At 43.3% G+C, this 72,089-nt stretch overlaps 1 long non-coding RNA gene across 1 annotated transcript; it reads left to right on the forward strand.

The window, feature by feature from the left end:
* The first annotated feature begins 11,023 nt into the window (after window positions 1–11,023).
* On the forward strand, window positions 11,024–46,032 carry LOC131490894 (uncharacterized). The gene is made up of 3 exons (XR_009251251.1): window positions 11,024–11,149; window positions 45,097–45,148; window positions 45,921–46,032. It is a non-coding gene; the product is annotated as an uncharacterized LOC131490894 (long non-coding RNA).
* Window positions 46,033–72,089: the final 26,057 nt, after the last annotated feature.

Genomic DNA, 72,089 nt, shown 5'->3' on the forward strand with positions numbered 1-72,089 from the left:
CAAATACCTGTATACGCTTGCCTTTGTAGTCCCTAGAGTCCCCGAGGTGTCTGCCTTCTGAAAATGCACCAGGATAAGAGAAAGTCTTAAAGAAAAACAGACGAATAAATCTTCCCATGCAACCAGGATCCTATAGTTCTTTTTGGATCCCTCTGGGTTTTGTAATGTAAGAAGTTCTCCACAGCGTCCAGGCACTTAGCACAGAACAAAGGAACACATTCTTTGCTCCCAATGCACGCACTCTACAATTTAGAGAAAATGGGAACACGTCAAACAAGGACCTGGGAAGAGGCTGGGACTGGGCTGGTGGTGGGGAGAGTGGGAGGCAGCGTCCTAGGAGCAAGCGCTTTATGCGCAGTCTGGGGCCAAGCGGGAGCGGGGAGGCAGCCTGTAATTTTTTTTTAACTTTGGAAAAGGATCAGGAGCTATTTTTTGGTTTGTGAGCTTTGCTCTTATTTAAGTTTGCCCTCAGAGGGCTGCTGGTGTGGGTGGATGGTATTGTTCGATTGAAAAATGGGGCAGCAGTTGGTGAGTGGTTAATTTAAGAGGGAATCATTGGTCTGACAGAACAACCCATGTGTCCTGTCCTGGGTGTGCGGGGGAACCGGAGCCAGCACTGCAGTTATTGTTTGAATTGGCTCCGTGTAGCAGGTATTAGTGCAGAAGACACAGATGTCAAGAGGGTAAAGCAAATGAACCAAAGTTAAGCTGAGGGCAGACTTGGGATTTGAATTTAGCTTAGCTCAGACTGTGCACCTTCCACCAAAGAGTGGTTTTTGTTTATGCGTTATGATTGATTTGTAATGCTGAAGAGAAGGGATTCAATGGTGTCCAGCTGAGGAAGGAAGACAATGCACTTGTGGCCCCACCGCAGGGGTCTGTGACTGGGCCCAGGTTTCCTTGGGTTGTTCCCCTGGAGCCATTCCCTTCTGATGTGGCAGCCAGGTCGCAAAGGCACTTCTGCTTATGACAGGAAAAAGTGAGGCAGCAGTAATGGGGAAAGTAGAATCTTCTTTCCTCTTGGCTTTTAAATTTCAACAGAGTGGGCTCTTAGGGTGACATAAAAAATTAACGTGAAAGTTCTCTTCTGCATCTTAGGCAATAGAATACATTTGGGGCAATGAAAATCATATGAGAATAAAGCTTTCCTTTCTTTCTTTCCACTAGAAAAAAAACGTCTTGGACCAAGGGAATGTAGAGAAAGAGAGAGAGGAAAATGTGAAGGAAGAGAGGTTTGTAATATTCTAAACAAGAGCATGGTCCCTAGGGGACCCCAAGCAGAGGAGTGCCATCAATATGGAAAGATCACCAGCCTTCACTGGATCCAACACCATCAGTTGCCAGCATCAGGCCCACATGGGAACTAAGAAGCACCTGAGAGCAATAGCACAAAACGATCACACTTCTCACTGCCTTCTGGTGGGGATCTCACTTAGACAGTGTTCACAACTCATTTTGACATCACTCCAGTAGGAGTGTCACATGTATGGGTCTGAGTTTTTCCCTTCAACCTTCATTGGACTTAGCCTGCATGTAAAATCTCTGCTTCCATTTTCTCCAGATGGAGAGTGGATCCTAGATATGTAGAGCGGGTTGTGGTGGAGGAGTAAGAGCCCCTCTCTTGGGAGTGGGTGGGTCAAGAGGAACCAACTTCAAAGTTCAAGTTAGGTCTTGCTCCCATTCTGTGTCATCTGCCTCAGCATGATGGAGTCTCCATAGGTGCCTTCTAAGGAGCTGTGTCTCCCCAGGTACAAGAATAGACAGACATCCATCTTGCAGAGACATCCACTCATTCATCCCCATTGTCCTTGCTGGGGCAGCGCAAGACTGCAGCTCAAGCTAGCTTTCTGGCATAAGTGCTTCAGTATTTTGAGTATTTAAAATTCCATCTGTGCAATTCAGGGTCAACTCAGCAGTCCCAGGGCTTAGGCTTGGAAGAATGAAATGTTCCTCCATTATCTGTCCCAGACCTGGGACTTGTCAACAAATCTGGGTGATCTCACTATCTTCGCCCATACATATGGGAGATTAAGCCAGAAGATGCTAGAGAAGCCCAGCTAGGCCCTGACTAGACACAAAAGCCCCCTGGGACAGGGTGAACTCCACTTGCCAGAAATGGACAAAGTTATTGGTCACACAACCAGGGATGGTGTCAAAGCTGGTGAATTTCGGGGCACCTGGGTGACTCAGTCAGTTGGGCAGCCGACTTCGGCTCAGGTCATGATCTCACAGTTTGTGGGTTCGAGCCCCACATCGGGCTCTGTGCTGACAGCTAGGAGCCTAGAGCCTGCTTTGGATTCTGCCCCTCTCCCACTCATGCCTTGTCTGTCTCTCTCTCAAAAATAAACATTAAAATAAAACAAAAATAATTATAAAAGCTGGTGACTTTCTAGGAACCCAGGACAAAACGTCAGCTTTCCTTGTGTTAGAAAGTAAACCGTTGGCTCCAAATGCTATCGGTTACGCCAAGTCACTAAACCAGAGTAAAATGCCTAAACCCTAATTACAGTTTCAACCTCCACCAGAAATGTAAGTCCTACTCCGTCGATTAGGAATTTTCTGATAGACAGCAATGAGGTAGGCAGTCATCTGGGCCTTTCTATTCTCCCAAAGGAAGATGAGGTAATCCACCAAATACGACCCTCTGCTCTTCCAGGAAGGTGACCTTGGCAGAAACAATCTTCTCTTCTCTTTGCCTTCTTGCTCCACCCTCCCTCCTGTAAAAACCTCCCATTTTGGACAATTCTGATTTCCCTCCCATTTGCTAGATGGGATGTTGCTGGATTCATGATTCTTTTAATAAAGCCAATTAGATATTCACGTATTTACTCACTTGAATTTTTGTTTTTTTTTAACCCTTGTTATGGAGTGACATCCTGGAATTCAGAGCGCTTGGGTAAGAGATGGATGTCCGGGGGGCCTGGAGATGTGCCACCCACATCCCCATTCAAGGGAGGACGTGTATCAGCAAACAGTGCTCAGCTCCCAGCTCCTTGTGGGTCTGCCTCAGCTGCAGACAGCTACCTTGCCTGAGAGATGGGCCATATTGCAGGTGATGGAGACAGGAGTATAAAGGCCATCCCAGCCTACAATGACTCTGACGCCAACTAACTAGACTTGAACCAGACCACCCAGTAAAGGGAATGTTTTCCCACAAGGCTGATCTCACTTCAGACAAGTTTGGGGGTTCCCAGGCCACCTTGACTGCACTAACCCTTCAGGTTTGATAATGTGTTGGAGGAACTCACAGAACTTAGGAAAGCTCTATACTGCTGATGACAGCTTTATTATAGGAGCAAAAATGATGCAAATCAGGGCCAGCCACACAGAGAGACAAATAGGGTAAGGTCTAGAAGGGTCCTATATGTGAAGCTTCCTTGTCCTCAGGATATCTTCTTCTGCACATCAGTTTGGGACAAGGTAACCAGGGCTTCCCGAGGTAACCAGGGAAGCTAGTCCCAGCTTTGATGTCCATCATTTTTATCAGGGTTTCATTATGTAGACACAGTTGATTGAATCACTTGCCTTGTGACTTGATCTCCAGGCCTCCTCTATTCCCCCAAAGGTCAGGCTGATTCATGTGGAGCAAAGCCCTAACTCTCCAATCACATGGTTGGTCTGTCTGGTGTGACCAGCCCTCATCCTCAGTCACCTCATTCCCATAAATCAGGTGTGGCCTAGGGGCCCTGCGAGAATAACAAACACATTCTAACCCCAGGAGAAATTCCAAGGTTTAGAGGCTCACTCCTAGGAGCAGGGAACAAGGGCCAACCAAATTCTTTATACACACAGTCCAATGCAGGACTACTGTCATGGGCTTCTTCCACTCAAGGATCTCGACAGGGGTGGCTGAGGCCACTGGGGCTGTCACAGTTCTTCTTCTTTCCAATCCCTTCACAGTTACTGCTCTGTGGGTACTCTCTGTCCTAAGTGTCCTAAGCATCAAACTGTCACCGAGTCAGCCTCTGAGAGGTCCTGAATTGTGGCAGTTGGTTCTAGCATGGCACAGCCATCCGACTGAGCACTAGCATTTCGTCACCGATTGCAGCTAGAACACAGATAGGCATGGAGCACAAGGTGGCTGTCCAGTTATGAAACCTTCCACCCACGGTGAGCTGGGGTAACCTGGAAAGGAAGGTATGGGTGTGATGTATCAGGAGTTTCAATGGAAAGAGGAAATAATAACAGTACTGGGATTGGTTGGCGATTGCCAGATTCTACCTACTCTCTAGAAAACTTTAAGAAAAGAAAGGACAAGTGTGACAGCCAGAGGCCATCTTTGGTATTTTATAAAGAGGTCTCATCTCCTGTAGTTGGAACGCAGGGAGAGCTAAGGCTCTGGCCCGGGATTCTTCTCCTTCTCCTTCTCCTTCTCCTTCTCCTTCTCCTTCTCCTTCTCCTTCTCCTTCTCCTTCTCCCTCTCCTTCTCCTTCTTCTTCTAAATAAAGGAAGAGATTTTATTTCATTAATTTATTTTTTAAGTAAACTGTTCCCCCAACGTGGGGCTCAAACTCATGACTCCAAGATTAAGAGTGGCATGCTCTTCTGACTGAGCCAACCAGGCGCCCCTCTGGCCCAAGATTTAATCATCAGAATCCTGAGCTCCAAAGAAGCTTCACTCCAACAAAGCAGTTCAGCTCTGCCAAGGTCAGGGCCGTGGCTGGGAGAGAATGGGAACCTGACACATGGATGGGATGACTGGGTTTATGCTCCTGAAAATCTTGAATGCGTAGATTCCCTCAAGCGCTCAGAGCCTGCAGAAGTGACTTATCCCTCCTGGAAGAGCCAGGGACACTCACTGTTCTAGAGGCTTATCCTCCAGCACAGGGTCAGATATAACAATATGTCAAACTGGGGGATGCACCTTAACATCAAAAGAGATGTTAAGGAGCAGACCGGGTGAGCACCGTCCAGTGATGATATCACAGACCCACCACGCCAGAGTAGCTGGTGATGAGGGAGCATAAGGCGAGCTGATAGGCTGCAACCTGCAGGTGGGGTGTGTGTGATATTCCTCTGCACTCCTGGCTGCCCAAGAACAAAGGAAAGGGGTAAACAAAGGGTTAGCTTATAGATTGTAGTCCTGCAGGACCTAAGTCTCCATCGCCCTTCCATAGTGACGTAGGCAACAAAGGCAGAAGGAAATGGCAGATAGAACTAAATTTCTTTATAACCAGCAGCCCATTGACAGATACTTGAGGCTGGCAGAGTAAAACATTTCTCCAGGAACTCCCTACTGTCTTAACACTGATGCCTTGCTAGAGGGAAAACCACCTTCCCTTGACAATAGCTAGGCTTCCACTATCCTGAGAGTCTTCTTTAGCACATGAAAATCTCATTGGAAACTTCCGCTGGCCGTTACCTCCCCCAACTCCATAGTATAAAACCAATCTCTCCTCTTGGTCCGGGGGTAGCTCTTGCAGCCCACGGGCCCTGTCCCCGTGCTTTAATAAGATCACCTTTTTGCACCAAAGACTTCTTCAGCAATTCTTTCCTGGTCGTCAGCTCCGGACCGCGCGAGCCCCACTGTCACCCCCAAAAACACTCATCAGCTGGCACGGTCAAGGTTTGGAGGAGCCTGCTTCCAGGCAAGACGTGGTGAGGATGGAGTGTCGTCTCTGGCTGCCGTCCACACTTCGAACCAAAAAACCTTATACAATTCTGTGTCTCCCATAAGAATACAAGAGTCACGAACCCAGGGAGGAGAAGCTGCATGTTCCTGATTCCCATCATGCCCAGTGACTAACTAGGAAAGTGTTTCCCATCCTGTGACTGTGAGCTCTACAGGGTTAATGTGATTGTCCCACAGGGAAGACTTCTGGCAGGGGACACAGCAACAAGATTACCATTGAACTGCAAGCTTCAGCTGCTGTCTGAGCGCCGTGAGGTCCCGTGTTTAAGACCAGCAGGCAGAGGGACTTAGCATCTTGGCAGAGGGGACAGGCCATCAGTGCCAGGAGGCAGGGCTGCTGTCACGCAGTGACATGGTGGGGGCTGGCAGGTCCCAGGTCCCAGGGATACTCCTTAGCCCAAATTTGAAGCAAATGGACAATGGCAGCCACAGGGCCTGAGAGGGGCCGGAGAGCCGAGGCTGAGACAGGTCACACCTCCAGGCAATCCCCCAGAATGGGCAGGGCTGTTATCTGAGCATGAGGGCAATCTAGAATGGAGAGCAAGGAGGATCCTGATGAGTATCAGCCACCACCAGAGCCTACCGGAAGCACCTGCCAGCGTCTCATGTTCGTGAGAGGGGGACTGGAGTATGGGCACAAGTTGAAACCAGCTCAGGCATCGAATCTCCCACATCTGAATGCGGCTCGAAGAAAAATTCCGGTGGGATCCATGCTTCCTGTGTTACCCAAAACAGCTTGAGAAACTGGCCAGGAGCCTTACTCCCCTGGCAGTTGTCCACGTGTCCACCCTCTGGACCACCGGCTTCTAGGAGCACTGGATGAGGTCTCCATTATGCTGCACAGTCACCTTGGGGGCCAGGACAAGGCCAGTTCCCAGTAGCACTAAGACCTTCAGTGGATGAAGGTGATGGTGACAGGGAAGGCTTCCTGGGAACTAGTGGACCAGCAAAGGGGTGTGGAGGAGAGAAGGGACAAAGGAGGAAACCTACTCCATTTGGGGGCCACCAAGAATTCAAGGAAGGCAAGCAGACTTGTTCTGAGCTTTTGTTCAAAGGGAGGGGAGTCAGAGAGAAGAAACTGTGGTCAGGAGACTGTGTGCAGGCAGGGGCAGTGGTAAGAAAGGCACTGATAAGGCCAGTAGAAGAGAAAGAGCAGGAAACTAGACCAAGGTGTGGGTGAGGGGGAGCAGGAGAAAGATAGTAGCTGAGGACCATAGGTGGTGGTGGTGGTGGGGTGCCTGGAGGGCCTGAGCTGTGCCCAAGGTGGCCTGCAGGGGGTCAGCTATGTCCTCTGCAGCCCCCACATCTCACCCCTACCCTCTGGCTGTTGCTTATACCTGCTGGCCTGGTTACTCTCCAAATGATCTCATGCCTGCTCTTCTCTCCAACTTCTCAGGCTCCTGTGAGCATCCCCTTGTGCCCAGGCCTTCACCTTCTGCCCCTTTTCTATGTGCTCACTCATAGAGTGAGCACACCGCTATGGGGGGTGCGGGGTGGGGCTCAGAAACACCTGGAGGAGCCCCATCCCAGCCCCCCATTTGCAGACCTGTCTTTGTCTCCATGCCTGGTTCGTGATTCCAACCAAAGAGACAGACCTCTCTTGGAACTCCAGCATCTTGAAATCAAACTCATCTTTGTCTCCAAAATGAACCCTTTTAGACTCTCATCTCCCATTAGTGTTTCAGCCTCTCAAGATAGAAGCCTTGGCTCTTGACTTCTTTCCTTTTTTTTTTTTTTTTTTTTTAGACCAATGCCTCATCCAAACTGTCACAAACATCCTGCAGCTTCTTTATTTTTCTTGGCATTTTTTATTCCCTCTTATCCCAGGCACACTGTGCCCTGGGTTGCCTGCCCTAAACACAATCCCTATCCCCCTTCCTTCATCCCCATGCCCTATGGAATCTGCCAGAATCTCAGGGAGTGGATCCTAGGAATCTATTTCCAATAACCTTCCAGGTAATCAGTTTGCCTTCCACTGGTCAAGACTGAATATAGTATATTGTCAGAGTAGATTAGATGGTGGTCCTGTGACAAATGAATCCTCAAATTCCAGGAGCTTAGCATAATACATCACTACTTGTTGTTTGCACACATTCTCTTTTGGGTAGGGCAGTTTTCTTCTTTTGTAGCTATGCCGTCTGGAGCATGTGGCCCCCAAGATGCTGAGACGTGGGAGGAAAGAGCTGAAAGAAGGTTCCTAAGGGACAGGCCTGGAATTGGCTAGAACTTAGTTATGAGATGCTCAACTGAGTTGCAAGGAAGGCTGGGAAATGCCCGTGAAGTTCCCAGGAAAAATGGTCTTTACAACAGCTGGTCTCCAGGGCTTGTCGGGTTTCTTCCCCTCCATGAATATGGTTGTTCCCAAGTCCCTGTCAGCCCTTGTAGTGGAAGTGGCTGTTTCACAGGTGTCCTGCAATGCTGCCACCTGCACCAACCCTAATGAGTCCCTGCTCTTAGAGATGAGAAATAGGACTCAGCATTGTCCTCGAGTAGCCCCGGGGCCCGCCTCCACCCACCTCACACTTGCTTATTAGAGGGGTCTCCTTGTTCTCTGTTTCAGCTGCTTGGTTTATTCCAGGATGCTCAGAATTTCCCCCTCAAGTTCCCTGCAATTTTCAGTGGAGGAAAAGAACAGAACCTTCTAGAAGCTTCCTTGAAGGAAGATCATCTTATACTGATTGCAGCTCTGGAAGTTGAATGGAGACGAAACAAAGCAAGGCTTGGAAGGTGGAGCAAATGTTGAGGAATAAACAATTATTTCTGAACTATTTTCTCCACCTTGGCTATTGAAGTAAAATAGTTTCCAAATACCCAGAATAATTTAATCATGCTCTTCAGAAAGGCAGCATCACGTGCCCATTAAGAGTGGGGGATTTGTAACTCCACTGCTTGGGTTTGCATTGCGATTGGCTTCCCTCTCTCTAGTAGCCTGTCCTGGGCAAGTTGCTTTGTCTCGCTCAGCCTCAGTGTTCTCATCTGTGGAATGGGGAAAACATTCACACTTGTCTCCTTAAATGTGCTGACTACTGAATCAGCCATCACTGTAGCTGGCTTATTGGGAAGCAAGCCCTGATCCACGTTGTCATAAAATCCTTGTCTGCACTGACGCTCAAACATCTACAGTCTTAATTTTTGGTTGATGTCTGTGAACATCGATTTCAACAACAAATTCTGGGCATTTATCCTAAATTTTGTGACAAAGGAATGTTTCCGGTCGATGAGAAGGTGACCAGCCCAAGCTGGTGGGAGAAGGAAGCCCCTGACGACTGGGAAGGGGACTCGCTCCGCATCAAACATGCACCCTTGCCAAGGGCAAACGTTTTGTGATATTGTCAGGAGCCTGTATGAATGAAAGGGCGGGCCTACGCTGGCCAACTCCATCTTGTTCTGTGTCCTTCACCTTGACCACACCTCCTCCCCTTGAGTAACCCCCCCCCCCCCACCTGCCTAACCGGACTCGGACCCTTCCCCAGGACCCTTCCCCAGCCAATCGGCTGAAGCCATAGCCATTACCTCACCAACTGCCCCTAGGCCCCAATAAAACCTTTGTCCTTTTGAAACTCGCTCTCTCTCCCTGGTATCTCACCACTGCGTTGGTGCAGGTAGGCGATTGAGCTCGAGCTAGCTCGAATAAAGGCTCTTTGCTTTTGCATCGGACTCGGCTCCCTAGTGGTCTTTGGGGATCACGAATTCTGGGCATAACATGAAGAGCTTCTGTGAGGGGACTCTGTCTCTCAGGCTGTCCCCATCTGCAATGTCCCCTGCTTCTGCTTCATTTGGGGTTCCTGGCTGGGTCTGCTGCTGCCCATGCTTTTGAGAAATGGATGGGAGATAACGGCAGGGTGGGGTGGGGAGGATGCGCTGGGGTTGCAGGCATTGTTGCTGTGCCCCTTTGCTTTTTTCCTTTCTTCTCTCAGACCCTAGGTGACGGGAACAGCAAGGCAGGGTGGAATTAGGCAAATTGAGGAGGGAGTAGGCCGGATCTGTCAAATGCATTGCTTGCCAGTGGGGTGTCCATCCTTGCAGGGCAGGGCGGGCTTTTCCTTTCAGGTTTTGTTCTTATATAAAGGTAACGTGGGCAGGGGGCGGGGTGTGGGGGTGTCATACATAAGCCCTAAGAGAAGAAAACTGGAGTTCTGGTAGAGCCACTGGCAGGATCTTGGAGTAAATCTTTGCCATAAAGTAAAGAAAATACTGGCTGGATTACCTTCCTTCCAAGGGCTAGGACAGAACAAAGGTATGCAGAGATCATTCCTCACAGGCCCATAAAACGTGCACAGAACTTTTGAACCACCAGCTCCATACTGTGTCTTTAAAATTTTTTTTTTGTTGGGGGCACCTGGGTGGCTCAGTCGGTTGAGCGCCTGACTTCGGCTCGGGTCATAATCTGGCTCGCGAGTTCGAGCCCCGCGTCAGGTTCTGTGCTGACCACTCGGAGCCTGGAGCCTGTTTCTGTTTTTGTGTCTCCCTCTCTCTGCCCCTAACCCACTCACATTCTGTCTCTGTCTCTCTCAAAAATAAATAAACATTTAAAAAAAAAAATTAAACTTTTTTTGTTGTTAACTGAGGGTTGCCGGAGGGGAGGTGGGTGGGGGATGGTTTAAATGGGTGATGGGCATTAAGGACGGCACTTGTTGGGATGAACACTGGGTGTTATGTGTAAGTGATGAATCACTAAATTCTGTTCCTGAAATCATTATTGCACTACATGTTAACTAACTTGGATTTAAATAAAAAAAAATAAAAATACATTTTTCTTGTTGTTAATTAAAGGTGCTTCCCCACTGACCTCGATATTTTAACATTAAAGTTAGCCTAGGCCAGTTCTGCCTTCAAGAATATCAGAACTTACCCAGCTTAGTTCAACTCTGCCAAATTCCAAATAGCTGCAGTATATATTTTCTCCTTTCAATTAGGTTCTCGCTTCCCATTCTGATTATTGCAAGTTATGCAAATCAAGCTAGAGAAGAGATTTAATTTAATCAACTGTGGGCTTGCTTGCACTGATTTGAATATTAGCTGTCGTCTATATGTAAATGACCGGAGAGAGGGAAACTTGTTGCTAGGCGCGGTGACCAATTCCCGTTGCCATTCTTGCCGGCTAACCTCGTGCCAGATCTCAAGGTCAGGCTCAAAATCGAAGTGGTTGTGGGAGTTTGTGCTCTCTGGAGGGAGACACTCCAGCTACCAAGTCTGTGCTTGGGTGATTAAAGACCAGCTGTGTTTGTAGATATTGTCAGGAAGACCTCCATCTTGCCTGTTATTTATGGTTTCTGAGAGAAAAGATGGAAGGAGAGAGAAGGGGGCGGAGGGGGGGGGGGTTGTTTCTTTTTACCAAGAATTCTCCATTCACTCAAATAAAGCCACATTCTTTGCATTCCAAACGGGGAAAGCAGCTAAGGTATCCATTCCCTGAGGGGAAAAAAGGCTGTTTGGAGCTGTTAGCAATCTAGGAGGAGAAAGAAACTCTGTCCAAATCGCACAAAGGGACCAGGAGAGAGAAACCACCCGCACAGAGTGAGTTCTCAGCAAACAGGGGACCAGAGTACAAACCCAGAAGGTTCCTTGCGGGGGGGGGGGGGGGGATCCCTCTGGCTGACCACAAACAAAATACTCATCTCTTTGAAGCACTAACACTGCTTTTAGTTGGGGAGGAAGAGGCAAGGGAGGGGCGTTCCAGGGTAATAAACACACTATCTGCTCCTCTGGAAGGTGCCGGCCCAGTTTCCAGGCGCAGATGTTGTTTTGTTTTTAAAAAAGCCAGAGGCATGGTCTTCATAGGAGAGCTGACCAAATCCTAGAATTGATTCTTCTTCCTCTTCACCCCTCCCCCCCTCACGAAACTGGGTCAGGAGAGAGTTTCATATTTTTGTCGTCCTTGCTACACTGCCAGCACAGAAGTAGGATGATTGGCTGAGATTTGCAACTTAACAATTAACGTTAAATACAGGCAGCTGGCTTTGTTTTGATTAAAAGCCACAATCAAGAAATCTGGCAATCTGGAATTTGGGGTTGGCTGAAGCCTGGGTTTTTTTGTTTGTTCTTTTTTTTTTTTTTTTTTTTTTAACCCTATTTGCACAATTGCTAGTCTTCTGGGGCCTTTTCCTTTACTGTCCCTACTGTTTTTCATGTTTAAAATCTTGGCAAAAAGCCTTCGAAGTTGCGCAAGGTGCCTTGGGGTCTGACACAGCCAAGGTGTGCTGTGTCTCCACCCAGTGATTTGCAATTTCTGCTGTATTTGATGGAAAAGAACACCGAAGACATGGGTCCCTTTGTTGGCACAATGCTTAATCCTTTTTTTTCCCCTCTTCAATTAATTGCTCATAAATGGGAAAACAAAAACAACTCAGATCCACTCCTTTTAGTGGCAGGGCCTGTCTGGAGGCTGCATTTTGTTGCTTCTAGGGCCACCTTGCAGCTGACAACTGTATTTATAATTTGGAGGTCAAGGATGGATTCGTTTGGAAAATGCGGTACCCATTTGGTTAACGTGTCAATATGTCAATGGACTTCCTGGTTATAATATACAAGTGTGATGACCCCTACTCAGTTTCCATTAGGAAAACGGTCCATAAAATACCCTACAGTAGGCAAAATGAATTGTGATGAGTATGTAAATTTATGTACCACCATGAATATATAAAGAAAATCTAGATTTTGTAGTTCATATAAAGCATCTGCGTCTCTTTACCAGTCCCCATGTGTTGGAGGTGGGGGTGGGGGGGTCAGGTGGGGGTGAGGGGTGGTGGGAAAGACAAGGGAGCCCCTGTTTGCGAGCTCAGATTTCTTCTCTCTGCTGCCGCCTTGATGACATCTGCCTATATGAGAGACTGATGTGACCTTGGGGAGGTAAGGAAGGAGAACTTGAGCCCCTGGGCACTGGCCCAATCTCTTCTTGTTGTAGATGCATTGGACCATTCTCTGGGCACCTGCATGGAGTCCACTGGAGGCAAATGACCTCTCTGGCTTTCTGGGTATCATGTTGGGAATGACTCACAAACCACTGTGATCCACAGTGGTTTGTGATCCACATGGACCCCCATGGCTCCTTCACAGTGACTTTTGGCCGGCAGAGGTTCTCTTATAACTTCTGGATCTCTCTACTAAGGAATCTTCTCAGCCTTGTACAGATCATGTATGGGCGCCGGGACACCATTAACATGCTCTCAGGCTATCTATGTAGACATCATATCCACCACTGCTATTGCTAATCCTACTGCATTAGGAGTGGTGCCACACCTAATGCACGGGACGTGCTCGGGATTGTCAGGTTCCCCACCTTTATGGACCCAGAGCATGGGAGTGGAGAAGAGACACTGAGAACGCTGGCAATCAACCCCTTCACTCTGTTTCTAATCTCTCTCTATCCAGGGTCCTTCAAGGGAAGAACGTTCTTCTCCTGCATATTAGGGCTTTCCTTTCCATCACATCTTTTTTTTTTTTTTAAGTTTATTTATTTATTTTTGAGAGGGAGAGAGTGTGAGTGGGAAAGGGGCAGAGAGAGAGGGAGAGAGAAAGAATCCCAAGCAGGCTCTGTACGCACTGTTAGCACAGAGCCCAGTGCGGGACTCAAACTCATGGGCAGTGAGATCATGACCTGAGTGAAACCAAGAGTCAAGAGTCAGATGCTTAACTGACTGAGCCACCCAGGTGCCCCTCCATCGCATCTGTCACCTTATGGCCTGCATTCTCTATCCTATGACCTGTGGCAAACCTGTAGAACCAATTTTGTAAAGCCTGGCTTAGACACTCACAGAATTGTCAAAACTATCAGATTTCTAGGGACTCAAAAATACAATTTTTGTAGTCAAAGCCAGAAATTTGACTCTTTATTTTTGTGCATTTTTGATGTAATTACTCTGATTCTTCTCAGAGGCAAATGGATGCTTCTGGCAGAATTGGGAGACAGCATATACTGGGAAATGCAAATCGAAAAGCACAACGATGTCTTTCAATAAAATGTCTTCATGCCATTGATGTTATTATTCATTCTACAAATGCAAACTTCTCAGTTTAGATAGTAACTTGGAAAGCAAAGTACGGGGCATCAGTATTACTTCCTTTTTTTTTTTTTTTGAAGTTTATTTATTTATTTTGAGAGAGACAGAGACAGCACAAGTGGGGAAGTGGGGGAGAGGCAGAGAGAGAGAGAGAACAGAGACAGAGAATCCCAAGCAGGCTCCGCTTGGGCACTGTCAGTGCAGAGCCAGGCATGGGGCTCAAACCCACGAACCGTGAGATCATGACCTGAGCAGAAACCAAGAGTCGGATGCTTAACCCACTGAGTCGCCTAGGTGCTCCCAGTATTACTTCCTCTTAATGCTTCTCCCCTGACTTGACCAAACTCAGATCAGTTGATATTTGATTTTGCATGGACAGTCTCCTTAGGAAGCTGAAATGCAAGGAGAGTTGGAGAAGCCGGTGCATTTTAATGGGGACCCAAGTTCCTATGGCCAAGAAGGGAATCTGCAAAACCAGTTTTCTTGACAATCCAGTCCAAACAGGGAAGGAGTATTAACTCCTTCTAATCAAAAACATCTTTATTATGTTCTCCTTTCAAAAACCTTCAAGATTCCCCAGGGGATAAAAATTGAACCGGAAACTTTCAAGGTCCCACTCTTCCCCTCCGATGCAGCTCCCACTACCCTCTGGTAGGTTGCTTGTAGGCTGACGAACTGTTTTCTGTGCCAGCCTGGCATGCTTTGTCCCTTCCTGCTACCCTACTCTGAACATCTATTTGTTTCTTTTCTCTGCTAATGAGATTTAATTTGCCCTTCCAGGACCATTTCAAGTCTCTTCTCCTCTGTGAAACTTGCCTTAGCAAATCAGCCTCTCCCTCCTTTGCATTTCTTGAGGCCAGTGGATCTTCACCTGCGGTGAGCATCAGAATTGCCTGGCAAGCATTTTACATGCATGTTCTAGCCTCCGATTCAGAGAATCGAATTCACTTGTTCTGGGATTGGGGTTTTGTGGTTCTGAGACCACTCCTGGTTAAGAATCTGGGCTGAAGTTTAAGGTCTCTTCTGCTGCATTCTGTTTAGCCTTTAGCAGCCATGGCTTGCCCGTCAGTTATCTCTTTGTGTGTAATGAAGTGTCTGGGCTGGGTCTGCCAGATCAGGCTCAGAGTATATCAGAGCTGATGGTGCATACTGTCCCCAGAGTCCTCTGCATGTCCCGGACACAGCAGCCTTCCACCTGTTCATGGAATGCTCTAGGAATGCCAGGATGTTGCAGGACACTAAAATTCCTGGATACTTTTCCTTGATTTGCAATGTGGACAAGAGCAAGAGACTTTTTTACATACTGGTCAATTTCAGACATAGTGAGCCCTCTGGTGGTCTGTAGGATAAAACAACCAAATTCCTGAAAGAAAAATCACCAGGGAGGAAGAAGTACCGATTCATTAAACACTTATTTGTTCAACACCTATTATGTGTCAGTGCATTGGAGGTCATGATAACAAACAGCCCCACTGTCTCCCTCATTTCAGTGGAGGGAGGGACCAGTGTTCATGAGAGGGAACTGTCAATAAAGGTGCAACTAAGCACACAAGACAATTTCAGGTCATGATGCGGGCTCTGAAGAATGGCAGATGTACCAGAGGAAGAAGCCCCGGGTGAAGGAGGGAAGGGTGGGTCTCATTATGAAGGTCAAGGTAGCCCCTTGCATTATCCCCTCCAAGCCTACAGACTCATCCCTAGATTGCTGGGACTCTAACGGAGGACAGGCCATGAAGGAAAAGACAGTGTTACTAGCCACTAAATAATGGGGCTACAAAGCCTTTCTCTAAAAGCTGGACTGAAGGTTGACAGAGACCGGTTCCCTGGGGAATATAGGCAGGGGTATGGACACAGGGCCACAGAGCATGAAGGTTGGGGGTCTAGAGGTGATTATAAGCACTGTGGGCCAACATCCAAGACCAGGAATGTGACAGCAGGTATCAGGCAACAGGCTGGTGAGCAGGGAGGACTCTGGAGCAGAGGAAATATAGAGCTGTCTGTAAAGCTGCACCTCTGAACCCACCTGCTCAGAATCCTAGCAGAAAAGATACCCTAGAAGGGGCCCTGGGCTCTCAGGTGCCCTATGCCTTCAACACTGCGACCTCCAGGAAATGTTCCCGGAAATAGTAAGCAGTCACAGCTCAATAGCCGGTGAGCAGTCCGAGTGAAAGTTCAGTGTATGAGAGTGAGTGAATGTGATGGCTTGACTGTGCCCCCTGACCCTGAAACCCAGCCCACTGTCTCTATTGTAAGAACTCTGAGGACAAGGATTCTGTATTCAGCACCAAGCAAAGTGTCTATCATTGTAGGAAGTTGGAACTCAGCAAATACTTACTGGTTCCTACCTGACTGTTTTGACTTTGAGCTTTGTTTTTCATCTCCTATCTGAAGAAACATTAAAGGAAAGACTGGCATGTGAATCAGATCGATGTGAATAAATCGGTGGTTGATGAAATTAAGATTTTTTTTCTTCCTGATTCTCCTGCAAGCATGATTTAGATAATTTGTAATTATATCTGAGGAGGAATTAAACAATTACGGGATACAAATGAGCTTAAAATTATGCTCTTTGGGATCAAAGGCACACAACTGCTCAATGATTGGAGACCTGCCCAAAGTTTGTTTCAGTTATCTTGTGCTGAGTAACAAGCCACCTTAAAACTTAGTGGCTTAAAACAATAATGATTTCAAAAAAATATATGCACCCCTATGTTTATTGCAGCATTGTTTACAATAGCCAAGATGTGGAAGCAGCCCAAGTGTCCACTGATGGATGGATGGAGAAAGATGATGTGGTATATATAGTCAGTGGAATATTACTCAGCCATAAAAAAATGGGACCTTACATTCACAGCAGCCTGGATAGATCTAGAAGGTATAATGCTAAACGAAATAGGTCAGGCAGAGAAAGACAAATACCAGATGAATTTCACTTATGTGTGGAATCTAAAAAAAAAAAAAAAAAAAGACAAATAAGAAAGGGAGAAAGAAAGAAATAAAGAAAAGGAGGAAGGAAGGAAGGAAAGAAGGAGGGGAGGAAGGGAGGAAGGAAGAAACTCTTAAATACAGAGAACAAACTAATGTTGCCAGAGGAGAGGTAGGTGGGAGGTCAAATAGGTAAAGGAGATTAAGAAACATAAACATCCAGATATAAAATAAACAAGTCACTTACACTTACCATGGAAACTGAGTAATGTATAGAATTGTTGAATCAATATGCTGTACACCTGAAGCTAATACAACATTGTATGTTAATATACCTTAATTTAATTTAATTTAATTTAATGTTTATTTATTTTTTATGTTTATTTACTTTTGAGAGAGAGAGAGAGAGAGAGAGAGAGAGAGAGACAGAGTGCAGGCAGGGGAGGGGCAGGAGAGAGGGAGACATAGAATCTGAAGCAGGATCCAGCTGTGAGCTGTCAGCACAGAGCCTGATGCAGAGATTGAACTCACGAACTGTGAGATCATGACCTGAACTGAAGCTGGACACTCAACCAACTGAGCCACCCAGGTGCCCCTATACTTCAATTCTGAAAAGCAAAACAAAGAATTACCTGAATTGTAAGGTAGATAGATAGATGATAGGCAGATAGATAGATAGATAGATAGAAAAATAAATTTTGTTGTCTTTCCCAATTCTACAAGTTGACTGAGCTCACTTAAAGAAGCTTCTAGTCCACATGACTTGGCCGGGGCTGCAATCATTTGTGTGCTTCGTTGTGTTGAAATGTCTAAAATGGCTCATTCATAGATCTGGCCATTGGTGCTGCTGTTGACTGGGAGGCTTTAGTTCTTGTTTAAGAAGAGGCTTGGACTTCCTCATAGCATGGCCACTCAGTCTCCAGGTGAAGTGTTCAAGAGGATGGAAACAGAAGTTGCCAGTCCTATTAGGGCTGGATTCGCTTTTACCACATTCTGTTTGTCAAAGTACTCAGGGGGCCATCCCAGATTTAAGAGGAGGGGACATGAACTCTATTGTTAATGTGAGAATGGCACGCATGTGTAAGAAGTCTCCATCTTTGGACACTATCTCCAAGGTTTGCCCTCTGACCACCATAATTTACATCATCCCTCCCATGTGCAAACTATACTCACCTCCTCCTTTCCAATCCCACCCCCCCACCCCCCAGCATTATGGAATTAACTCCAAGTCCAGGATCACATTAACAAAATCAGGTGTACGTGTGGATGGGGGTTCTTGGGTACAGCATCTCTGCCATGGTTTCGTGGGTGTAGAGTCTTGTAAATCAAAAAGACATTATCTGGCCTACACATACCCACCTTACAGTGTGAGAAAGGGATAGTATAACTGCAGGAAGTACAACATGAAGAGTAGCTTTCACTCATCCGTAGATTCTGAAATCCCACCATGCATTTGTAGACAGGTTTTTTTATTCTTCAAAAATTAGAAAAAGATGGGGTGCCTGGGGAGTTTAGTTGGTTGGGTGTTTGACTTTGTCTCAGGTCATGATCTCATGGTTCATGGGTTTGAGCCCCGCATCGGGCTCTGTGCTGACAGCTCAGAGCCTGGAGCCTGCTTCGGATTCTGTGTCTCCCCCTCTCTCTGCCCCTCCCCTGTTCTCACTTTGTCTCTCTCTCAAAAATAAATAAACATTAAAAATTAGAAAATGGAGTGCCTGGGAGGCTCAGTCAATTAAGTGTCTGACTCTTGGTTTTGGCTGAGGCATGATCTTGCAGTTGCTGAGGTCAAACCCTGAGTCGGGCTCTGTGCTGACAGCATGGAGACTGCTTGGGATTCTCTCTTTCTCTCTCCTTCTCTCTCTGCCTTTCTCTGCTCACTCAAGTGCTCTCTCTCTCTCTCTCAAAATAAATAGATAAACTTTTAAAAAATTGAAAAAAAAAAAGTCCTTAGAAAAAAAGATGTTCTCCTCCTAGGGAGTTGTTCTCTATGACTCTTGACTCAACCTGCTGAATTGTCCTTTCTTTTCCATTGGAAATGACCTGTGCTTGCATTTGAATAGCTTTCTCAGCCTTATTCCTCACCCTAAGAGGTTAGAGGTCCAGAAATCTCTTCTCATTTTGAGCATTTCTATTCCTTTTGGTACAAATTAGTATAGTTCCTCTAAAAACCTTATAGATTTCCTGTATATCAGATTATAAAATTCACTCCATTAGGTCCATGAGACAAACTCCCTAGCCCATTGGCACTTGGAGACAGGCACCTCTAAACCTTGGAATGTGAGTCAGGACGCTGTGGAAAAACTCCTTCTTGATTCTCAAGTCCTATTGCCTGGCTGAGGAGGTCTTCAGACACTGTCTTAGATCTTTCCGTGGTCTTAGAAGGGTCTTACAGCTGCATTCTTGGCTTGACTTTACTCTGAGACCACACTTTACTTGCAGAAATTTGGGCTTAATCTTTGCCTTAAGGCTAATCTTCCTTTGACCACTTTTTCTTGGGTCTAGGGTCTTGTGTTTTCTAAATTCTGTTCCCAAACAGAACTGTCTTTTCTTGGGGGCTCATTTCTGCCTTTCTTCAGAGGCCACTGGAAGAAACTAGCTGTCCCTTTGAGTGTTCTGCCTGGAAATCTCTACAGCCAGGTGCTGTTTGTTAGTCCTGTTTTATCCATTGCTGTGGACAAGGTAGCCCACATTTTCGAGAGTTGTTAAACCTTGGCATGGATTGTCTTTTCTTCAGTCTCCAGTGGTAACTTCCTCACTCTCTCCTTTCAGGCTCCATCTGTGGTTTCTTGGAGGCCCGTCTGGCCCTTACCTGCCACTGAATCCCAAAGCCAAAGCTGCATATTTTTGGTTTCTGTTACGATACCTCAGGCTTTGTTTTAGTTTTTTATTGCTGCAGAATAAGCCCTAAGCAAAATAAGCCTTAAAACTCAGTGTCTTAAAACACCATCCAGGTAACTATCTCTCAGAGTTGTGTAAGTTGACTGGACTCAGCATGGTAGCTGAGACTGCAAAGAGAGATGGTAGCTGGGACTGTGGTCCTCTGAAGGCTGTGCACGAATGGAACCTTCGAGGTGGCTCACTCACATGTCTGGCTGTTGGTGCTGGCTGCTGGCTGGAAGCTCGGTTAGGCCTGTTGACCAAGGACCTCAGTTCTCTCCCATATGGGCCTCACACGTAGCTGCGCAGATGTCCTCAAAACTCGGTGCCTGAGTTTCAAGAAGGAATGTTTGATGAGGAAGGAGGTACACATGGCTAGCTGAAGGTCTGGGTTCCAAATTCTCTTCTGGTGTATTTGAGCCATCAGGGCAAGGGGCCAGCCCAGATTAAAAGGCGGGGTGTGTGTGTAGGGGGGAATAAAGCCTGCCTGTCAGTGGAGAAGAGGCTGTACACACTGGCAGGGGAGACTGGAGGGGGTGCAGGTCTCCTTTGGAAACAAGCAGGGCTGGGGAGTAATGATCATCTCTTGCAACAAGGAATCACATTGAATCGGGCGCTGATTTTCTATTGTGGAGGAGATAAATGTCACATATCTACAGCCTCCCCATTGTCTTTTCTTCTGATTCATCCTGCAGACCGAAGGCATATTAATACTTCCCATTCAAGCAATAGATGTTTTACTATCTACTGAGAATGCAATGTAAAAAAAATGGGATGCTTCCTTCTGTTGGGCAGTAATTCTAGGAAAAAAGTTGGACAAATAGGGCTTAAAACATGAACCTAAGTCAAATTTAGCACTGGTGCACAATATAAAGAGTCACCATGGGGTTCTTTCCTTATAAATATCCTTCTTGTAAATTGTTGCATATTCTCTGGCTGATCGTGACGGGGGTAGTGGAATGTCTGTGAGTACAGTGGTCCCTAAACCACACTCATTTCATTTCAGTGTGTGTCTTCTTCCTCTTCTTCTTCGTTTTTAAAGATTAACATGCTGTGAGAATTCAACAGTTCAGGGTCACCTGGGTGGCTCAGTGGGTTAAGTGTTGGACTTTGGCTCAGGTCATGATCTCACGGTTGGTGGGATCAAGCCCTGCGTTGGGCTCTGTGCTGACACCTCGGAGCCTGGAGCCTGCTTCGGGTTCTGTGTCTCCCCCTTTGGCTGTCCCTCCCCCACTTGAGCTCTGTTTCTTTCTCTCAAAAATAAATAAACATTAAAAAAATTAAAAGAAATTAAAACAGTCCAGAATGACATAAAATAAAATAAAATAAAATATAATAAAATAAAAATCTCTCTGCTTAAGCCCTGCCTCCTTCAAAAACCCAACACCACTCTCCATAGACAATCAACAGTTTCTGGTGTCAGATCTGCTGGTGGTTGCCAGCAGAAATAAATTGAATATATTTATACCTCTTTCTTGATTGGTATATTTAAGCAGTATTTATTATGTCCTCATTAGCAAGCAGTTGTTCCCAAATGACATTCTTTGTTATTTTTTTTTTAATTTTTTTTTAACGTTTATTTATTTTTGAGACAGAGAGAGACAGAGCATGAACGGGGGAGGGGCAGAGAGAGAGGGAGACACAGAATCTGAAACAGGCTCCAGGCTCTGAGCTGTCAGCACAGAGCCCGACGCGGGGCTCGAACTCACGGACCGCGAGATCATGACCTGAGCCGAAGTCGGTCGCCTAACCGACAGAGCCACCCAGGCACCCCGACATTCTTTGTTATTGACGTACACTACATCCTTTTTTCCTCTCTCAGTGTCTACTATTTTCCTTAATTATATATATTTTAATTCTAGTGTTTATCTTCATGTGGAATAAAAATATACGTGTTTATTTCTGGATTGGTCATCTTTAGACAGTATCCTTTGACAGTCAGAATTAAAGAAGTGAGCAAATATGGGAATTATTTCTGTTTTATAATTTTGTTACCATTATAAGTGCATCTTCTGGGAAAATTGCATTAAAAAAATGTTTTATTATTTTTGAGATAGAGAAAGAGAGAGAGCGTGGGGGAAGGGACAGAGAGACAGAAGGACAGAGGATCCAAAGCAGGCTTTGCACTGACAGCAGTGAGCCCAATGTGGGGCTTGAACCCACAAACTGTGAGATCATGACCTGAACTGAAGTCAGACGCTCAACTGTCTGAGCCACCCAGGCTCCTGGGAAAATTGCATTGTTAATCATTTGGTGCTGCTATAGAGAGATGCAATTCATTTTTACATTTTGTTCTTTTTTTTTTTTTTTATTTTTATTTTTGGGACAGAGAGAGACAGAGCATGAACGGGGGAGGGGCAGAGAGAGAGGGAGACACAGAATCCGAAACAGGCTCCAGGCTCCGAGCCATCAGCCCAGAGCCTGACGCGGGGCTCGAACTCACGGACCGCGAGATCGTGACCTGGCTGAAGTCGGACGCTTAACCGACTGCGCCACCCAGGCGCCCTGCATTTTGTTCTTATATCCAGTCACCTTGGTGATCCTTCAGTGATTCTAATTCTTGTAAGATTGTACATGTTGGTCCCTGAGGCACTAATTCATTCACTTTCACTCTTGTGTGTTTCATTTTCTGGTTATACCGCACACTGATAAGCCATTCTCATATTGGTGGATGGTAAGCAGTTCGGATAGTCTTCTCTACCTCCTCCTGTTTCTCCTTCAACTTTTTCTTTGTGTTGCATAATAATGCAACAATAATATTTTAGCCTATGTGTCCCTGTGTGATTTCTCTGTATCAAGATATACCAGGGAGCAGAAGTACTGGGTTGGGGAAACTCAGATACTTTTTATGTATGCACAGTTTAGAGCCTGTTGGCCTGACCTGTTTTTTCTGGTGATTGCCATGGTGACCAGCTCTGCGAGAGCTCCGGTGACTTTGCACAGGCTTCCCTCCTGTCTCTGCTCCCTGCCTCTGGCCTGCAGCCCAGGACTGGGAAGTGGGCATAACAGACCCTTGCTCAATGTATATGTGTCGATGCCCACAGGGCAAGCCTTTGGTGATAGAGAACAGGGGCCAGTGGAAGAACCTTCTCCTTTCTCCCTCAGGACTAACTGCCCTGCAGTTTGGCCTCTAGAAGGGTGATCTCATTAGACCCAGCAGCCAGTAGCAACCCCTGCTGGTGCCCTTCTTCCCTGCCTCACTTTGATCACTTTGAAGAGACTGCTTGTCCTTGGTAGGGGCGGTGGCGGGGGGGGGGGGGGGGGGGGGCTGGGGAGATGGGAGGTGGGGGGAGGCACTGGGGGCAGAGATGTGTGTATGAAGCAGCATTTGCATGGGCTGATCTCTCTATCTGCCTCATGGGGCTGCTTTGAAGTATTCTTATAAGACGGTGGGAGGAGTGTGGACGGCTTGTGGAGAGACTACTCACAATCAATTGAGGTCTGGGGGCTTAAGTGACACTCTGTAAATGCCGCACATTGGAGCATAGAGATTTACTTTCCTGGGCTTTAGCTCTGGGGTTCCAGCAGACAAAGTTGGTGCTCACAGAGAGCCTGGTTTAGGGATTGGTTTGTTACAGTGATAATCAGCTAGAATTTTAGCTGTAGGTTCAAGAGATTGAGAATGATGTGACTTGGATGGCCATTACCAGCTTAGGTTAGTGGACAGGGTCAGGGCAGATGGCTTAACAAGCCCTGATTCTGCCTACTTGACAGTTGGAGTAACTGGCCCAGTGAGTGGGTTGTATTATAGTCTATGATTCGATGATTCATGGTACCTATTTATTGAGAACCTACTGAATACCTGGTACTACTCTAAGTGCTTTAAAAATATCAACTAAATTAATCCTCATAAGAACACTGTGAAGTAAGATGCATTATTAACCTATTTTACAGATGAGGAAATTGAGACACAGAGAGGTTCAGGAATGTAGCTCAAGTCCCACAGAGGTTGAGCCCTATTTGGACCCAGGAAGTCTACACTTGGGCCCATGCTTTTAACTGCTTTTCTGATTCTCTCTTTCTCTCTCTTTTTTGAAAGAGAACAAGAGAGAGCACACCTGCATGAGCAGGGCAGGGGGAGTGGGGAGAAGGAGGGAGGGAGAGAGAGAGAGAGAGAGAGAGAGAATCTTCTTAATTTGTTCAAAGCAGTAATAAATGCTTTCCTTCCTTCCTTCCTTCCTTCCTTCCTTCCTTCCTTCCTTCCTTCCTTCCTTCCTTTTTTAATTTACATCCAAGGTAGTTAGCATACAGTGCAATAATGATTCAGGAGTAGAATCCAGTGATTCATCCCCTATGTATGACACCCAGTGCTCATTCCAACAAGTGTCTTCCTTAATGCCTCTTTCCCATTTAGCCCATCCCCCTACCCAAAACCTCTCCAGTAACCTCTTTGTTCTCTATACTTAGGAGTCTCTTATATTTTGTCCCCCTCCTTGTTTTTATATTATTTTTGCTTCCCATACCGTATGTTCATCTGTTTTGTATCTTAAATTCTGCATATGAGTGAAGTCATATGATATTTTTCTTTCTCTGACAGGCTAATTTCACTTAGCATAACACCCTCTAGTTGCATCTACAATGTTGCAAATGGCAAGATTTCATTCCTTTTGATTGCTGAGTAATATTCCGTTGTACATATATACATGCTGCAGCTTCTTTACCCATTCATCTGTCGATGGACTTTGGGCTCTTTTCATTCTTTGGCTATTGTTGATAGCATGGTTATAAACATTGGGGTGCAAGTGCCCCTTTGAAAAAGCATACCTGTATCCCTTGAATAAATACCTAGTAGTGCAATTGCTGGGTCGTAGGGTAGTTCTATTTTTAATTTTTGAAGAACCTCCATGCTGTTTTCCAGAGTGGCTGCACCAGCTTGCATTTCCACCAGCAGTGCAAAAGAGATCCTCTCTCTCTGCATCCTCGCCAACATCTGTTTTGCCTGAGTTGTTAATGTTAGCCATTCTGACAGGTGTGAAGTGGTATCTCATTGAGGTTTTGATTTGTATTTCCCTGATGATGAGTGATGTGGAGCATTTTTTTCATGTGTCGGTTTGCCATCTGGATGTCTTCTTTGGAGAAGTGTCTATTCATGTCTTTTGCCCATTTCTTCACTGGGTTATTTGTTTTTTGGGGGTTGAGTTTGATAAGTTCTTCATGCTTTTGGATACTAACCCTTTATCTGATATGTTATTTGCAAATAGAGAGGGAATCTTAAGCAGGCTCCACATTGTTGCAGGGCTTGATCCCATGACCCTGGGAGCTGAAATCAAGAGTCAGATGCTCAACTGACTGAGCCATCCAGGTGCCCCACACATTGATTCTCTTGTTACTGCTTCTTCCTTCTTCCCTCCCTCCCTTCCTTCCTTTTTCTTTTCATGTCAGATTTGTTGAGGTATAATTAACATATGGTTGTAATATATTATGTTACATTGTAATTAACATGTGATTAATGATACCATAATCAAGGTAAAGACATTTTCATCACCCTAAGAAGTTCACTGTGTCTTTTCCACCCCAACGTCTGGTGACCACCAATCTGTTCTCCCTCCCTGTGGTTTTACTTTGTGGAGGATGTCATATGAATGAAGTCAAAGAGTATGTAGCCTTTTGAGCAGTCTTCGTTCACTGAGCATAATGATTCACGTGACATTTCCCCAGGTTGTTGCATGTACTGGTGGCTTGTTTCTGTTTATGACTGAGGAGTAGTCCATTGTGTGAATATGTATCAGTTTGTCTATCCATTTGCCAGTTGATGGATATTTGTAATATTTACAATTTTTTGATGACTATGAAAAAAAACTGCTAGAAGTCTTTGCCTCCCGGTATTTGTATGGACATTTATTTTCATTTTCTTAGGTAAAATGCCCAGGGGTGGGATTGCTGGGTCTTATGATAGGTGAAAATTTAACTTTGTAAGAAAGAGTCAAACTGCTTTTTCAAAAAGGTTGTGTTAGTTTTTTTTTTTTAAGATTTTATTTATTTTTCTAAGTAATTTCCATACCCAACGTGGGGGTCGAACTCACAACCCCGAGATGAAGTGTCTCATGCCTCATCGACTGAGCCAGCGAGCGAGGAACCCCACGGCTGTGCTAGTTTGCATTTTCCCCAGCAATGTGTGATTTTACCAGCTGCTCTACTCTTTTGCAGCACATGTTATAGTCAAATTTAAAGAAAAGTTTTAGCTAGTCTAATAGATAAATAGTGGTATTTCATTGTGATTTTACCATGCATTTCCCTCATGATTAATGATGTTGAACATGGTTTAACGGGCTTACTTGTTATCTCTCTTTTTTGGAATGTTTTCTTACAAATAAGATTTCATTTTCATTACCCATATGCTTATTTTTTTTTAATGTTTATTTACTTTTGAGAAAGAGAGAGAAAGAGCAAGAGCGAGCACTAGTGGGGGAGGGGCAGAGAGACAGAGAGAGACACAGAATCTGAAGCAGGCTCCAGGCTCTGAGCTGTCAGCACAGAGCCCCATGCGGGGCTGAAACCCAGGAACCGTGAGATCATGACCTGAGTTGAAGTCGGACCGACTGAACCACCTCAGTGTCCCACCATATGCTTAATAAATGTCATTAATTTCAACTCTACAAATGGACGTTCACAGACAATTCAAAATTTTTGTTTCTAATTGTTAGAGAGGATGCAGAGTGGTGTGGTAGTTAGGGACAGGAACAGGGTTCCAGCCGCAGCTCAGCGGCTTACTAACCCTGTGCCCTCTGGCAAATTGTCAAGAAACTCTGTGACTGTTTCTTATCTGTAAAGTAAGAATATAAGAGCACTTACTGTAAGGAGTTATGGTGAGGGTAATATGATATGATCCATGTGATGTACGTAGCACAATGACTGACACATAGTAAGTCCTGTGTTAAGTGTTAGCTACCATCATCACCACCATCATCTGTGCCATGACTGAGTTCCATGAAAGTATACATCAACTAATACACCTGTAGAAAATTCACCCATTTCTAGTTCCTTCCAGAAGTGTAAAGGGATCTCGCCCCATCTCCAAATACCACAAAAGAAGACGAGGAAATCTGGAGGACATGTCTTGATTTCCTAGCTCACATAGCCAACAACGGGAAGACCCTGCAAATACTTTATGAAATGCCAATTCAAATACGGAAAGTCACAATAATCTCCGCATCTGTTTCGGCATCTGGAAAAGTATAATAGCTGATTCTTTCATTGCTGCCCCTGATTTTCTAGCAGTCAGTAGACCCATTCGACCAGAGCTCAGATGCTTCTTGAAGGGCCCAGATTGACAGTAAAGCATACTTAGAATTAAATGTGTAAGCCACTTTGATGCCTTCCAAACACCTTTAGGCGAATAGATGTCATTTTAATTAAGTGAAAACCCATCTTTGCCTTTTGTTGGTACAGCTAAACACTGATTCTCTTTTCTGATAGAACATCGCAATGGGATGAGATTGTAATGGGTTTGAGGGGGTGAAATGAATCTTTGGGAAAATAAATTTAAACACAATTTACTTAATGCTATTAAATGGCTGTAGCTATTGATGTTCATGGCCAGCGCCAAGCAGGACTTCTGCTCTTAAACTTGAGGGGGAGTATATGTAATTACTCAGTAATTCCACTAAGGGGAGCCATTTCCTTAATAAAGGTAGAGATGAGCCCTGGAGCTTGTGTTCAGGCTCCAACATCAACATAAGGTATAAAGATAAAATTACTTATGCACAGGGTTTCCAGATTTCTAAATGCACTATAATTTTATAATAGTCAGATAAAATTACATTCAAAAAGGCAATATAAACATTTAGCTGCACTGATTTAAAGCACTAACTTGTTGAATGTAGGTGGTGACACATCTCCCCAGGGAAGGTAAAGAACATTGTTTTTCTTCTCTCTGCACTCCCTTCAGCATTATCCAGAACCACCTGAAAGTTAGTTGCAGACAGCAATAGTTCATGTTCATTGAGGGCTTGCAAAGTACAAAGTCTGTCGTAAGTACTGACTCATTTAACCTCATCCTGATCCTGTAGGGTTGGGAATAGCCAACGTTGGGAACATCATCATCCTTATTTTGTAGCTAGGAAACAGAGCCACAGAGAGGCAAGTGAACCGCCCAAGGTCACAGAGATGGTGAGAAACAGGCAGTCTGGCTCTAGAAGCCACAGACTCAGTCACAGACTTGATGTGCTGCCTGTCGATAGCAGAGTCCTCTAGCCTTAGCTGGATGAATGAGGAGCGAACAAAGCAGGAAGATCCTGTCAAGGTGAGATCGCGATATAAAATAGCCAGGCAGTTGTTCCAGTGATCAGAATTAGAAGTGTTTTCACTTGAGACCCAGAGAGAAAAGTCAAAGTTAGTCCTCTGAAGAGTTGCATGACTACAGCACAGACACAAGAAAAGAAATGAAAATGAACTTCTTTTAAATATGCCTTCACATGGGGAATTCTGTCAAAAGCCCTCAAGATAATGATGTCGGTTTCAGCCTGACGAAGTGAATCTGGACATCAGAAATAGTATCTGTGAGAAACATGCCGCGTTGTACAAAATTGAACTTTGTTACTGGTTTCATTTTCTCCGTATTTTTATTAACATCTCTGAACATGCCCTATCTTCCCGGATTGTCTTCAAAAGTTTCTCCTCCCCTTTTTTATTGCCACTTTCGCAGCTGTTTCAAATACCCTAGCTTTACTGTATTATCTTGGCTTTGATGATATGTGAACCCCACTTTGCCTGTTGATAAAAGAGGTCTCCAGATAAATCCAAAAAGCTAAGGAAAAAAACAAAAACAAAAACAACTAAGCCAGTTTTCCCTGACTTAAAATGACTTTGGGCAAACTATATTCAACACACAAAAAATATCAAGGATGAAAAAAGTAAATGAGTCATTTATAACCCCAGAGAGAGGGAAAAAGTCTCTTAGAGATCTCTTCTGAGAAAAATATGCAATATGGAGACTGAGAGATTTGCTTGTGGGCCTTAGAGAAGCTCATGGCCCGTAGCTGTGTTCACTTTCAGATTATTTTCTTGGCTAAACAAAGCAAAACACATGGTAATTCAGAAAGATTGACTTATGGAGACTATCTGCTTTGCCAAGGCGAGTGAAAGAACCCTGTTTTATTATCCTTGTGAGTCATTGCTTCTTCTTGGTTCTGTGAAAAGATTGCTATGAAACTCATTAGCTACTACTCAGAAATAAAACCAATGTTTGTGATTCATTTATAAAACAGAAGTTAGTCGCTTCACATAATTAAATGTAATTTTAACTTTGAGGTACTGTAGAAATGACATCCGCCATGGAAGATGCTGTTTCAGGAATCAGTTGCTTGTGCGGAAGCCTTCTTGGATCTTCTCACGGGCTTCGCTTCAGCTCAGAATAAGAAAGAGTGTTGGAACTTTTGTCAACTGCATGGCCATCTGGCTGGCTGGAGCCCAGAAAGTGACCTGTTGTTTATCCTCGTTTGATTTTACCTCAAGAAGGGCCAGAGTGGCCAGAGAGGGGTTACAAGCCAGTGGGGGCCTAGGAAGCTGGTGGGGGACAGATCCCAGTCGGTCAGGGGAAGGTTCAGTCACAGGAGACAGAGGATCACAGCTAGAGAACCCACATCCATCAATAAGTTCCAAAGGAAATGGAAGCCACAAGCACAAAATAGGATTGGAAAGCATAGGCAGCAACTAAGGATGTCTATGAAGTGGCCTCCGATGGGCCCCTGGGCCACTGCTTGTAGATTTGTCTACTTGACACGTGTCCCATGGTGAGGCCAGACCCGTTAGAGAACATGGTTGCCCTGAAACCATGGAGGCAAGAAAAAAATGAAAGGACTCATCTGAGTATGTTTTTTCTTTTAAGTTTATTTATTTGTTTTTGAGAGAGAGTGAGAGAATGAAAGAGAGAGAGACAGAGACGGAGACTGTAACTGGGGGAGGGGCAGAGAGAGGGAGAGAGAGAATCCCAAGCAGGCTCCGCACTGTCAGCACAGAGCCCCACACGGTACTCAAACTCACAAACCATGAGATCATGACCTGTGCCGAAACCCAAGAGTCAGATGCTTCACTGACTGAGCCATTCGGGTGCCTCTGGCTATGTTGTTATTATTATTTTTTAAAGTCTGTCTATGGGGCTCCTGAGGGGCTCAGTCAGTGAAGCTTCTGACTCTTGGTTCGGCTCACGTCATGATCTCATGGTTTGTGAGTTTGAGCACCGCGTGGGGCTCTGTGCTGACAGTGCGGAGCCTGCTTGGGATTCTCTCTCTCTTCCTCTCTCTCTGCCCTGCCCTCACTTGCACTGTCTCTGTCTCTCTCAAAATAAATAAATAAACTTAAAAAAAAAAAAAGTCTGTCTAGTGAGTGGCATTTTAAGAGAAAGTTAAAACAGTGTCTTAACAGCTTAACCTTCAGTCTGTGGATGAGGAGAATGGGGCCAGGCAGGGAAGTGGTTTGGGTGGTGGAGCCTCATTCAAGTTTACCTTCTCCCCGGGGGTCCCTCTTATGGACCTTGGTTTCTCCCTTCACCTTCTTTAGCTGCCCTCCCACCCCCACCACGTGGATGGTGGCTGGTGGTGACTCAGAGCCAGGGTCTCCCAAAGCCCATGACTGGGTAGGTAGCTGGGAAGAGGGGCTGGGAGAACCCCCACGTGGGTGCACCCTGGGTGCATGAGGCCTTCCACATGTTTCTGGGGCAAGTCTGAAAATCTATCATTTATGTTTTATATGTATATGTCTCTATATACATTTATTGTTGTTGAAAATACCCCAAAATATGTTTTCTCTGGAACCTGATACCTAGACATTTTTGGGACAGCCTGATACTGACTCCTATTCCTTCTCTAGAAGAAGGATCTAAGCAGTTTTTGCATCTTGATGGAGCTTCCTTTTCCCAGAAGAAGGATTAAGAGGAATATCTTAGAAATTCTATCTCCTTGAGTTACCTAATCATCACACCAGGAAATTGGAGGAAAATGCTTGATGTGTGTGATGGGGCACAACTGTTGATGTGAGCACAGCAAACAATTAATTGTGCTTTGTTCTAAGCACATTTCCTTCTTTCACTCGTGTAATCCTCCCTGCGGCCCCCTGGGATGGACAATTCCCACTTATCGGTGAGGACACGGAGCTGGCTGATCTGTGACAATCTGGCCCTGACATGAGCCGTCTTAGCCACCCTACTTGCCTGTCTCTGAAAATGGAAAGATGACCCATTTGTTGTGGTTTTTTCCCCCGTTGTTTTTGCATCAGAAAAATGGAAAGCACTATCTTTCCTGCCCCAACCCCTCTGCAAAATTTGGATGGTACATCTTGTAGACTCTCGAGGAGAAGGAAACGAATTTTGCTTTGAGGGAGGTTTCAGGTCTAATGGGCCACCCAAGTGAGTATGAAAGAACTAGATGAAATGTGAGCTTGAGATGCAGATGCCTTTGGAAGTGGGACACGATCTCTAAGGCAAAATGAGGTCAGAGGAAGGGGGAGAAGAAGAGGAATTACAGAGGGGTATCCAGGAGAGTGGGGCTAAGCTGAGAGATGTTACCCAAGGAATGAGGATCCTCACCCTGGGAAGACTTGGATGGGTATATGGACTGAGCAAAAGACTGTCATGGATGATGGAGTCTATTATCACTTTTGTGACTCTCGATGAACCAGGCCTCAAAGCATTCACACACTTGTGTTGTCTCTGCCTCTTGAATCGGATCTGAGCTGGTCAGACTGGGAGTTGCTTTAACCAATAGGATGATACAGAGGTGCTGCACTGTCCTCAATGGACCTCAGTTTTAAGAAGGGCTGGCAGTTACTATGGTGTATTCTTGGGTGTCATGAGCCACCATATAATAAATGTAGGTATCCTACCAGACAGACCACATGGAGGGGCCATGTATGTGGAGAGGAAGAAGCCCTGAAATTACGTGGAGGAAACCTGGGAACCCAACAATGAGAATTGTGGTCATAGGACCTATGATGCCTGTCAGTGGCTCAGCCAGCTTCCGTGTGTTCGGGCCATTCTAATGGAGGCAGTAGAAGTATGAGTGAACAAGCCCCCGCAGACATCATATAGGACAAAGACAAGCTATCCCCTGTACACTGACTGAATTCCTGACCAGAGAATCCTGAGGAATAATACAGTGATTATTGGTATGAGACAGCCACTAAATTTCAATAGTTTGTTTTGCAGTAATTGGTAACCAAAACACTGCACTGTTTGCATGCCCAGGAGCTGCAGAGAAACTGAAGCTTCCTCTGCCGAGGATCTCACCCCCTATACTTGATCCCAGCTCCATAAATCCTAGTGGCAACTTTACTTCACCAGGATCCAGCATCTCAGCTGTAGGTCACCTAGCATCAGTGATGCCATAACTTTGCATGAATTCTTCTTGGTTACCCCATATGGACAACCCCCCCCACCCCTGTTCCTCCTATAATGCCTCGGGATACTCTTAAGTCCAAACAAGTGGAGGCATTTGGTGAAATGGTGTGATGGTTAGTTTTATGTGTCAACTTGACTAGGCCATGGTGTCTAGATATTTGATCAAACATTATTCTGGATGTTTCTGTGCTGGCATTTATTGGATGATACTGACATTGAAATTGGTGCTCTTGGGTGAAGATTATCCTCCATAACGCGGGTGGTCCTTATTTAATTAGTTGAAGGCCTTAATAGAACAAAGACTGACCTCCCGAGGGCACGAAGGGATTCTGCCAGCTGATGGTCTTTGGACTGTAGCTATGACTCTTCCTTTAGTCTCCAGCCTGGTGGCCTACCCCAGCAGATTTTGGACTTGCCAAGCCTCTACAATTGTATGAACCAGTTCCTTAAAATCTCTTAATCTCTCTTTCTCTTTCTGACTCTGTATGCACACGTGTGTGTGTGTGTGTGTGTGTGTGTGTGTGTGTGTGTGTTTATAAGCCTGTTGGTTCTATTTCTCTGGAGAACCCAGACTATTACAGATAATAAGGTTTGCTGCGTATATTCTTTGTGCCACTGAATTGAATAAGCTCAAGGGTTAGGACAGTAGTGAATGACCCCTTGTTTTGTGTATTAGAGCAATTACTGGTTTGAGACTTTGGAGCTGTGTGTTAGGCTGCTCTGGCTCTGCCCCTCTGTGACCTTGGGAAAACCAATCAACCTTTTTGGGCCCCAGTTTCATTATGGCTATAGCTCTCAAAAATTTCTGTAATTTAAATATGGTTATTAGGATAAAAAAGGAAACAATGGGGCCATTGTTACTGCAATAATGAGTGCTTAATCATGGCCCAGGTGGGGACCATATAATAAGCTTTTTTTTTTTTTAAGAGCTTTAAAAAGTGCAAAATATTTTGCACTTCCTACTTTCTGCAGTTTAAATTGTACGAGTTGAACAGAGGCAGATTCTCGGGGGTTACCATACTTACTCAATTATCCAGGGACATTAACCAGCACACCTGTTCACATTTACCTCTTTATTACTTGGCCTCACAACCAATAAAATTATGGCTTGCTCAGTTCATTTTCATAATGCATTGGTTGCTTTTAATCATATGCTTTCTCCCCAGTGTCTGAATGGACTGGGGAGAATGGCCATGGAAGTGTCAGGGTCTGTCACTTAAAGGGAAACCAACAGATTCTCTTTGACGTCAGAGGCCTGGTCACGAGAAAAGGAGGTGTGCTTTCCTGGCCTGGGCCACTTGCCGTCTGGATTTGGTGTGTGTTCGCTAGAGTGGTCATGTCCCTGTGTGAGCTGAGGAGCCCCAGGCCCTGCCAGAGCATTAAGGAGGACTCTGACGGTCCTGTGCACCCCCAGAACAGTGCCTCACATCCTTAAGTGGCCACTGATGAGGGCTGGCTCAGGTCACTTTTATGATAAAAGAACTATGACCCAGGGCCTGTGAACAGAGTTCTTCCACGTGCCATGGACACAGACCACAAAAGTGGAATGACTTGGCAGTTAACGCCCCTTAAGTGCTTTCTGACTCCTGGGAAGATCCTCTCCGTCTTGCTAGCTGGGACCCCATCTCTGGACAAACAGCAACAGTGGACTAGTTGCTGCCGATCCATGTGGATTTCTAGAACCAGAAAGATTTGAGACTGGAAGTTGCGGCCTTAGTGATGGTGGCTGCAGTGGTTTTCAAACTCAACTTTAGCTGTGGAGACAACTGTTGAAAAGAAAGGTGGTGCAGAAGTGCAGTATGGAAAGCTGAGGAAGAGTCATTTCAGACTGAAGGGCACCAGGGCTGACACCTCCTGGGCGGGGGGTTCCCTCAGCCCTCACAAAACCCCCAAATTGGGAGTCTTTGAGAACCAGGGATGTGGCCCAACTTCTTCCTATGATTCGTGAGGAAACTGAGGCCCAGGGATTTGAAGGGTCTCCCCAAGAGCACTCTGTGGGTGACAAGGAGCAGCCTGGCATGTTTCTTCCAGAACTTTCTCCCTCAAGTCGTTCCCACCCCACCACCCTGCTTTTACCCATGACTTGCAAGGATTTTGGTGTGTTTTTCCTGTTGTAAATCATGGCAGGCTGCTTCCCATGGTCTCCTGCAAGAAGTTCTGCTGTCATGTGCAGTAGTTCCAGAGGCAGTTGACATTCACTCTGGTTTTTGCCTCTGTGGTCACACTGCCTTCTACTCTTCCGTGTGTGTCAAGTTCCCTCTGCCTCCCTCTAATAAGGACCCTGGTGATTACATTCAGGGCCCACCTCATAACCCATGGGACTCTCTTTCTTCAAGACCTTTAACTTACATCTGCAAGTTTTTGCTGCCTAAGGGAACATTTATAGGTTCCAGAAATTGAGACCTGATATCTTTGAGGGCTACTCTTCAGCCTACCACTCTAGTCAGCCTCAGGGACGAGTTTTGGTACTCAGGGAGGATGATATATGCAAAAATGCTTAATAATCAATGTATGAAATATCCCTTTTTTAAGTGATAGTAAATGTATTAAGACTTTTTATTGTAATAATGGCAACATCTGTCTCCATAGCAGAATGTACGTTGAAGTAACATAACAGAATAAAATGTTAACAACAATAGAGATCTTATGTGAAGTAAATTGGGGGCATTCATTCGTTCTACAGATATTGACTGAGCACGTACTGTTGTGCCAGGACTCTCCCAAGCACTTGAGATTCACTGGTTAAATAAAGTAGATAAAGATCTCTGGTTTTGTGCAACTTTTATTGCATATCAGTGGCAGCTGCAGGGAGCAGAGAATAAGCAGTAATTGTGACAATAAACAACTTAGGGAATGATTGGGAAGTTGGACGACGACTGCTGTGGAGAATGCAGGAACCAGGGGTCATGGGGTTTGGTGGTAAGCCTATCCAATGGAGATATTTGGGCAGAGTTGCAGGAGGTATGGTCGGGCAGCCTGCAGGCATCTGGTGGAAGAGTGGCTTAGGGTGACTACGATTGTACAGGGGCTGAGGTGGACACTTGGGTAAATTGTTAATGGAAACGAAACAGTGAATTTGTTTCTCAACACAGTTCCACTGCTGGCCTGCTGGAGGGGTTGTGAGCAAAAATCTTACAGAAGCCATTCACACCAGTGAGGTTGACCTGGGGAAGGCAGCCTGAAGCCATGTCCTGGACAAGAGGGTCTCACCCACCAGAAAAGTCTGTGCACTCTAGTGGCCCATGCTCTGCAGGATGTACACCAATGGGGCTGGGTGGCCAGTGCTGTCGAGGAGAGAAGCTGGATAGCCTGAATTCTTATGTGAAATTTTCCAATTTTAAAATGTCAATTGCTGTCAAATCTTGTAACACTCATATTCTGTACTCTAAACGTAATCCTTGCCTTTCCTTTTTTATATTCATCTTTTGACTGACTCAATCAAGTTTATTGACTTGATTGACTCAATTGACCCAAGTTTATGTTCAAATAGTTTTACTTTGTTGTTTACTTATTTATTTACTTACTTATTTATGACTGTCTCATGCATGTGAAGTTTCCTGAAAGTCGGAATAATTAAGAATGCCTGATGTTTACTTAATGCAATAAGGACTTGATTGTATAGTTGGTCTTAGGTCACAATTTCTTTCCTTGACCCTTAGAAGAATTTTAGGCTTTCTTCTGCCAGTGAGCTCTGCTTATTTCCTCACTGGAACCATAAAGAATCTTTATTTAATTATTTACTTAAAAAATTATACAAGCATATAACTTAAAAAATAGTTGCACTATGCTTGCAATGAAAGTATAGCATTTTTTCACACAATTTTTTTTTTTTTAAAGATTGAGAGGTATGGAAGGAGGTGGGAAAATTGGTAAGAGTGGTGAGTGTCTTTCAAATTCTCTTTAAAATGGAAATACATTTCAAGAAATAAAGTACAATAATTCTAAAAGAAAATTTGATGGCAATTCATTTATTAAAATTGTGGGACAAACTAAATATATCCTGAGGTCAGATTCACCTCAGAGACCATCACTTTTCAACTCTGGTTTATATGATACCATTGGCAAACTTCAGAATGAAGGAGACCAGGGGCTCAGCCCATAGTGTGGTCTCGAGTTGTCCTCTTGTGAAGCTCTGTGTGCTGTTGGACTCACACCGACCACTTTCCCCTCAAATCCCTTTGTACTTAGATTTAGTACTCAGACTAGCCCTTGGTGTTTATTTCATAGCAAATTGTGAGAATCTGAAGGAAAGGAACATTTCAAAGTTTTTTGAGAGACTTCTCATGCTGCCTGATAGAGCTAATATGTATAAAAATGTTAGGTAAATTGTAAGACACTCTGTAAATATTAGTTGTGGTTTTTATTGTGGTTGTCAGTATATGTCTTGTCATTATTGCTTGAATAAATGGTGGATTAAGCCTAGAGACCAGTTGTAATTTTTTTTGGGGGGGTGGGTGGGAAGCTTTCTTTTATTAGCACAAGGGAGAAGGAATAAGGATGCCCAGTTACCACCTCCCTTTCTGAGTCACTGCACTGTCCTTCAACTTCTCACTCTGGTGAGTGGTAGGGCTCATGTTCCTACTCTTCATCAGTGTCTGATTTCCCTCTGTTTCTGGGCATCTAGGATGACCGTACATTTCTGCCTGCTTGAAATCAGACATGCCATGTGATTTGCCTTGACCAGTGAAACGTGAGTGGGAGTGACACATGTCTCTTCCCAGAGAAGATCTTTCATTGGTGGTTGTCACCTCTTCAATCTCTTTCCCTGCTTCAACAAGTGTGGAAACATCTACCAGTCCTGAGAAGTGACACTGAGTCATCACATGGAGGACAGCTACCCTAAGAATGGCCCTGATACACACACACACACACACACACACACACACACACACACGTGCACATGCACATGCATATACGTATGCATTACACATACATTACATACATATATTATATATATACACCCATTACATACATATGTTATATACATATACATATATTATACATACATAGGCTGTATATGTATACATATACATATATTATGTACACATATATTAGGCCATTATTTATATAAACTAATATATAATATAATAAATAACTATATTAATATATAATATATTTTATTTTATATTTTATATAACATAATACCAATTATTTATACATATCAATATAGCCAATATGTGATATAATATATAAAATAGTCAATATATAATATAATACATTAACATATTAGGCCTATGTGTAATAGGCATAGTATCTTATATGTATTATAATAAACATAATATCTTACATATCTAGTGTAATAGGCATAGAATCTTATGTACATCTATTATATACATATGCATGTATTGGGCCATTAGTTAACAAAAAGTTACCCTATGCTGCAGAAAAGCACAGGCTTTGGAGTTAGACCCTACTTTCTGTCCTGGTGCCTTTGAGACGTTGTTTCCTCATTTTTGAGATGAAGAACAATGACTGGGACCAATTTTGGCTGGAGAAAAAGAGAAACCTGGGCAAGTTATGTAGTACGTATCACACTGAGGTTGTGTGTGTGTGTGTGTGTGTGTGTGTGTGGAGTGTGTATCCACTCTGCAGGGGAGGCAAGCAAAGCCCCTGGAGGGTACGATGTAAGGAGGCGCTCAGGCTCGTGACAGGTGGACGCATATGTGTCAATATCTGTCAGTGCCCAGACAAGAGATCGCAAGCTTCTTGCTGGTCAGAAGCTGGTCTGCTTCATCTTCCTCCAGGCCCTACCCCCTCGAGGGGTAAGGCACATGATTTGCATTTATAGGGGAACAGACCCACCCTTCTGCTCCTGCAGAACGACTGATGTTTCAAAGAAAGTTGTGCCACTGGCTAGATCACCACCTTCCTTAGATATGAACGTAGCTTTGCCTTCTTTGCCTTCCATAGCTTGTTAGCTGTGATGCCTTGAAACAAAAGGGCGTTGTGGGGTCAGGAGTCAAGCTGGGATATCAAGGGGTGTTTGGTGATGCCCTTTCAGCTCAGATCCACTGTTGTTGGCAAACTCCCAATCCACTCTAGACTGATGTCAATGAAAGAGTGGGAGGCAATATTTACCCCCTAACTAGACAGAATTCCAAATTATTAGCTAAACTAGACTAAACTAGGTCTCATGGAAAAAACTTGCCAGTGCCTTTTAATAGCTGAGTCAGTTTAGAGGTTTGTATGCAAAACTATCAATGTTCCAGACATTGCACTTAGGAATATTCCAAATTCACCAGGATAATTTGCAACACACATTGTTGGATTGCTCCTTATCTGCCCATTCTTCCCCAGCATTTTACCAGTTCTCTTGGCAGGAAAGGGGGAGAGAGAATATTTCATCTATTTTGCCTTCTTTCACCTGACCAAATGTGTGCTATAAAATGAATTTGGGAAAGGCACTAATCTGATTTCTTTAGTTAACATAGAAACCCAAAGTGCCAAGTTAAACAATCCAACAAATGTCATGGATTCCCTAGAACAAGAATAGACGTCATCCTAGATAAATAGGCAAATGATTTTTCTATTTCACCGGCACAGAGGTTTTTGCTGTCATGGGAGTCATGACATGTCATGTCATTCCAAAGAAGGTTGAGTTCTGCAGAATTGAGCACTTCAAAGAACAGGGCTTGTTTTTACCTTTGCACCTTTGCAACTAGACAACACAAATAATCGTCATAACAATACTAACATTTTAAAGACACTGTTTTTAAAAAAATAGAAATACTACTAAGATACGGTACTTTACCTCGCAAAAAAGATGAAGTGGCTTGATTGAAAGAGATATAAGGCAAGGAAAGCCTGCTGAGTTGTGAAGACAGGGGCACCATGCACAAAGCTTGGGGAGAACAGAGCAGTATGCCTTTGTTATAAGGAGCATACGGTCAAACTGAGCAAAGAGGAAGAATGTGGGGTGAGTGGACATCTTGCACATCTTGTATTCCTTTGTGGTCTGCAGCATTCAGCGCTGTTATTGTACTTGGTGTTCCATTGGGTTTGACTTTAACACGCTGGGGCAAATCACATATGAACCCACGAAACTCCCGCATACATTATTCCATTATTTGTTAATCACATACAAAATAGCATATGTTGCAGAAATATGCATTATGGCAGAACGAACCGGATTGGGTATGCTCAGGCATGAACCATCGTGATTGAGATCAAGGGAATTTTCAAGGAGCACGGGCAAGTGGAATCTTGACCAAAGGGCCTCATATGGTCTCTAGTCAACTTTTTTCACAAATTTTCTCTTCTCTTCTCCAGAAGGAAACTTATATCACCTTTTTTTTGTATTGACTTACATATAGTATTAGTTCATAAAAGAAGCTTCTCTCTTTTTAAAAAAGCATTACATTTATAAACAAATGGGTTAAAATAGTTTAAATAAGGTTAGCGAAAACATTCACAGTAAATGGATCCAGATTTGGATAGGGAGAGAGGTTTGGCTTCCCAGTTTCGCTTATGTTAGTCACCATTGGCAGAGGAAATTGTTATCCTGAAGGCATCTAGATATTTTGGGAGAAACAAAATCTTAAGCTTTTTAAATTTTTTAAGCTATTTTGAGGGCTGGCAAAATCCCATACATGTTTGCTGTTTGGGGTTTAGTTTTGCTGAACACTTCGCCTATTCAAAATCAAAGGGAGATTTAATCTGTGCAGTATGTTTCTGATTATTTGTATGTTAAGTCAGCAAAATGGTGTTTGGTCAGAGTTATTTATTTTTTTCCCATCTCTTTAATTCTCATTGCACTTCATGAATTTTTTCTCCATTTCCTTTCTTTGGCTTTCATTTAATGAATGTCCCTTTCATGGACAATAAAATATTTGCACTTTGAGAGGCTCAGATTTTGTCAGAACATCAACATTCCCAAAGCGGGACACGATGCATTTCCCATAAGGAATGCTGGGGCTGTTTAGAAGCCAGAGGTGGGGCTAGGAAACCTTTTACAACTTCTCCGATTTCTTGACTCGTCTTTTTGTTGGTAGTTCTTAGAGCGAATATGGGTGCTTCGGTACTAGAAATAATGGTAAGACACAAGAACATCACCACTAGCCACCCTCCCATCCTTATTACCTCTCCCCTCCTTCCCCCTGCACAAACACTAAACTCCATCTTGCCATTGCTTTAAAAAAGATTAGCTTCAAAGTTACAAGTTTAAAGAATCTGTAGTATTTTTTACGGGCTAAAGCATACCAAGAGTATTTACAACCCGTCAGCTTTGAGTCTGTTGGGCAATTGGACTTTTCCTCCTTCATTTTTCCAAATATCTCATTTTATCTCATTCTCCTGTTATTCTACCTTCCCAAATGAACTTGCTCAACTTTTCCAGATTTTGCGATTTTGACCAGTGTCAGGAAGCGTTTGGCTCCCAGACTGCTGGCTTGGAGAACTGGCCTCAGCAGGAAGTCCTGGGGGACAGCTGGTATCCGAGAGACTGGCGGGTCCATGGCTCCTCAGTGGGTCCCAGACTGCTAACAGAAGGCAGGACCCTGGCACTGGCTCTTGGGCATCAGCTGCCTTCAACAACATCTCTGGGAGCTTATAGAATATGGGCGAATTCAGGGGGAAACTGGAATCTGTGTAAAACAACAAGCAGGCAAAAAAAAAAATTGGGGACTTGGTATTTATTTATGCTTTGCTTAAAATGGTTCAACCCTGCCCGTGAAAAGCAGGCCCATCTTTTCTCCACCCATGGAACACATTTCCTCTGGATAACGCCTACACTCACAAGCTGAAATCTTGAATCATTACTGGTTTTATTTACATGTACTTTCTAGCTTTAATTTATGATATGGTTTTCTTGGGTTTAAACTGTATTTCTTCAGCCTTTAGCAATACAGATTACTTCAACTAAATAAAATTAATAACTTGTTTCCAGATTCACTGCCTGAGGTGGACTAGAAGGTCAAGAAAAACAGAAGGAATGCAATTATATAAAAGCCAATTCAAGGATAGCATTTAATATCTTCTAAATAACAGCTTTAGTGAGATATATTTCACATACCATAAAATTTTTTAACAGTGTATGATTCAGTAGTTTTTAGTATATTTACAAAGTTGTGCAACCATGATGACTATTTAATTTCAGAACATTTTCATCACCCCATTTCAGCACCCCAAAAAGAAATCTGGTACACATTAGCAGACACCCCCCCAATCACTTCTCCCCCAGCCCCTGTCAACTACTAATCTATTTTTGTCCCTATGGATTTGCCTAATATGGACATAGTCTATAAATGAAGTTATACAGTAATTTATCAGTTGATGGATATTTGTGGACAATTTTGGTTATGAATAACTGCTACACACATCCACGTGCAAATTTAGTGTGAATATGTGTTCAGTTCTCTTGGGTATATACCTATGGGTGGAATTGTTGAGTCATGAGATAGCTCTAGCCTTTGAGCAACTGTCTGGTTGTTTTCCAGAGTAGCTGCATCCTCCTATATTCCTACCAGGAGTTCGTATGAGAGTTCTAATTTTTCTGCATCCTTGCCAACACTTGTTATTAGCTTTCTTTTTTATTTTAGCCATTCTAGTGTGTATGGACTGGTGTTTCATGGTGGTTTTGACTTGTATTTCCCTGATGGCTAACAGAGTTGAGCATCTTTTCATATGTTGTTGGCTGTTTGTATATCTTCTTGTTTAAAATTTTTAAATTCTATTTATTGAGAGAGAGAGAGAGTGCATGAGTGGATGAGGGGCAGAAAGAGAGGAAGAGAGGGAATCCCAAGCAGGCTCCACGCAGTCAGTGCAGAGCCCAACATGGGGCTCGATCTCATGAACCATGAGACCATGACTTGAGCTGAAATTAAGAGTCAGCTGCTTAACCAACTGAGCCACCCAGGTTCCCCTGGCTACCTTTGTATATCTCCTTTGGAGGAATGTCTATTCACATCTTTTACACATTTTTAAATTGGGTCATTTGTCTCTTTATTGTTGAATTGCAAGAGTTCTTTCTATATTCTGGATACTATCCCTTATATATGATTTGCAAACGTTTTCTCCCATCCTGTGGGATGTCTTTTCATTTTCTTAGTGGTTTCCTTTAAAACGTGAAATTGTTTAATTTGATGAACCCAGATTTATCTACTTTTTCTTTCGTCGTGTGTGTGTGTGTGTGTGTGTGTGTTTTGAGAGGGAGAGAGAGAGAGAAAGAGCGAGCGTGAGCTGGAGAGGGGCAGAGAGAGAGGAGGACAGAGGATCTGGATCAGGCTGACAGGCTGACAGGCTGACAGCAGGGAGCCTGATGTGGGGATCGAACTCACAAACTGTGAGATCATGACCTGAGTGGAAGTTGCATGCTCTACTGACTGAGCCACCCAGGCAGCCCTGTCCTTTGTGTTTTTGGTGTCATAGCTAAAAAATCATTGCCCAATCCAAATTCCTGAGTATTTACTCCTATGTTTTCTTCTAATGGTTTATAGTTTTAACTCTTACATTTGAGTCTTTTGTCCATTTTGAATTAATATTTTTATACTGTATGAAGTAGGGATCCACCTTCTGTCTTTTGTAGTCCATACTCAGTTGTTCCAACGCCATTTGTTGAAAAGACTATTTTTTCCCTATTAAATTGTCTTGGCATTTGCATTGAAAATCTAAATTTATTTTTAGACTGTCAATTCTATTTCACTGACCTTTGTGTCTATCATTAGGCCAGTACCACACTGTCTTGATTATTGTAGTTTTGTAGTAAGTTTTGAAATTAGGAAGTATGAAGGACTCCAACTTCTTTTTCAAGATAGCTTTCGTTGTTGTGAATTCATTGCATTTCCATATGAGTTTTAGATCAGCTTGTCAATTTCTGCAAAAATGGCAGCCGAGAACTTGATAGTGAATTACATTTGTTTTTAAAAAAAGAAGAGATTATGACTCAACCACTGCTATTACATTTATCTTAAAAAATAAGAAGACAAAACAACTGTGAAGTGTTTGTATAGTGAGCCAGGGAGGCAGCATAAATTATAGAGCATGTTTAGAGTCAGGGAGGTCTGGGTTCCTTCTGAGTGCCCCAATTGCTAATAAGATTTTGTGTAAGTTACTTCAGTTGTCTGTTTCCTTAGAAAAAAATTGTAAAGTTGGAATAACAATGGGTACATTGTAGAGTGACTGTGAATATCAAATCAGGTAACTTGGTTTTTATGCTCCTGGTACAGTGCCCCATATACAGTAGTAGTAATTACTGTTACTGGATGTTGCCCACTTCTACTAAGAAGAGAATTATAAGAAATGAGACAAATGATAGTCCTAATTAGGCAGATTACAATATAAAGGAGAACTCTTTGCACCAATTGTGAATAGCTTATTAAAAGAAGACTTGGCTTCTTCGCCTGATGACATTTAAACAAGCAGGACAGCGCACGGTGTGGGGAATTTTAAAGTATATTATTGCCTGAAAAGAGAAGAATATAATACACCCATGGTTTTCAATGTGTGATGTGAGGTCTGTGAAGATCAAAGCTATCATTTTAAGCTGTTTTTTTGCTTTTTCCATTGCCACTGTCTTAGAGCGCACAGTGGAGTCTTCCAGAAGCTAGATGACACATGATGATGTCATTTCTCTGTGGCTAATGGGATGTGGGCTCTGAATTTTTGCGTTTTAGACTTTTTTTTTCTTTTTTTAGTTTTAAGATGAAATATGGTAAATATCTATAGATATAACCTTTATAAGCAACAGTTCTTTGGGGTCCTTCATAATTTTTAAAGCATAAAGGGATACTGAGACCAAAAATTTGAGAACTTTTATAACAGACAAATCTTGAGATAACAATAACAACACATGTTTTGAATACGTTCCATATGCCCAATACTGTGCTAAGAGCTTTCTTGGCATCATCTCATTGAACGGTGATCTCATCTCATCTCATTGAAGACACACCATTGTTGTATCCCACTTGCATGATAAGAAAAATGGCCCTGAATCGAATTAAGTAAACTGCCGAGGGTCACATGGCTGGTAAGCAACAGAACCCAGTGGTAAGTGGATTTGAACCCAGTGCATCTTGTTTCCTGGGCTCTGTCTCAAGATTCTGAGGCCTTGGAGATTCAAAGGATATTAAGCTTCACAGGGAACTCCTGCTCTGGGATCTGAAGAGCTGAAAGTCTGAGGTATGTGCTGAGCACATGTTTAGATGCCAATTTTGGATTATGAATCTTTAGCTAGTTGATTGCAACAAAAAGCTGAAGCCAGGATTGCATCCATAATATTCCCAGAGATCTTGCCTCAACACTCCCAGCTCTTTCCAAAAGGGGTTTGTTGGCTGCCCTCTGTCCTTTACCTCGTTAGATTTATGAGCTCTTGATTGCAGTAGGGGAGAACTGGCCAGCGCTACAAGCACTGCTGCAGGGGCCGATTAATCACCAGCTCCCAAGTAAAATTCGGGCAGAGAACAGGACAGCCAGAAAGGTTGCAGACAGGGCTGCGCCTCCGCACACAAACTTTGGTGCCAATGTCTGCACTTTTGGCATAAGAAACAAAAGAAGACTAACGATAGCAAAGTGAGGTCGGGGTGGGGGTTTGTCACAGGCAGTATGAGAAAAAAGAAAAGAAAACTCTCAACATTTGTCTCTTGTGAAAAATTCTTACTCAATGCTATGGATATCGAAATTTTACCTAATTAATTTTCATCAGCAAAAAGTCTAAAAAATTACTACTTACTATGTGTGTGACCCACAGGAGATTCCAAGGCTTGACTTTGCGCATGTTACCAAGCCAGGAGCACGTTCACCTTTGGTGGATACACTGGTCCCATTCACCCCCAATTTCTGGATGAAGAAAATAAGGACCAAAGAATCTCAGTGGTTTGCTTGAGATCCCACAGCTGGTTTACAACATGGACACCATACAATTTTTTATTTCCTCCAGATATTCCACATTTCTGAATTTTAAGGACCAGAAAGTTTTTTTTTTTTTAATGGAAATGTGTGCATGTATGTGTCAGTGTGTGTGTTTGCGTGTGGGTGTGTGGGTGTGGGTGTGGGTGTGTAAGAATATAACATAGGATTGCCAGTTTTTTGTTTTAGAAAGTAAAGACTTAAGAAGCCATAACCACTATTTGATGTCATTACTTCTCATAGATGAATGGACAGTTATGTGTATTTTAACATCTTTTGAATAACCTTAAATTTAGCTCTACGCAGTACTTGATATTTTTCTACCTTCCCTTATTTGAAGGCAGGTTGGGGTGAACTTTGCCAAAGAGCACTCTCTGTCCTCAAGCTGATATTTGGCCACTAATGAGCTATACAATTATTTTTTTTCTTTTTAAAAAATGTGTCATTGAAGTAGAATTGCCATGCCATGTCATATTTTGTTTCCATTTCAGATGTGAAATGTAGTGATTCAATAATTCTAAACATTATTTGATGCCCACCATGGTAAGTTGTCATCTGTCATCCTCCAGCATTATTACAATATTGTTGACTGTCTTTCTTATGCTGTACTTTTTTTTTAATCTCCATGACTTCTTTATTTTATAGCTAGATGTTTGCATCTCGTAATTCGCTTCACCTGTTTTGCCCACCCAACACCCACATCCCTTCTAGTAGCCACCAGTTTGTTCGCTGTATTTAAGAGTCTGATTTTTGTCTGTTTGCTTGCTTTATATTTTGTTTGCTTTACGATTATTCTATCCCCTTCTTGAGCTGATCCCTCAAGCATTCTGCAGGGATCTTCTTTGTCTCTTGCTACAGTCTTTGTTTTAAAGTCTACTTTGTCTGATAGAAGTATTCCTTACCTTTCTTCTTCTTCTTCTTCTTCTTCTTCTTCTTCTTCTTCTTCTTCTTCTTCTTCTTCTTCTTCTCTGCTTCTATTTGCATGAAATATCTTTTTAATTCCTTCACTCTTGATCTGTGTCTTTAGGTCTGAAGTGAGTCTCTTGTAGTCACATAGATGAGTCTTGTTTTTTTAATCCATCAGTCACTTTATGTCTTAATTTTTATTTGCATAGAGTTGACACCATGTTACATTAGTTTCAGGTATACAACAGGACATAGTGATTCACCTTCTCTATATGTGATGCTATGCTCATCACAAGGGTAGCTACCATCTGCCACCATACAATACTATTATAATATCATTGGCTGTATTTCTAATGTTGTGCCTCTTATTCCCCTTATTGTATTTTATTTTATTTTAATTTTGGTAAAGATTTTATTTTTAAGCATTCTCTACACCCAATGTGGGGCTCAAACTCACAACCCCAAGATCGAGAGTCACATGCTGTACTGACTGAGCCAGGTAGGTGCCCCCCTGACTTATTCCCTTTATAACTGGAAGCCCATATGCCCCATTCCCTTTCACCCAGTTTCCCCATCCCCCCATCCTCTTTGTGGGTGAGAGTGAGATCTGCTTTGTGATCATTCGAATAACAGGTGTGAATTCTAATGCTTGTAAGCTGAGCCCTCATGACTGGGCTGCAGCCAGTTCTGAAAGGCACATGCAGTGATAGCTGAATTCCCATGAGGGGAGTGTCCACCTGGCCTGCGTTCCTGGCTAACTGTTGGGGCCAATAAAGTGACTGAAAAGAATCTGTGGGATGGCTTTCCTTTTCATTTTTACTTGGATTCCAAACCTACGTGATGGAGCAAAAGGTTTATGGGAACATTAAATATCTCCACTAATTGTCTAACCTTGTATGATTGGGGCTCTGCAAGAAATCAAGTCTCTAGTTTTCAGTGTAAGCTGAACTCAGCTGACCACAACTAGAAAAAGAAATAACTGATTTTAGTTGGATTTTATCATGACTCTCATAGCAATGATCTTTGGCTTTCACAATAATAAAATTATAAACATTAAATCAGAATGGGTGAATGTGATCGTTCCATGTGTCCGCTATTATAGGTCAGAATGTGAAAAAAATTCCTCCCTCAGACTGGTCCATTTACTCCTAAGTCACAGCACAAAGGAGACCATACAGTTTACGGTGTCCAGCTCACCAGTAGATGACAAAACGGCTTTGGTCATTTTAGGCGACTGGCTGGCCAGTGGGGTGATCAAGTTTCACTCCTAAATTCTGGGATAATTTTAGGAATTTTGGGACTTCTAGAGGGTTCTGAAAAGTCTGAATTAAAGTGGGTCATGGGGAATTTGCTAGAGGAATGGCCATCACCGAGGATGTTGCTAGTCCTTATCCATGTTCCTGGGACACTAATTATTAGACCCCATTTCAGCCCCAGACAGTGCTCCTCTTGATTTATTGTTCTGTTCCTGAGCCCCTCTGCCCAAACTTCTCATCTCCTGACTGGTTTTGGAAGCTTTAGGCTCAGTCTGCTCTTTCTGGAGGCTGCACAGTCTATTATGCCCGAGAGCAATAATGGGAGTTTAATCAGGGTTGAGGATACAGTTAAATTAAACCAAACTCGTTAGCATTTCCTGTGCGCAAGTCCCTGACTCCTGCCACCTTGTTGACACACAGGAAAAAGAAGTGAGACATTCAGAGTTGTTGGCTACTGGAGACTTTGGAATGGGTCAAATGTCAACTGAAGAGTACGGATTGATTGAGCACATTCTTTAGTATGTGCTTTCCATTGTAATCTCACTGAACAACTTGCATGTAAGTGCTACTATCTCCATTGTACTGAAGCTCAGAGAGGCAAGGTGTCTTGCCTGAGGCCAACAGCTAATGAGCAGCAGTAGGGAGGTGTCAGTACATCTAACTCCAAAGCTAGTTATGCTGTGTTGATTCCCAATCTTCTCCTCCAGACTCTGTCCGGGAAACACACTGCAAGGCCACCCTTGGAGCCACCAACTGATCCCAAACACAACGATCTTTTTATTGTACTGCTGTCGTGTGGCGTTTCTGCAGTCATGCTGATTAGGCCAACCTTATCCCAGTACCTGAAGGACAGTCATGATGGAAAAGAATGTTTGGGCTGCTTCTCTCTGTGGAGACTCCTCTGACCAAAGCCCAATTTGATGAACGTTAAGGGCTGTAGGATCCACTCTTCCAACTAGGTCCGCCCTGCTCTGAAGACCCACCTTCTTTTGGCTGGAAAATGGTGAATCATTTTTCCCCCTTGTTGCTAAAAATGTCCATTGAGTGTGGGGCCTGCCTTCATGAGCCATGAATTACAAAAGCAGGTTCAAAAAGGCCTTCAGCAGAAATGAGGTTCTCAATCCAATTAGATCTCTAGGGTTGGCTTATAACACACTGGCTATCACTAAATTTCAAAAATGGGCTTTGCCACTTTCCAGGGCCAGCCTGCAAAATGCCTGGAGCTTTAATGACCTTCTCTGTCCATTAAGGGATCTGATAGACATGAAGTTTTATAAGGTAAGGACCAAAAATGGATCAGGCTTTCGATGCCAAAATTCCATTAAGCCTGCAATAAAGGATATAGCCGATCTATTTTGCAGATATATTTTAAGGTAGTGAAACCAAGTAAAATAATAAAACCTTTTAAATTTAATGTTTATTCTAGGGACTGATCATTTAAAAGAAAAAACTGTTCTTAATGTGGCTGGGTAATATGTTTTTCTGCTCTATTTTTCTTCAGAGGCCTAGTTACTTTTCTCTTTTCCCTGAGGGCAAAATAATTTTGCTATTACAGTATGTTGGCTCATGGGAATAGATATAGGGCCCTTGCTGGTTCTTTCTCTAGATGGACTTCTCTTTGCTCTGTCACCAAAAGGGCCACAGGGGATGAAGCCCATCCCCTAGTTAGCTCTTACTATCCAGCCTTCCTGCTTAGTATCTGTTCCATCCTCTTTAACTGAAATGAAAAAGCATTTGTTTTGTTCTTAGTGTGTTACTAACCTTTATATGACTTTATAGAAGACGGGTTAAGGCAATGAGCTGAACATATCTGTCTCCTACCTTTCCAGTTCTCAAAGTGCCAGGAAAAGCTGACAAAAAAGTAACTCCTTTGGGGCACCTCAGTCGGTTGAGCGTCCAACTTCAGCTCAGGTCATGATCTCATGGTTTGTGAGTTCGAGCCCTGCGTCGGGCTCTGTGCTGACAGCTCGGAGCCTGGAGCTTGCTTTGGATTCTGTGTCTCCCTCTCTCTCTGCCCCTCCCCTGCTTGTGCTCTGTCTCTGTCTCTCAAAAATGAATAAATGTAAAAAAAATAATAACTCCTTTGATACAAGGATAGATTCCATCACCAGAGAGCCAGAAATTTTGGTCCTGGAATGTGAGAGAGCACATGGTTATATTTTGAGAGAAACCAGACGGCAGAAAATGTAGGTGCCAAGCAGCCACAGGAGAACATCACTGTGAGAGGTAAAAGTGATTTCGGTGATGCTCCAAGTTCATCTGAGTTTCAATGCTTGGGCGCAGGTGAAGGATCAGCAAAGCTGGCTTTAACCAGGGTTGTATTTGCCAAGGGTCTCTGGTGGTGAGAGACAGGAAAAGAGGACGGGGCCATGTGTGCACAGAGTTGAGAGTGACAGTCTCTAGAGTCTCATTTGAAAGGGTGAGAAGTGACAAAGGGGTGTGCTCAGGGGTCTGGGGTCCTAGCGGGGGGTCAGGACTGGTTGACGACTGATACCAGGAGTGGCCGTAGTGATCAGTCAGGTGTTTAAACGTGAGCTGCTGGAGGTGGTGTAGCTACAGGTCATGAGAAGATCCAGGATGGGGCCATGAGAGTCGCTGTTTGCACAGACAGGTAGAGGATATCACTGCTAAGTATGGAGGACCAGGGACACTGTCCTCCTGAGCAAAGCTGAAAGCCCCAGAGAAGGCAGACCAAACCCAAACTACAGCAAAACTCAGTCACCACCACCACTAAAATGCAGCCATATGCTGTTCAATATGAATGCACCGAAAATAAAACAACCCAAGAAGGTTACAAGGAAAAAGAACAGGCAGCTTCTGACCAAAGAAAAGCCAAGCACAGGAATACGGATCGCTGGTAAAGATAATGTCTCTGGGGAAAGCATTCGATGAGAAAAAGAGTCATTTCAATTTGGGAAAATTTATAGTTCACAAAGGACGTGTAATCAGGGATGAATCTCGATGTTCTTAACAATGTAGACTTGAAATACGCAAAAAATAAAATGATTTAAGAGAAACAGATAAACTCATATGCTGGCAAACATTAGTGAGTCAGACACCATAATGGGCACGATTCCTACACAGAAGTTATGAGTGTGCTTATTTTATTTGTACAGACATTATGCACATGTACATAATTTGTTCTTATTTTAGAATCTGCGAACATCTTTGAGAAGGAGTTACTGAACATTGTGCAAACGACAGACAGCACTTAAGTACCCATTAGCTACCAGAAGAAAACTCAAAGTTTATTAATGAGTAGCTGATTGTCTTTATCGCACCGAGGCTTACATCTTAACACCCAAGAAGGAAGGAGTGGAATCTGCCTCAGTACTTCCATGGAATTCCTTCTCGAAGTTTGATTCAATTCCTGTTCATGTGTAAGACATAAGCCTTATGCCATGAAATTCCCATTTTAACTGGTTGTCGGCTGTAAGTTAATATGCAGACTTATTTCGCTTCTCCCCCTCCACGCTTGTGCACAATGCTTTGAATGTTCTGTGTTTTCCTTGCCTTTGATTGCCAATCCATCCCGGGCTCTCATTTCCTCCTCTCCTGCCTTTTGGCCGGCATAATTTTGGAACTTAAAAAAAAAAAAAATGCATCCTCTGTCTTTTCTCATAGGCTCCATTTGCATTTTAGTCGATTTTGGACATTTTTTCTACGATGTATTCAATATGCTTTATTTCCTGTTTTTATAAGCTTTATATAACTTCAGAAAAATGTGATCCAAGGCATGTCTGGGTGAGAGGTGGCTGTTATTTTTTTACTGTAACATGGAAGATATTGACCTGCAGTGTCTACACTGGGCATAACTGTTTGCAGAGTTGTCTTTTTTCCTTTTAATTTTATTTTTGAGAGAGCACGAGCCAGGGAGAGGGGCCGAGGGAGAGGGAGAGCAAGAATTTCAAGCAGGTTCTTTGTTCAGCTCAGAGTCCCACATGGGGCTCCATCCCATGACTCTGGGATCGTGACCTGAGCTGAAATCAAGAATTGAAGGCTCTACCGACTGAGCCACCCCTGCAGAGTTGTCTTTAGATGACCGTGACCAGAGGTATTTTCCAGGGTTCTTCATCTTGGTCAGCTGGGTGCCCGGGAAGGCAGCTGGTAGGACATACATGCAGGCAATTAGCGTGTATGCACTGAACACTCTATCATTTCCAAACCAAAAGGTGAGATCATTTCTGCTACCCTTCCATTGGCCCCACCTCCTTGTTTTCCATGTTAACCCTACAGGTGACCTGTGAGCAATGTGAGTTTGAACTGTGTGGGTCCACCTATATGTGGCGTCTTTTCAATTAATACAGTACAGTCCTATAAATGTATTTTCTCTTGTGACTTTCTTCATAACATTTTCTTCTCTCTAGCTTCCTCCTCTGTAAGAATGCAGCTTATAGTACATACAACATACAAACTACGTGTTAATCAGCTGTTTGTGTTATTGGTAAGGGTTCCAGTCAACAGTGGGCTATTAGTCGTGAAGTTTTTGGAGGAGTCAGTTACATGTGGATTTTTGACTGCATGGGAGGTCAGTTCCCTCAACCCCTACATTGTTCAAGGGTCAACTGTAGTTGATTTTACTCAGTAAAATGCATAAATTGTAAGTGTTCAGCACAAGGAATTTTGACAAATGTATGCACCCTGATTACAACATAAAACAATTCCATCATTCTGGAAAGTTCTTTCATATTTCTTTCTAGTCAATTCTTATTCTCACAGCCCTCAACTACAGGTAATCACTGACCTGCTTTCTGTCATATAATTCAGTTTTCTATGCTTAAGAACTTCCTATAAATGTACATATGTATACATATGTATACTTTCATTTATGCATCATTTCACTCAGTGTATTGTTTTTGAGGTTTATCTATATTATGTATATTAGTAGTGTATTCTTTTATTTATTTATTTTTTTGCTCTGTAGTATGCCTGTATGAATGCACCACAATTTGTTGACCCATTTTTCTTTTTTTAAAATTTTTAAATGTTTATTTATTTTTGAGAGAGAGAGAGAGACAGACAGACAGAGACAGAGCACAAGCAGGGGAGGGGCATAGAGAGAGGGAAACACAGAATTAGAAGCAGGCTCCAGGCTCTGGTCTGTCTGCACAGAGCCCGACGTGGGGTTTGAACCCATGAATGGCAAGATCATGAACTGAGCTGATGTGGGACGCTCAACCGACTGAGCCACCCCCCCCCGCCCCGACCCATTTTTCTATTGATGGACATCTGGGCTATTTTCAAATTTTTCTTTTTCTTTTTTTTTTTTTCGAGTTTATTTATTTTGAGACAGAGAGAGACAGAGAGAAAGGGTGGGGGAGGGGGTGGAGGGGCAGAGTGTGCACCAGCAGGGGAGGGGCAGAGAGAAAGGGAAAGAGAGAGAGAGAATCCCAAGAAGGCTCTGCACTGTCAGCACACAGTCCGATGTGGGGTTGGAACTCACGAACCATGACCTGAGCTGAAGTCAAGAGTCTGACACTTAACCGACCAAGCCACCCAGGTGTTCCCAAGTTTTTTCTTTTTATTCATAAAGCTGCTATTGATGGACAGATCTTTTTAGGAACATATACATTTGCTTCTCTTGGTCTATATCTAGCAGTGTTATTGCTAGGCCACAGGGTAGATGAATATTAAATGTATCAGAGAATGCCAGTGTGTTTTCAAAATGATCGTACAGTTTTAAATTCTCACCAGCCATGTGTGAGAGTTCTAATTGTTCCGCGTCCTTGTCAACACTTAGTACTTAGTAGAGTTAGTTTTTAATTTTAGCTATTATTGTAATTGGGTAAAGGTATCTCATTGCGGTTTTACTTTGTACTTCCTTGATGGCTAAAGATGTTGAGCACCATTTCATATGCCTATTGAATGTCTTTGTCCATTCTGGATTGTATAATGAGAATGCCACAGACTGGGTGCCTTAACTGCTAACATTTAGTTTTTATAGTTCTGGAGACTTGGAAGAGACCATTTCCTGGCTTGTAGAGAGCCATTTTCTTGCTGTATCCTCGCATGCCAGAAAGAGAGACAGACACATAGAGGGATAGAGAAATAAAGATGGGGCCGGCTCTTGTGTTCCTTCTTATAAAGGGCGCTAACTAATCACCTCCTAATGACCAATCACCACCCTTGGTCCCACCTTCTAACACCATCACACTGGAAAATTTCAATATATGAAATTTGGGGCGTGGGTAGTGACACAAGTATTTGTAACATTGAGCATTTGAATATTTTCTTTTGGTGAAGTATCTAAATCTTAAACCATTTTTTTTGTGTTATTTATATTTTTAGTATTTCATTTCCTTTTGAAGAGTTTAAATAATTAATATGCTCTAATCAAGAGCCAAGTTGACACCTGGGTTACCACAGTCTTTCAGGTGTAATATCTTAATCAGTATGATAAACTGCTGAGGTCAATTTATTTTTCTCATTTTACAGAATAGGATGCTAAGCCTCCTATTGAAAATCTCTCTCAAAGTTGAAACTTTCTGACTTGAAGTACATGGTCCCTGGTATTCAGTTTCACCAGATTTCACCAAGAAAAAAGTGGAAGGAAGACATCACAGAAGAAAATCCATTATCCTTGATACTGGTCCTGGCTTTTTTTTTTTTTTAAGTAGTGTTCAAAAAAATAATCGTTTATTTTAGATTACTTAGATATTTACAGAAAAGTTGTAAAGCTAATGCAGGGAAAATTACCATATATCCAACTAGTCCTGTTTTTTTTTTTTAAAGCTTTATGGAGATGAAAGTCATGTGCCCTACAACTCATCCATTTACAACGAAATAGTTTTTAGTAAATTCACATATACGTGATGTGCAACCACTACCACAGTCAGTTGTGAGACATTTCAGCATCTCAAAAAGAAACTCCATGCACTTTAGTTATCACCCTCCACCCCTAAGCAACCGCTGATCTGCCTCTGTCTCTGCAGATTAACCAGTCCTGGCTGTTTCGTGTGAATCGTGTCATTCAGTACGTGGTTTCTTGTTACTGGCTTCTTTCAGTCCTGGCTGTCCTAAAGCTTCGGCGGTCGCTACCTCCACCGGGCACTCTGCAAACTCTGGTCCCCTTGCAGTCAGCTGTGCAGAAGGGATGTGTGTGCCGTTGCTAGGTCACGCTCTTTGAGAGCAAAACCAAACCAAATCTCCTTCATCCTCTGGCTCTTTTCTCATACTTGGGCTGAATGAGGAGAATTCTAAAGGTCTAGGCGAAGGTGAAAGCAGAAGACAGGAGGGGCCTGGGACCCTGAATGAGGAGCAGAACCCTCTCCCGGTCCCCGGGCTCCCTGAACAGTGGCCTGGGCTCTAAACAAATGTTTACTGTGTGAAAGTAGCTCTTGCGGGTTTAAGGGTTACCTGCTACAGCAATCGGTCTTATTTACCTTTCCTTCTAAAGTGTTCTGTGAAAGCCCATGAACATGTGTGCTTCTAGTGTATCAAAAACTCCGATCACACTGGTCTTTTTATTGAGGTGTTGTAGACTGGCCACTCACCCAAGACTAAGAATTAAGAATCATGATACCTTTGGGGCGCCTGGGTGGCTCAGTCGGTTGAGCGTCCGACTTTGGCTCAGGTCATGATCTCTCGATCTGTGATTTTGAGCCCCGCGTCGGGCTCTGTGCCGACAGCTCAGAGCCTGGAGCCTGCTTCACATTCTGTGTCTCCCTCTCTCTCTGTCCCTCCCCCGCTTATGCTCTGTCTCTCTCTCTCAGTCAAAAATAAATAAAACATTAAAAAAAATTAAAAAAAAAAGAATCATGATACCTTTTTGATGGTGTCCTGGCATAGTGCACCAGCACACATTTTTTTTGTCATTTCCAAGCAGTCTTAAAAACAGATCTCTCCTAAACTTAGTTATCTTATTTAGTTGGAAAGAGCCAGAGAAGGCATTCTTAGGGAATAAATCACATATATCCCCAGACATTTCTCAATGTTCGTATAAAGGATCCTTCAAGCTTAGTGTTTATTTCACTGCCTTTGCACCATAATCTCCGAGCCCGGAGGAGGCTCCTTAGGAAACATGAGGAACAGAGCTGTGTGAACAGGGCATTTCATGAATTATAAAAATCTGTTCAGTTCTAAAGATCAAAACTTCTACCCATCTGGGGTATATAAATCCTATACATAGAATTTATGAGGGAGGTTATCTTGAATTATGTGTTGGGTGTTGGGTTTGGCACATAATAAATATAAATGATCCCCACAGGACAGTAGATTAACATCCAGGGAGAAAAAAAATCAGGCATCTGTGAAATTTAAATGGGAAGATGCTCTACTTTTCTCAGAGAAAAAAGAGCTTACAATCTCCTGGAGATAGAATAATGATCCTTGTATAAGCTCCCTACTAACTCTTCCCCATGAGAGGAGAGATTTATCTGCTCAGTGATATTTGGAAAAGGAGCTGATACTTGGTTTACTCTTCTGGATCTTCTCATTTTCTTTTCTTTCTGCCCTCAAAGGTACTTTCCACTGTCTACTGGACAGCTGGCTGGCAGTGCTGTGGGGGGCTTGTGGACGGCCAGCTGCCTGAGAGACTGCTGGATGAATCTGTCCAATTTTGAGGGGAGATGTAAGGAAGCCAATGGAGTCTGGCTGTCTAAGCCACCTAGCCATCTAGCAGATGCACACCTAGTATATCACATGTGATATACAACTCGGTGACTACCTAAAGTTTCCTTGCCATGTGCAAAATTGCACCGAGACTATGTGTAACTTCAAAAGAACAATGGCATTTTTGAGTCGTCTTAAGTAGATGGATGCTTCTTGAAAAGAGGGACAAACTTGCATGAAAGGTAAAATTAGCCAAAGATGGCCTGGAAGTAAGGGTTAGGTGATATGGGAAAGACAGTTCTAATAGGAGTTCAGTGCTAGGGGATGCTGTTGTAGACTGGAATATTTCTGAAGATTGAACATGGCCCTGCAGATGAGTGTATTTCTTAGATGGGTGTAAGTTTATACATAAAAAGACAAAAAACAAAAACAAAAAAAACCCAAAAATCCTTTTCAATATATTTCAATGTATGTGGCTTTAGTTTTACAGAAGTTATTTCTGGTCCCCCCTTATTTTGTCCTTTTAGTTGTGGGTTCTCCATGGCATATAAGAAATGATATAGCCAAATACACAAAGCAAATCTAAGGACTTCATGTTGATGTGTATTTCTGTGTTTAAAAATAATAATAACCTGGGGCACAGGGTGGCTCAGTCATCTGAGTGTCCGACTCTTGATTTCAGCTCAGGTCTTGATCCCAGGGTTGTGGGATCAAGCCCCACGTTGGGTTCCACACCAAGCTTGCAGCCTGCTTAGGATTCTCTCTCCCTCTCCCTCTCTTTCTCTCTCGCTCTGCTGTGTGTTCCTGCTCATGCTTGCTCTCTCTCTCTCAAATAAATCATCATCATCATCATCATCATCATCACCTGTGTTTTTAAAATTTCCATATCACACCAATGTCAAGGATGTGTTAATGGGAACAATGTGAGAGTTGACATGATCATCAGTCTTTCTCATCTTTATGTTCTTCGTTGTGTGGTTTTCTCTACATCTCTCCTCCACCTCGTTTGCTCTGTAATGTGTCATTCTTTAAAAGAGACTTTCCAGGACATCACAAATCAAGAAAAGAATGAATAGAGCCTGAAGAAAGCAAGTGGTAAGAATGGATGTTAGCATAGGATATGACCACAAGGGTGGGATTGTGAAAGCTCTTGTTCCTGAGATGGCCTTTGCCCTTTGGTTTGCCAACATCTTGAATGGCTTTGTGGGTGTACCACATCACTTCTGGTTCTAATTTCCATCAATCACCTGAGTGGTGGCCAACATCTGTTCAACTAATCATATGGCCTTAATATACCTTAAAGAAGCACATTGAAACAAAGGAAAGTTGTGTCTCAGAACAATTCCCCAGCAGTGTCATTGGGAGAGGGGTGCCTTCGTGGGGGCAGGAAGAGAGCCTCCTGCTGGAAGTCCTGGGCATCACACCCTGTCCCTGCTGACCAGCCTGCATCTGCTCTCTGTTACTTTTCTTTCCCCTTCTCAAACTTCACAGACATGAAGTTGGGTCAGGAGGCACCGGCCTTGAGCACCTGTAAGACTGATCCCAATGCGGGGAGCTCAGGATTCTTGCTAACCAAGTCAGTGCTCGGTTTTGAGCCCCTCTTACCTTAGGTACAAGGGCATTTGCGGCAGCTTCCTGAGACGTGTTCCTGAGATTGTGCTTCTGCACCAATTGTTGGAGAAGAGGGGGTGGAATCTACTTCTCTTGACTGTGGTACTGTCTTCCTGAAGTAGGAGTGTTTTGCCTTTTGCCCTAATATCAGGCACATGTGCCTTTAGGTTTATTAGGGAATATGAAATGAAAATGTAAACCTCATAGAAGCCAAGGGTATTTGGTGGCTCACTGATATTCTTGATGAAATTATGCTTTCTTTTAATTTAGATTGATTTTTAAAGAAATGGAATAACGTTAAACCTCTGTGTTATCCAACATTTGAGGCTAAGGGCTCTTATTCGGCTTTGCTATATTCCACAGAAAGCAAGGATTTTGCCTTCTACACACCACTCAGTCCTTCTGAGCATCTAGTTTCATGGAACTAAAAGACACTCACTGAATTCCAAATGTTTCAATGATGTTTCAGGCTTTGTGTCAGTTGCTTATCTAATATTCCTGGGAGTTGCTTGTCTAATATTCTCTCCTTTTTCTTACTGACAGAATCACAGTTTGCTGGGTTGGCAACCTGTCTGGCTTGTGATATAGTTCTAGCCAAAGAGATATTAACAGAAGTCACTGGATGGGGCTCTGGGAAAAGAAATATAAAAGGGATTGTCTCAACTGACATATACCCTTCTGCTCTTGGCCCTTCCATCTTCCTTTTGCCTAGAATGGCCATTGTAATTGTTGGTGCTTCAACAGCCATCTTGGGACCATGAAGACACTACAAGACTGAAAACTATGTGCTAAGGAAAGAGGAGCCTGCATCTTGATGGTATTATAGAAATTGCATGCCAGCCATCAATTTCTCATCTCTACACTTCTTATAAGTCCTGCTACTTGTCTTTTTATGTTACCTTGCAGCAAAACTCAATTCCTGACTGATAAAATACAAAATTTTCAGATTACTTAGAGATAAAACAGAAAAATGAATGTTTGGCATGAAAACATTTTTTTTTTTTTTTTACACACAATAGTTTGGCGAAATTCTAAATTTAAACCTTGAGGATAAGGCATGTCCTATCTCTCTGAAAGTCTAATATACCATCAAGGAGATCTAGCTTAAAAAAAAAATCAGTAATCCTTTCAATTTTAATTTAGCCTGGGGAAAAAACCTTTTGCTTTGGTTTAGTTGTCATTATATGCATGTGAATCCTATGTTACTTGAAGTTTCATGGAGGGGAAAGCATGCCATTCCATGGAAAGAGTAAGGGCTTTGGCATCTAGCACACTTAGGTCTGAATATTGACTTTTCTATAAAATAGCTGTGTAATTTTAAACCCATTATTAGATCTTTCTCAGCCTCAGATTTCTGATCTGGAAAACGAGTAAAGCGTCAGGTTAAAGGGGAAGAATCTGTAAAATAGCACATTGAAGGGACTCAGTGAAGTATCTGGTACCATGTATGATTATTACCCTGTGTTTTTATCTTGGTTTTCATTCTGTCACTCAACAAATGTTTGCTGAACATCTACTATGTGCCAAGACTGTGTTAGACATTCACTTCTTTGACTCTCTTGAGTTTGCTTCAGGTGGAATTACAGCTCCAGGGCTGAGTGTCAGAAGGACTGATATTTGATCCATTTATTTACTTTTAATTTTATTTATTCTGAGAGAGAGAGAGAGAGAGAGAGAGAGACAGAGAGACAGAGAGAGACAGAAAGAGACAGAGCAGGGAAAGGACAAAGAGAGAGAGAAGAGGAGGAGAGAGAATCCCAAGCAGGCTCTGCACTGACAGTGCATAGCCCGATGCGGGGCTCGAAGCCATGAACTTGCAAGATCATGACATGACCTGAGATCAAGAGTCAGACCCTTAACTGACTGAGCCACCGGGGCACCCCAGATGTTTGATCCATTTAAAAGCTCATTGGCAGTAATGAGGGGAGAGTGGGTTTCAGAGCTTGTCACGAGGTTTCAGTCATGAAACTGAACTGAAATCTTAGTGGCATGGTGAGGTTTGGTGATTACCATCCAAAACCAGATAGAAGGGCTAGCTAGGGGTGGGTCTGGTGGACACAGTCAGTGTTTGGAAGTGAGAGAAAAACTTTGAAATTTCATCTGGAAAAAGCTGAACTTCACCAGGAAACAGAAGGGGTTTCGGTGTACAGAGCCCCTGAAAACTGAAATGAAATAGGGCTCGTTTCCTCGTGACTCCAGCCCCCATTGCCAATTTCATGTGTCCCACAGATGTGAGGCCAAGTACCTGAAAATCTTTAAAGCCAATGGATTATTTATAAGAAAGCACATAGTTTACCCAAGTCAGTGCCTGAGTCTTCAATACATCTTTCCTCAGTTACCTCTTGATGAACTTGGCCAACTGTGTGAACTCTCAAATGGTCGGCAAATTTGAGGTTGTTCAATATATACTCCTTGTGGATCATGACATGAAATAAATATTTAGAAGAGAGACTTTGGAAAAAGTACGGAAAATATACCTTTTGAGAAATTATTATTCGTTCCCCCCCGCCCCCATTCAGCAAGACCCTGGGCTCAAGGGACTTGCAATTATAGAGCAGCCATAAGAGCGGCTCATATATGCTGAACAGTTCTCAAGTGCGGGACTTTATGTGGCTTGTTATTTATCTTTAATCCTGAGCATTAATAGCTGTCTTTCATGAACACAAAACTCAACATTGCTTCCCTGGGGAACAGTGTGCCCCAGTGTGGAAAGAATAGGGTCACTGGCATCAATAAGACTTGAGTTTGATTCCTGACTGTATAACTTTGAACACATTGTTGGACATACCTCAACCGTAGGCAATTAATTACTTTCCATGGTTTTTCCCACTTTTCAAATGAGTAAACCTAATCTGTCTGAGATGGAGATCAGTTCAAGATCACACAGCTAGTCTATATAAGGCAACGCTTTCCCACACACTTCTGCACAGATATTAAAGACCCCATGGATCACAGAGGGATAGGAGACACCCTCCATTTACACAAGGATTCAGAGGGGTGAACTGGATGCCCCAGTTATGGCAGGCCTCAGAGCTCCAGCCAGGTGTCTGCCTCCACAGCGTCACGAGAGGGACATGCGTGGAAGAAAACAAAAAGCTCACCAGTATCTCACCTTTATGTGTTCATTTTCTGGCTCTGGACTGGAACGTGAATCAGGATAAGATCTGGGTTAGATCCATTTGACCAGTTTCCAATATCTCATATTTCTACAAGATGTACGGATGTTTTCTCCTGGGCTGGAGCAACTGCTGTTGGATTATCAGGTTGTGTTTACATTTTTCCCTTATCTCCACAGCATCGTTTGGGGCTCCAGCTCCCGCTCTGCTCTCCTGGGATAAGCTCTTGCCATTTAACTCTTTGTCCACACGCTTTCCCCTCACCCTCTCTGTACCTCTGTTGTTTTCTTTGTTATCAGTTACCTGCTTTCTGCCTCAATGGCTATTTGTGTAATTCCTTGCTTTGTGTTTCCTGGTGAGTACAAAGATTATCTCCTAAATATCTGTGCCTACTGGGGATCAGCATTTGTGATCCTTATCTTTCTGTTGAGGAAAATACTTCTCTAGCCTCTCAGTCTGGATTCCAGAGTCTATCTTTTCTCTCCTAATAGTGAAAGTTCTGGGTTTTCAGTGGTTTAGAAGACCAGTTCCGGTAGATCCTCTGTAGCTCAAAAAACATTTTCGCTTCGAGCCCTAGAACTGTGTTTTATGGAATTTTCTTTTTAAAAGCAGAACAAAGAGCGGTTGCAACTGCCAGTTCCTTGGCTCTGGTTGTTTCGTTTTAGGCCCTAAATGGTAACCAGACACTGACTCAAATTCCGTGGCCCCATGACCGCCCCCCCTTTCCCTTTTCCTCTTGAGGTTCATTATTTGCTCCAAATTAAAACGTTCTGGTTGGAATGAGTGAGTATAAAGAGACAGGGCAGCAGGGAGCTCCGGTTGTACTGAGGGATTATATCTCTGGGAGGCCTTCCTCGCTGGTCTCTGATATGATTAATCGGCCGAAAGGACCATGGCTTTGTAGTTTGAGGAGATCAGTTTTGAAAAGAAATCTGCTTTCGTTACCCGTGACAGTTGGGTTTTATAAACAATTTCTCAGAATACTGGAGACAATTCAGAGGTTTCGTCTTTACCCAAATGTGAATTCATTCATCTGTTCATGGGCTCGCTCATTCATTCATTCATCCTACAAATGTTGATTGTGTGGCTACCATGCTTCAGGCATTGTGCTTGGCTCTGAGGACTCCAGGGTGAGCAACAGCACTGGCCTCTGCTCTCTCAAGTCTGACAGCAAAGCGAGGGTGAGAAATACGATGCCAATAATCATGCGTGTAAGTGAACACTTACCAACTGAGATGGGTGCCTTGGAGGAGAGCAGGGCCGTCCCCCGCCAGGCCAGGCTGCATCTGCACAGCACAGTTGTGCTCTGGATGAAGCTAACATATGAGAGGTGAGAAACAGTTCACTGAGCAATGGTTGGGAGTGGGGTTTGCATATCCTTCTAGTGGAGCATGTTCCCATTCCCGTCAGAGGGAATGACATGTGCCAAGACCCCATGGAGGAATGACCTTGGTGTATGAGAAGTGAACGTAGGCCAGACAGGCTGGGTTTCTGAGTGTTGATGGGGGTGGTGGAGCAACAGGGACCCATGCTAAGCCCAGATGAGAGGTTTAGTCTTGGTCCCCGGAGTTGCTGATGGGTTCTGCGCCATGAAATAATATGGTTAAATTTGCATTTTGAGAAGATCACTCCTGTTTTGGTGCCGAGAATTTTCAGAGGCCAGAGTGGATCCGTTCAATCATTCTTGTGTGAAATGTGTATTGCACTCCAACCAGGGCTAGGACCCTGGGCACCATGGTCTCTGTTCTGACAGGATTATAGTCTGGTGAGAGAGGACAGATAATCAGCTAACACATAGATTAAGAAAAACCAATCAACTATTGGTGATAAGTGCAATAAAAAAAGAAAGTCAACCAAGAAGCATATGACAGACATCATGGGTCGATGGTGGCAGGGGGCGCTATATTCACCAGTTCCACTGAGTATGCAGGGAAGGCCTCTCTGAAGAGATGAGATTTTCCTCTGCAAGTACAGGATTTCCCCCTTTTTGGGTTTTGGTCTTGCCTAGAACAGAGCCGATCACCTTACCAGCTCTTTAAATGCTTGTCCATATGTGTTGACTCTATAAATGGACATCTGGATGCCCCTAATTTTCCTTGACCTTCATGCAGTCATGGAATATGTGAGCTTGAAGGAATTTTCTAGATCATCTGTTTCACCTCTGCCATCTTATAGGCAACAAAGCAGAAGCCTGAAGAGGTAATGTTCAGGGGGTTAACAACCACATCATCCTGGTATCCAGGCTGCCTGACCCTGGGACCAAGAGCCCCCTACCACACCATTTGGTTCTCTTGGTAAGAATGGGGGCACAGCTGTGCTCACTGAGGTCATACAGCCTATTTCCAAAGCACTTTTCACTCTTGGGTGTGTAGGAGGCTCCAAATACCTGCAGAAAATGATTAATGGTCTTTTTTTTCTCCCCCCTGGCATCTCCTAATGCAAAAATTCTTGGACAGCAATCAATTTAATTTAGACTACAGAAAGTGCTACTTTTTTTCCAATCTGGCTTATGTTAATGATATTTTTAAAACACCCTGAAGCTCTAAAGCATATTTAAGACCATGAAATAGCATTACAAAGCTTTTGCCATTTACTTCACAGAGTAGCATGGAATGCAAAGTCAAAAAAAAAAAAAAAAGGGAATTCTCTTTAATTCCCTTTTTCCTTGGTTTCCTTAAGATTTCAAACTCAATAAGACATTTTTATTTAAGATTTATGACAAATAAATATATTTTTCCCCACAATTGTGTCTTATTGGTTAAGGTTTAGTCTAGAACATAGTTTTCATGGTTGAGTGGAAAATCCCTTTGGAACTCATGGCATAACCTAATTTGTAATAATGCTTCCTGAGCTGGTTTTAATTAAAGTTCTTTTATATTAGATCTCTTTGGAGATTCCTCACCCCACTCCCCACTTTTTTGAGACATTGCTGTGGGAGAAAAATCCCAGTGTACTTGAAGGCATCAGATTTAGTCGAGGCCATAGGTATTGAAGAAAGAATTAGGTGGTAATATTTATCCTGGTGGAAAACATTTTATTGATGAATTTCAGATCTTTTCTACTTCTTGGGAAGTTTCTCATTTGAATCAGATAGACCTTTCATAATCTTCATTTTCAGATGAAGACATTGAAATCCAGAAAAATTAAGTAGCCATGTTCATACAGCTAAACTAAAATCGTTATGACCGTCAAATGGCTTGAAGACATTTTGTATGGCACTTCAGCTTAGATGAAACAAACGAACTTGTGGAGGGGAAGCTTCATTGGAAACCAACAGCTGAGTTTAGAAGTTTGTGTCTGAATATCCCTTTGGGGCTTTTATTTCTTCATGTTTGTTTTTAACAGGTCAGAATGGTGCAGGAGATACCAAGTTCCCTGAGTCAGTTGAGGACAGAAGAAAGTCAGCTCTTCCTCAAAGCATCACAGAGGTAGTGTACTGAGAGACACATGGCTTCACAGCAGACATTGCAGAAAGCTACAGGTGCCCAAGGTCTGGCCCAGGTTAGGGAATGTAGTAGTTTCCTGTGGCAGCTGTAGTGATAGTTTTGAGGGCCAGATGTCCAAAATCAGTTTTATTGAACCGAAATCAGAGTGTCAGCAGGGCCCTGCTCCCTCTAAAGGCTCCAGTGGGCAACTGTTTCTTGCCTCTTCTGTCTTGTGATCACTGCCATGATTCTTTGGCTTGTGGCCACATCTCTCTACTCTGCCTCTGTGGTCACACTGTCTTCTTTTCTGTCTGTGTCAAATTTCCCCCCACCTCTCTCTTATGAGGATGCATGTGGTTGCATTTAGGGCTTGTCCTGATAATCCAAGATAATCTCCTCAAGTCATGATCCTTAACCTAATCATGTCTACAAAGACCCTTTTTCTTTGTAAGGTGACATTTACAGGTTCCAGGGATTAGGAGCTGATGTTTGGGGGCCACTATCAAGCTTCCCATACTGAGCCTGGATCCATCATACTGACATCATATATTTATGGTCAACAAAGGAAAGGCCATGGGCAAGAGGACAGCAGAAGAGAGCCTCCTGCTCTCCAGACTTGGGGTAGAATGTCATAATCAGTGTCTGGCAAAACAAAAGACCAAGGGTAAAAGCTTAAGCAATACAAAGCTTCAGAGTGACCACACTGGCATGATTACTGCTGAGTTTGTTTATGAGAGGAAAGAAAGCAGCCATGTTGGAAGCCTCGGGTGGTTTTCATATCCTGGAAGTTATGTAGAAATAGTTGGAGAGGAATGTGTTATTCAGGAGTGTAAAACGATTTCTTGTTCAAACAGACCGCAAGGCTTGAGAGGCTAAAAACTTCTCCCAGAGAACAGAAATGTAAAATGCCCTTCAAAAGGTTATTAATGTGGCCCCTGGGGACAAAGGCGCACATCGTCCCACATCTCCTGTTGATTTTATCCCATAGAGACTGGTTGCTGAAGAGACACGATTGAAGCAAAAGCATCCAGCCATGGTCACCGAACGTTGTGGTGAGGAGCGGTTCTCTGTCCTGACTTCATTCATACGTCAGGAATGGAGGCAGATGAAGTTGCCAGTGAGTGTAAACTATACATTGTTGTCCACTTACTGACTTTAGGTGAAAGAGCAACAACATGCTGCTCCAAAATTGAGGAATAGATAGCATTAGCCAAACTTAATCTTCTCTTGGAAATTTCAGAAGCATCTGTGGGCATTGGCAGTAGAGAGTAGCTTCCAGGCCATCAGTCTCACTGCCTTTGCAACACCTGAGAAATGAGGAGGCTTTTCATTGAGATTTTCCAAATGCACATCAAGAGCATCTCTGAGTGACCCATGGGCCTTGGTGGTTATGTTTAGGGTAGAACACATGTTTTTCTAATGCTACCACCTATTGTCTCTCAAAGTTCTGGGACTCCTTGAAGTCTCAAATGTCTTACCTCTTTCCCTTTCTTTCCTTCATCCTCCCTGATCATCGTAAATAATTTCATATGATCAAGCAAGTTCCAGAAATAGTGTTCAGATAATCCAATTTACCAACTCAGACCTGAAAGCTACTGGTTCTAAAATAGAGGTCCTCAAACCTCAGTTGATCATCTATTTGGCAGTACTGTAATTAAAGTGAATGACTGGACTAGAAGCTGCTTAAAAGGTTTCTTCCGGCACCGCAACTCAATGACTTAGAGCTTTCATCTTGTGTCCTGTGGGGTCAGTGAACACTCTACATCTCCTGCTGGTTCCTTTCAGTCAAATGAACAACAGCCTTGGTGTTTCTTGATGAAGGGCTCTGCAGCGGGGTGACCCATATTATTAAACTACTTGAACACACCAGTGCCTAAAACATTATTTTTTCTTTGCCAAAGGGAACTCTGTCTAGGACAATTTCATTCCAGGCTACGGCAATGGCAAAACTGAGCAATCCTGCAACTTGCTGCCGCCCATCAGTGACAGTTTTGGACAAGACCAGTCTCAAGGACCTGGTGGATTTTGACCCTTTGTCTTTTTCAAGACTGTGCTATGGAAATAATATTCCTGTCTTGTCACATAAATGACTGTCATCTCTGTCCTTTCAAAGCCCACTTTCCCCCAAATCACTGTGTAGGACATTTGTTGTTTCCTTGATTACATTTCTATTAGACTTGGTTAGCTGGTTTAGTAACCAGCCTCAGGACACTGGTGATTCAATTTGTCTGATGGCCAGTCATTGACAGTGAATTTATTGACATCTTCCAAATATCTCCCATTCTTCTGGACCCTACTCAGGCCCTGTGCTTGGAATGAAGTTTTTCCTTAAACTCCCCACCATGAAGTGACCTTTTATCCCTGGAACATCTCTTGCTCACAGGTGTAGAGACACTGAACAATCCCCTCTTTCTCCACTATAGTGGACTGGTCTGCTGGAGCTTGGAGGGGGGGGGTGCTGCCACAGTTTTCTTCCTTTTTTCTTTTTTCTTTTAATGTTTATTTATTTATTTATAGTCGAGAGAGAGAGAGAGAGAGAGAGAGAGAGAGAGACAGAGAGAGAGAGAGAGAGAGAGAGAGAGAGAGAGGGAAAGGGAAGGAGTGTACAAGTGGGAAGGAGCAGAGAGAGTGGAAGACAAAGAATCCCAAGCAGGCTCCATGCTGTCAGCACAGAGCCCAATGCAGGGCTTGAACTCATAAACTGTGAGATCATGACCTAAACGGAAACCAAGAGTCAGATATTCAATTGACTGAGTCACCCAGGCATCGACTGCCACAGATTTCAATGTGATTTTCAGCTCAACCAATTCAGGGGAACAAATACCGCTCATGGGAGAAATATTGGTAATCTGTGGAGGGATGTCTTTAGGGTCACAAATATATTCAATGTAATTATTTTTCCACAATATAAACTACAATAAAGAGACGCTTGATTCTCCTAGCGTGGTGGGCTAGGAGATCTCCAGATTGAAGGGAAATCATGGATATACAGAAAATAAAGAAAGAAAATATCATATGGGTATGATGACACAAGACGACATCGAGTCCAGTTTTCTCAATTCTGTCCCAGCCTACAGTTACCGTTTAGGAATAAATATGTATAGCACCCCTTTCTTTTGCTCTTCAAGTATCTTGGCTTAGACATTACACAATCACTTTAGTTAATAAAAGGTTGGGGAGCACTGGTCTGATAGAACCTCCAAAAGAGTTCCCCAAGTTTTCAAGGTGCAGTATCTGGAAAGAGAACTTGGGTAGGAGAAAGCCTTTGCAGGAAAATAAATGCCAGTTTTGTTCATGCATTGTTTACAAAAGAGATCAACCATGGTTAGTTGCTTGGTGCTAGGAAACACGATTTCCCTTGGTTCCAGTGGATACAAAAGAAAAAGGTTGACAAGAACTAAATACTGTTTTGGCACCTCAAACACTTAGCTATCATAAGGAGGTGAGTGATGGGAGCCTTGTAGTAAAGAAGAAGGAGGAGAAGGGAAATTTAAAAATATAATACATCTGGGGTGCCTGGGTGGCTCAGTTGGTTGAATGTCTGACTCTTCATCTAGGCTCAGGTCATGGTCTCACTGTTCGTGAGATTAAGCCCCGTGTTGGGCTCTGTGCTGACAGTGTGGAACCTGCTTGGGGTTCTCTCTCTCCCTCTTTCCCTCTGCCCCTCCTCTCCTTGTACTCTGTCTTTCTCTCTCTCTCTAAGTAAAAAAGAAAAGAAAGAAAGAAAGAAAGAAAGAAAGAAAGAAAGAAAGAAAGAAAGAAGAAAGAAAGAAACTTAAAAAAATTTATTACATCTTTCTTTGGAGTCTCTGGATATCTAGTCTTCGGTGACTCTGTTTCTTAATTATGTTCTTTGCCTTTATGTAGTATGATTTAGACAACTTAACTCTAACTTTCTTCTTCTGCAAGGAAAGGGGGCAAAGCTAAAGACATAGCCTTGTGTGGCTCCTACCTTCAGTTGGGACATACAGTTGTTCCTTGATTGGTCTTGGGGAGGGTTTGGCCTCGTCTATCCCAGAGAAAAATTGGCCAAGTAGCTTTGTCCCACATCTATGGACCTGGGTAAGAATATGTTGTAACATGAGTTGAAATTAGTTATTAATTTTTCGAATTCATGCACGAGAAAACTATGATTTAAACAACTAAAACAAAAACAATGGCACCAAAACAAGATCAATGCTTGGAGCCAACTTGCTTGAGTGTGACTATCTCCAGTATATTTTTCTCTTGCTAAAAATCTCATCTCCGGATTTGACATGCTAATTCCCTCCCTCCCCCATTTAATTGGTAAGCAAAGTAATAAAGTGACCACCCATCTCCAACAGCTTTCCAGAATCTGCCACAGCCCATGTGAGTCCTGATGGACATTAGTACTGATGGTGACTCCTCCTGGTATGTTCAGAGAAACCTGTACTTTTTTGTTTCAATTAGTTTTATAGATGTTTCAAGCTGGGGCTTGCATTTTTCTGTGGTAAGCTCACCCCTCGGTGTTCCCCTGGAGGCTTACTAACCTTGGCCATATTCATATTTTATGCGAGCTGAGCTGTACAAACTTGCAATTGCCATTTGGTTTTTTTCTTGCACTGAAATAATTTGCTTTTCCCTTACAGCAACCCTGGGTTTCAACAACTCGAAACTGGTCTACAAACCGAGAAAACAGAAACTTCATTCTGTGGTTATCACATCAGAGAGAGAAGATATCCAAAAATGTAAGAGATTAGCATTGTCTTGCATAAGGCAACACATATGCCAAGTTATCTGTCCTCCATTAGTGCGGTTCGCAGGAGTCCTGGTGGACGGTTTCCTGGGAGGTTGGGTCTTATCAACAACGTTTGCAACTCAGTGCGATTTGTGTTAAAATGAGTCTTCAAAAAGACTGGCCAACTCCATTTAAAGGGCTAACTCCATTTGTATCTTACATAGTTTTCTGTGTCTGTCTTCATTATTCTTCTAACACGGGTAGGTCTTCTGCACATATTGGACCATTTCCATGGTTTGACTCAGAGCACAGGAAGTATGGGTAAATAGTAAGATAAAAATCCTTTGCAAGTTTTCTTTATGCTTGTCCCTTGCTCTTTTGGCAGATGGATACCTGAAAAGAAAAGGTAGACAGTTATCTTCTACAGTTTGTTTCAGGGTAACAGAAAAGTTGCCTGAATTAAACATTTCTGTCCTATTGGCCTACTGGGGCACTTAAAAATCCCAACCTTTAGACCACACACTCTTAATTGTGGCATGTGGGTTTCTAGGAGTTTAAATTTAAAAAAACCCACAGAAGGTTATTTAAGAGTTCCAATTTTTAAGAGTGTCCTTAAGTCTCTCTTCCAGACTAGGCCCTGTGGCCAAGAATGGTGACAATTGTGTTAAGCCATTAAAAGCCTTTGTCTAAATACTAATCTTGGAGGGTGGAGGGAGGGGGAGGGCACCAACAGTGAGTGATGCCACCAGCAGGTGTGATGGCCTTCCTGGGAATTTACTCATTGATTAACCCAGTCACTTAGGAAGGCCCTGGGGAGCAGATAATAAAAGGAAGAGGGAAAGGGTTAAGGAGAAGGACCCTGATTGGCCCCTCGCATGATTTCCCCTATGTTGTCCTAAAGGAGTGTGGACAGAGTTTGTGAAAGTATACACCTGAAAAACCATGAGTGACTTTATCTATTGTTTAAAATGTATTGTTAATTATTTCACAGACCATACCATGTATGCATTCAAAGCATGCAATGTCATGATTTTTGGCATATTCACAGAGCTGTGCAACCTTCATTTAGGATTTTGCTCGCCTTTTCACTTTGCCATTTCCTCCCTCTGCAATATTTTGCACTAGATATTGACTGACTCCCTTCTTGTCATTCAAGTCTTTGCCCAAATGTCACCGTGAAGGAGCTAAGAGCTTTTCCCTTCCCTAAAATACCACCCTCTCCGATGTTCTCTATCCTCCCGGCTTTAGTGTCCCCATACCCCCAGGGCCCTGTGACAGTCATGTTTGTGTGGGTCTCTGCTTCCTCAGTTCCTGAGCCCAAGCCTGCTTAGAATTGTGAGCTGGAAGGAGAAACAAGGTTCAGGGGCTGTTCTTTCCACACCCTGCAGAGACAGAAGCAGAGGAGAAGTGACAGGCATAGCAGTTACAGAGAAGGGTTGGCTCACCACAATCCCTTCCTGGGTCACACATCTCATGGTGCCCGGCCCCGGAAGCAGTTGCTTCCCAGTCACCCGGTGCTCCTGACTCGGAGAGGGCAAGAAGCCGGGACTCTGGGACCTTGAGCTCTAACTTTATGTAGGGCCTACAGAAATGATCTGACTTCTGTATGCCTGTGTAAGGTGACTGTGTTGGACCTTTGGCTGCTTGTGGTTCTGACACTCTAGGATGCCGATGAAGTTCTCTGAGGGGGCGTAATGAACAGGTACAGGTAAGGTGCACCCGGGGAGGACACTACCTTTAGTAGATCCTGCCTCCCTGGCCGCCTTTGCTGAGCGAAGCTGCATGTCCCTTTTCCTTTCCCTCCACTCCTGACTCACGTCCTTTGGGAAGGATGGGATTTTCTAAAGCCTGGGGTCTTAGACCCATACAGAAGAAGAAAGGGTGAGATAAAAATCGTGCTTTGAATGTGCTATTTGAGCTGGAGCTAAATTGAGGAAAAGCTTTGTCTGTGAGTTTACAAACATACAATTAAGGCTTTTATAGTTATCTAAATCCACTTTCTTGCCTTATAATTTCATGGTTAGAAGCATTACAGTTGTTTTTAGATTTTCGTTATAACTGCATTATAACCACAGACGGAACCGAACAGTGTTTGTTTATTTGTGTAACAAATTATGCCCCTCGGAGAACTTTCCCGTGTAATTTGCATTGGGTGTACATTTTGCAAAAAAAGTATACATTGGTCTGTGGGCCTTCTCCTTTTCTCCCTTCTCCCCAAAGCGGCACCGACAAGAGAAGTTTGGGAAACAACATGCCCATAAGGGCATTTCGTTCAAGAGTGTATAACATGTCATTTTATGTGTGAACGACACACGTGTCTATAGACAGACCCGCAGGAAGAGAATTGTTCTAAGAGACCCGAATTCAAACTCCATGTTTTCAACGTCAGCTAGGTAACTCGAAATCTGGTTACTTCATCCATCCTGTATTCCCATTTGGCTCTGGCCCCAAAGCACACCCCAAACACGTAGTTTGTAAATTGCAGATATTTTGTGCATAAGCAGAATAACCGTTCTCTGAGTTGCTATTGACTTGGAACCAGATAATGTCTGAAATTCTCTGGCAAATTGTGAGGTGTTTTCTGAGTACCTGCTAGAGGTGACCAGAATGACAGGAAAGGGTGCTATCCTTTGCATCGGGTTACAATTTGTTCAAGGTAACTTTTTTTTTTTTTTTTTTTTTTTTTATCTGCATGTATGGCACTTGGGTCTCAGAGTGAATAGGGAGAAAATTTCCATGAGCCCACTTGAGATGCTCTGTATGAGCAAGACTACTGTCAGCCTGGCTGACCACATAGGGTTCTTGGTAACAAAACTGAAGACTCATGATGGGAATGTATCCCTTTTTGTATTATTTTCTGGTTCTCCTCAGCAAATCAGATTTCCACTGCAACCTCATTGTGTTTGGGTGTTCAGTGATTTTGGCTATAGCTGATTTTACCCTTAGATGTTATTTCTCTCTTTGTGATAAGGGGTGGAAATGTCTGAAGCCATGGTAAAGCTGAGTTTATTAAAAACAAATTAAACATATGTAATGTATTTACACAATTTGAATTGATCAGCAACTTGGGTGGGGGTAATTTTTTTTTAATTTTTTATTGTTTATTTATTTTTGAGAGAGAGAGAAAGAGAGAGAGAGAGAGTGAGTAAGCCCAAGCAGGGGAGGGGCAGAGAAAGAGGGAGACACAGAATCTGAAGCAGGCTCCAGGCTCCTAGCTGTCAGCACAGAGCCCGACGCGGGGCTCAAACCCAAGAACCATGAGATGACCTGAGCCGACGTTGGATGCTTAACCGACTGAGGCACCCAGGCACCCCAGGTGGGGGTAATGTTTTAATTCAAAACAACATAGGAGTTCTAGATAAATTGCCAGGTCCTTATATTAAGCCTAGTACATTCTGGATTCCTGCTGAAATAAAATAATCACACATGTGTAACAGTAATGTAAATACTTTACATCAAAATACGGCTTTTATAGTTCATATCACACTTCCAGATAAAGCATCCACTGAGAGATGTTGTCTCTGCTATGCACCAGCTGATGACCTTGGCAATGACCTCTCAGTTCAGGACTCTTAATTCTGACTCTCAGGGTGTGTGGGAAGGGGTCATCCTTCCAGCAAAATTCCTTCTGGCTCAAAAAAATCTACGGTAACTTCTACTTTTATTTTTTCTGCTTTGCAGATTAGAAATGAGAGGAATCTTGAATTTCTTGCAACGGGATCAGATGACTTACTTGTAATTTTAAGATAAAAGTGTGAATTCCTTCCTTCCTTCAATCCACACAGGTTTCTTGGGTTCTTGCTATGTGTCGGGCACTTTTCTAATGCTGAAGTGAATAAGGCCACGGCCCTGACCTTCTACTGGGGAGTAGGGTGGGACCAGTTGGTCATACCAAGTGGGAGAGGCTGAGCATAATGAGTT

This window comes from Neofelis nebulosa, chromosome 12 (assembly GCF_028018385.1).
Source record: "Neofelis nebulosa isolate mNeoNeb1 chromosome 12, mNeoNeb1.pri, whole genome shotgun sequence".
NCBI classification, from domain to species: Eukaryota; Metazoa; Chordata; class Mammalia; order Carnivora; family Felidae; genus Neofelis; species Neofelis nebulosa.